At 44.1% G+C, this 69,369-nt stretch overlaps 31 non-coding genes and 2 pseudogenes across 31 annotated transcripts; all 33 read right to left on the bottom strand.

The window, feature by feature from the left end:
• Nucleotides 1-24,139: 24,139 nt before the first annotated feature.
• Nucleotides 24,140-24,205, bottom strand: LOC116906404 (annotated as a pseudogene).
• A 376-nt stretch (nt 24,206-24,581) lies between these two features.
• LOC116906398 lies at nt 24,582-24,644 on the bottom strand (annotated as a pseudogene).
• Nucleotides 24,645-28,903: 4,259 nt separating this feature from the next.
• LOC116906371 lies at nt 28,904-28,978 on the bottom strand. The gene has a single exon (XR_004388640.1). It is a non-coding gene; the product is annotated as a small nucleolar RNA SNORD113/SNORD114 family (small nucleolar RNA).
• Nucleotides 28,979-29,769: 791 nt separating this feature from the next.
• On the bottom strand, nt 29,770-29,844 carry LOC116906389. The gene has a single exon (XR_004388659.1). It is a non-coding gene; the product is annotated as a small nucleolar RNA SNORD113/SNORD114 family (small nucleolar RNA).
• Nucleotides 29,845-30,479: 635 nt separating this feature from the next.
• On the bottom strand, nt 30,480-30,554 carry LOC116906362. Its single transcript, XR_004388633.1, has one exon. It is a non-coding gene; the product is annotated as a small nucleolar RNA SNORD113/SNORD114 family (small nucleolar RNA).
• A 790-nt stretch (nt 30,555-31,344) lies between these two features.
• On the bottom strand, nt 31,345-31,419 carry LOC116906381. The gene has a single exon (XR_004388651.1). It is a non-coding gene; the product is annotated as a small nucleolar RNA SNORD113/SNORD114 family (small nucleolar RNA).
• Nucleotides 31,420-32,041: 622 nt separating this feature from the next.
• On the bottom strand, nt 32,042-32,115 carry LOC116906395. The gene has a single exon (XR_004388663.1). It is a non-coding gene; the product is annotated as a small nucleolar RNA SNORD113/SNORD114 family (small nucleolar RNA).
• A 792-nt stretch (nt 32,116-32,907) lies between these two features.
• Nucleotides 32,908-32,982, bottom strand: LOC116906378. Its single transcript, XR_004388648.1, has one exon. It is a non-coding gene; the product is annotated as a small nucleolar RNA SNORD113/SNORD114 family (small nucleolar RNA).
• Nucleotides 32,983-33,617: 635 nt separating this feature from the next.
• On the bottom strand, nt 33,618-33,692 carry LOC116906361. The gene has a single exon (XR_004388632.1). It is a non-coding gene; the product is annotated as a small nucleolar RNA SNORD113/SNORD114 family (small nucleolar RNA).
• Nucleotides 33,693-34,481: 789 nt separating this feature from the next.
• Nucleotides 34,482-34,556, bottom strand: LOC116906370. Its single transcript, XR_004388639.1, has one exon. It is a non-coding gene; the product is annotated as a small nucleolar RNA SNORD113/SNORD114 family (small nucleolar RNA).
• A 633-nt stretch (nt 34,557-35,189) lies between these two features.
• On the bottom strand, nt 35,190-35,264 carry LOC116906380. The gene has a single exon (XR_004388650.1). It is a non-coding gene; the product is annotated as a small nucleolar RNA SNORD113/SNORD114 family (small nucleolar RNA).
• Nucleotides 35,265-36,054: 790 nt separating this feature from the next.
• LOC116906369 lies at nt 36,055-36,129 on the bottom strand. The gene has a single exon (XR_004388638.1). It is a non-coding gene; the product is annotated as a small nucleolar RNA SNORD113/SNORD114 family (small nucleolar RNA).
• Nucleotides 36,130-36,763: 634 nt separating this feature from the next.
• LOC116906360 lies at nt 36,764-36,838 on the bottom strand. Its single transcript, XR_004388631.1, has one exon. It is a non-coding gene; the product is annotated as a small nucleolar RNA SNORD113/SNORD114 family (small nucleolar RNA).
• A 788-nt stretch (nt 36,839-37,626) lies between these two features.
• Nucleotides 37,627-37,701, bottom strand: LOC116906368. Its single transcript, XR_004388637.1, has one exon. It is a non-coding gene; the product is annotated as a small nucleolar RNA SNORD113/SNORD114 family (small nucleolar RNA).
• A 634-nt stretch (nt 37,702-38,335) lies between these two features.
• Nucleotides 38,336-38,410, bottom strand: LOC116906383. The gene has a single exon (XR_004388653.1). It is a non-coding gene; the product is annotated as a small nucleolar RNA SNORD113/SNORD114 family (small nucleolar RNA).
• A 791-nt stretch (nt 38,411-39,201) lies between these two features.
• On the bottom strand, nt 39,202-39,276 carry LOC116906372. The gene has a single exon (XR_004388641.1). It is a non-coding gene; the product is annotated as a small nucleolar RNA SNORD113/SNORD114 family (small nucleolar RNA).
• Nucleotides 39,277-39,910: 634 nt separating this feature from the next.
• LOC116906359 lies at nt 39,911-39,985 on the bottom strand. The gene has a single exon (XR_004388630.1). It is a non-coding gene; the product is annotated as a small nucleolar RNA SNORD113/SNORD114 family (small nucleolar RNA).
• A 791-nt stretch (nt 39,986-40,776) lies between these two features.
• LOC116906377 lies at nt 40,777-40,851 on the bottom strand. The gene has a single exon (XR_004388646.1). It is a non-coding gene; the product is annotated as a small nucleolar RNA SNORD113/SNORD114 family (small nucleolar RNA).
• A 621-nt stretch (nt 40,852-41,472) lies between these two features.
• Nucleotides 41,473-41,546, bottom strand: LOC116906387. The gene has a single exon (XR_004388657.1). It is a non-coding gene; the product is annotated as a small nucleolar RNA SNORD113/SNORD114 family (small nucleolar RNA).
• A 793-nt stretch (nt 41,547-42,339) lies between these two features.
• LOC116906376 lies at nt 42,340-42,414 on the bottom strand. Its single transcript, XR_004388645.1, has one exon. It is a non-coding gene; the product is annotated as a small nucleolar RNA SNORD113/SNORD114 family (small nucleolar RNA).
• Nucleotides 42,415-43,049: 635 nt separating this feature from the next.
• LOC116906385 lies at nt 43,050-43,124 on the bottom strand. The gene has a single exon (XR_004388655.1). It is a non-coding gene; the product is annotated as a small nucleolar RNA SNORD113/SNORD114 family (small nucleolar RNA).
• A 791-nt stretch (nt 43,125-43,915) lies between these two features.
• Nucleotides 43,916-43,990, bottom strand: LOC116906367. Its single transcript, XR_004388636.1, has one exon. It is a non-coding gene; the product is annotated as a small nucleolar RNA SNORD113/SNORD114 family (small nucleolar RNA).
• A 635-nt stretch (nt 43,991-44,625) lies between these two features.
• LOC116906397 lies at nt 44,626-44,699 on the bottom strand. The gene has a single exon (XR_004388665.1). It is a non-coding gene; the product is annotated as a small nucleolar RNA SNORD113/SNORD114 family (small nucleolar RNA).
• Nucleotides 44,700-45,490: 791 nt separating this feature from the next.
• On the bottom strand, nt 45,491-45,565 carry LOC116906366. The gene has a single exon (XR_004388635.1). It is a non-coding gene; the product is annotated as a small nucleolar RNA SNORD113/SNORD114 family (small nucleolar RNA).
• Nucleotides 45,566-46,200: 635 nt separating this feature from the next.
• Nucleotides 46,201-46,274, bottom strand: LOC116906403. The gene has a single exon (XR_004388669.1). It is a non-coding gene; the product is annotated as a small nucleolar RNA SNORD113/SNORD114 family (small nucleolar RNA).
• Nucleotides 46,275-47,757: 1,483 nt separating this feature from the next.
• On the bottom strand, nt 47,758-47,831 carry LOC116906402. The gene has a single exon (XR_004388668.1). It is a non-coding gene; the product is annotated as a small nucleolar RNA SNORD113/SNORD114 family (small nucleolar RNA).
• A 789-nt stretch (nt 47,832-48,620) lies between these two features.
• On the bottom strand, nt 48,621-48,695 carry LOC116906388. The gene has a single exon (XR_004388658.1). It is a non-coding gene; the product is annotated as a small nucleolar RNA SNORD113/SNORD114 family (small nucleolar RNA).
• A 634-nt stretch (nt 48,696-49,329) lies between these two features.
• Nucleotides 49,330-49,404, bottom strand: LOC116906358. Its single transcript, XR_004388629.1, has one exon. It is a non-coding gene; the product is annotated as a small nucleolar RNA SNORD113/SNORD114 family (small nucleolar RNA).
• Nucleotides 49,405-50,194: 790 nt separating this feature from the next.
• Nucleotides 50,195-50,269, bottom strand: LOC116906374. The gene has a single exon (XR_004388643.1). It is a non-coding gene; the product is annotated as a small nucleolar RNA SNORD113/SNORD114 family (small nucleolar RNA).
• A 621-nt stretch (nt 50,270-50,890) lies between these two features.
• LOC116906386 lies at nt 50,891-50,964 on the bottom strand. The gene has a single exon (XR_004388656.1). It is a non-coding gene; the product is annotated as a small nucleolar RNA SNORD113/SNORD114 family (small nucleolar RNA).
• A 791-nt stretch (nt 50,965-51,755) lies between these two features.
• On the bottom strand, nt 51,756-51,830 carry LOC116906365. Its single transcript, XR_004388634.1, has one exon. It is a non-coding gene; the product is annotated as a small nucleolar RNA SNORD113/SNORD114 family (small nucleolar RNA).
• Nucleotides 51,831-52,469: 639 nt separating this feature from the next.
• Nucleotides 52,470-52,544, bottom strand: LOC116906379. The gene has a single exon (XR_004388649.1). It is a non-coding gene; the product is annotated as a small nucleolar RNA SNORD113/SNORD114 family (small nucleolar RNA).
• Nucleotides 52,545-53,296: 752 nt separating this feature from the next.
• LOC116906375 lies at nt 53,297-53,371 on the bottom strand. The gene has a single exon (XR_004388644.1). It is a non-coding gene; the product is annotated as a small nucleolar RNA SNORD113/SNORD114 family (small nucleolar RNA).
• Between the last annotated feature and the right edge of the window lie 15,998 nt (nt 53,372-69,369).

Here is a 69,369-nt window from a genome sequence, read left to right as displayed (position 1 = left end):
CAAACGATGCTGTAGGCGTTACTACTCCACAAATGCTGCTTACGTGCCCACTGTGTGCTGAAGGAAAGGGCATTCAGGTACAAGGAGGCTTAAGGGCATGCACGGCAGGGGGCTGATGTGGAGGAGTGGTGCAAAATTAGGAAAGCCAAATGACTTATACGCAATAAAAACCAAAGATGACCTGGCTAGTTAAAGCAGGCCAAGCAAATGTATCAGGGCACTTGAAACCCTGTACCAGCTCCTTGTGAGACCCAATCATAGCCATAGGAAAAGAATGCCACCAGAAAAAGACGACAGCACATCTGTTCCAATCAAAGGCAGTTCCAGCCTTCTAAGACACTGCGAACTTTTATTTTTTAAGTATTATTTGGGTCAACTATCTCCCTAAACATAAAACCACTATTTCATCCCCGCTTGGTACTGTCACCAAAATCTCCACTGAGGCTGGACTTGAACTTGAGAGGAGGTGGACATTAGCACAAAATGACAGCTTTGTCAGGCAAAGGAAGCATTTCCTCAATGCTCAGAACAGGGTAGATGCTAACAGGTAGGTCTCCCTTGAGGGAGAATGAGCTCCAGGAAGCCTCCAGAGCTGGCTGGCTGGCTCGGAGATGTCCCACAGACATCTCATGCATTTCACATGGAAAACCATGTCTTCCGGTCCTAGGACTGAAATTCCCAAAAGTCCCTCAGAGGGCTCACTGGGGGCCCAGAAGATGGTGGTCTTGCTGTAGGTCAGACAGAAATCGGCCATAGCCACTGAAATTACACGGAGCGGTGTGAGGATGAACCGATTCTCTTCCTCGATGTTGGTAACACCTCCGGGGTGCCCTCCGAGGATGGATTGGATACTGAGAGTTAGTGGACCATGTTACATAGGTCAGAAACATAACGCCTACGTTCCATAGTCTACCACCTCTGCAGGAACCATGGAACGGTGTTGACCCCTAGAGACCTGGGCCTTGTCCCTGAAGCTGGCGTCACTTCCAGAAAGCTTTTCTGAGGCCTGATTTGGCAGTAGGAAGCAGATGTGGTGGACAACACACCCTCCTTGAATGGTCGCACGGTGCTGAAAGAGAGGTGGTACCTCCCTCCTGAGGTAGTGCAGCATCAGGTGAAGGACACGCCAACTTGGAATGGTGAACCACTGTGCTGACTACATTCTGCCCTTTATGATCTTAGCCTCTGGTCTAACTGAAGGCCAGTGGTCAGCTTGTCTGACCAAAGGAGACACCATGACAGCACAGATCACCTGGTGAAAGGCCTCTAGTGGGTACCCGCCAGGCCCCACCACACTGGGGTCATTCTTGCCATGTACTGCCCATGAAGGCACAAACTCAAGGCTCAGAGGACAAGTACTTCCCCAGTTCACAGTAAGAACCCTCCCCTCTGATGGTACCCTTGTCTATACAACATCCCCATAATGGGTATAAAACCATGAGACTTAAAAGTCTCCAGGGAAGGCCAAGGGAGGTTCCTGGGCTTGCCTGATGAAGCATATGAGCATCTATCAAGATTTTGGAGGCCAGGGTCTACTGGGCCACGTCCCTGAATGCTTATTCTGATGTTTTTAGAATGGTGCTCAGGGCTCCAGTTTATTTTGTGTTCCCAAATGGGTGAGACAATTCTCTCCCCCACATGGTGCTTTGCTCAGTCCATACCTCCACACTTCCCAGAGAAGCATGGCTTATATCACTCTCAAGTCCAACAACTGGCTGCTTCTTCCAGAGCTCTCTGCATTATCCCATCAAGTGACTGCCTAGCCCGTCCCAGCTCGCCTTACTCCCATACGCCTATGCCTCTTCTCTAATCCGAGGACTTCCCATAGCTTCTGTCTTGACCATAAAACATTTACAGGGCACGCAGTCAGAGCAACGAGTCACCATGCTATGCCTTCCAGGAGAAACCAACTTTAGCACAGCAAAACCCACATGAACATGAAATCTACAGAGCATGAGATTCAAGAGGCTGAAGAGGTCCAAAGGAACAAAGTGTGTTGCAATATCTGGGAAATTTCTCCCAAGGTTTGAGCAGAGGAGGAAGAATGAAAAAGGATTCAGAAGGTGAGGGCAGATGAGAGTAAGCAGTGGCCTGAAAGAGGAGAGGAGAGGAGAGGAGAGGAGAGGAGAGGAGAGGAGAGGAGCGGAGAGTCAGAGTCAGAGTCTGGGCAGAGCACGGGGATCGTGGAGCCCAGCATGACGTGGAGAACATTTCTGTGATGAGGATGAAGCAGTTGGAGCCTGAAGTCATCCTGGTGGAGCACAGGCCAAGCAAGGCTTTGTTACAATGGTGAAAGACCTTGGACTTCACTTTGAGACCAAAGGGAAGAGATTACCACTTGATAAAGGTCACAGTGAGTTGCATTTTCATAGCAAGCACAGGTGCAGAGAGCAAGAGCTCAAGAAGGAAAATTAAAACCCAGGTAGCAAAGAGGTCACAGAGATGAAGCAGAGAGGCCAGGCTTGAGATCCCATGAGGAAAAGCCAGAGAGAGCTTGGTGGTACCCCAATGTAGGTATGGGATGGCAGGCAGTAATTAAGTGTTCAAGGAAACACACACACACACACACACACACACACACACACGGTGGGGGGAGGGAGGGGAGGGACGGAGGGAGGGAGAGGGAAGGGGAGAGGGAAAGGGAGATGTTTGGCATAGGGCTGGTGGAGGGTCATCATGTTGAGGAGGACACTTGGTAGCCGGCAGAGTCAGGTTGAGATTGACTTCACAGTGAGTGGAGACTGAAGCACAGGTGAGCATTCAGAAAAGAGTTACAGGGCTGCTCCCATGCAGAGGGGTCGATTTAATGGGAATGGTGGCAGGGAGCCAAATGCGTAAGTTCTGCAGAGCTGCCAAGAGGGAAGTGTGCTAGAACAGGTTGTCGAAATATCTCAGTGTGAAGGCACTCACTAGAACACTGTAAGACGTGAAGGGTGGTTGACTCCAGAATAGAGAAGTGGACGATCCTAGAAGAGATAGGGGGAGGGGTGCAAGCTCAGAGCCCCATGCCATTGGGTTGGGGGAAGGCACAAAGTACCACAAGGACCAAGGGAACAATGGGATGGGGGGCTGAGGTGGAAAGTCCCTGTTCAGAAAGCATTAGAGGACATGTCACTGGCGTCTCTTCCCCTTACTTTAGGGACTTCTCTAGGGACAGAAAGGACATCTATGGTCCTCAGATCTGCAACCCTATGCTAAGCACAGGGCACACATGTCACAGTGTGAGATAAAAGGAAGAGCCAACTCCAAATGATGAAGCCAGACTCTTCAGAGTGTCCTTGTCCTCCCAGACAGACTGCCATTTGCTTTCAGAGTACCTGGAGAGCTGAGCAAACTACCTTTCTGCTAACAGCCCTATACCCTGTGTCCAGCTTGGTCCTGAACATTTCCATCTAGTCTGCCTTGTCTCATCTCCCCAGCTCGGTCTCTCATTTGCTTCTCTACTTCTGGTCTCCTAGTGAGTCTTCTGTTCCCCCAGGTACTCCCCTCCCTTAAGAATCTACACTCACATATGGTCTCTGGCTTGTCAGATTCTCAGTCTCTTTGGATTTTCAACGAGCGAGCACACATGTCTAGCTTAAGCCAAATTGACTGGCTCAGTGCTCCTCTCTTTCGACATACAGTGCAGATGAGTGAGAAATGGGAGAGGTGGAGACATTCCCCATAGGACAAGAAGTCAGGAAGCTTGCAATGGCAGCACAGGGTCTAGGAACAGGAAGGAGGCCCAGCCCCTGCAATAGGGCCAAGTCTCAGAAGGCAGAGGGCCATTCACACCTCCCCAAAAGCAGATCACATGGGTGAAGAGAGGAAAGTAGAGAAGCAGGGAGAGACCCCATAGGAGCCTATCACTGAGAGATATGATGGCAGGGGGTGGCATTGGATTGCTATTCATTGCACACAGGGACTGGTCAGACTGACTACATGTTAAAACTAGGGACAAGTATGGTTTTGAAGGTAACTATAGGCCCACGTAGATGCTGGAAGTTGGCTGAGTGCTTTCCAAATCAGCAGAGCAAAAGAAAATAAAAATGTAGTTCTGGCGGTATAACAAAAGAGAGCAAAGAGAAAGCGGACAAAGAGAATGAAGCATTTTTTTTTTAAAGCTCAAACATGACAATCAAGGGAAAAAAAATGTAAATGGGTTAGACACCCTCAAAGAGAAAAGATTTTCAATTTGGGTCAGAAGCCTCAAATCCAAACTATACGTTGTCAATTTAAGACAGATTATAAATAAACTTTAAAAATTGCAAAGCCGAAAAGATGGCCCAGAAAAATAGGAAAGGCCTCAATTTTCCTGCATTCAGCTCTGAGGCAGCCCACACAGCATGCATCTCAAACACCAGGCAATTTAGACAGCAGTTGACAGCCAGAAGCTACTTTCTTCCAACGACGCGCTGGCTTGCCATACATAGCAATGGGTTCAATTCGTTTGTGCAGTTAATAAAATACTTAATCACAGAGGTTTTCCAGAAGGGTTGATGGATTGACTCCCATTACATGGAGAAGAGTCCCCAGCACCCAGCCCTCAGGGACATGCCCACCTCCAACCAAAACAGGGTAGATTTAACTCTGTCGCTTTTAGTTATTAGGCTGTTGGAGTAACATTTGGTTCAAATAAAGAGGCTAGCAGCTCTCATAAACTCTTAATCATATTTTGCTTTTTGTTTTAATAAGTGGGAACAGAAAGATAAAATGGCTGACAGCTGCTGAGAATACCAATCTTGTGATGTGTATGAAGTAGATGAGTATAAAAGTTACTAGGTGGATTCAAAGGCAGTCTTTGACTTTAATTTGGGACAGTCAACTGTATGTTTGAGGAGCAAAAGGAGGAAGCATTATGGGACACCAGAGAGTGTGTTTGTGGGTTTGGGGACAGGAAGTCACCAATTCAAATAACATGTAGTCTTCATTTGATGCTTCCAGAAGAAGCAATTATAGAAAAAAGGTCACCTGACATGGCAATAAAACAGCCAAGCAAAATGTGCTCCTGCAATACCATGTCAGGTCAGGACATGGTAAGGAGAACACCTGTTAAAGACGGAGGGGCAATCCGTGAGGGGAACACAGCATTTGTGAACATCACGCAAGGAAACATAGGACATCAAAACACGGAGAACAAAATAATAGAAACATAGTGTTCATAGCTTCTCATTTCTACAAAAACATCAAATAGGCAAGAACAAGAACAAGAACAAAAAGACCAAATGGTAAACAGATCCCGCATCTAAAGTCAACATCATATTTAACAGAAACTGAGAAACAGAGATTGCTCATTTCAACAGCACTGGGTTTTCCCCATGCAAGTTCTACACCATATAGAAGAAAAATATTGCAAACTCCTAGGATAAGATTAAAACTCTGGTTATTTATAAACTTCAAACATATTCTACGAACATCCAAAAGGAACAAATGAAAACTAATAAGATTCGATTTCTTTACATCAAAACTCGTGCCCTATAAAGAAATAGACATCTCCCTTTAACGGCCCGTGAAACATTTACAAAACTGATTATATTATACTTTAGAAAGGCATCAACGAATTTCCCCCAAGAATAGAATTTGTGTGCACATTCTCTAGCCACAGTAAAATATAATCCTGTTTGAACAGAGGGCATCGAGGACACATGCAACCCAAATAAAGCAGAAGTTAGATTGAAAGTGAGCGCTAATTTTCACATTTCATTGAGATAACCATCTAAGAACAACAACGATGACAACAACAACAGTAGAAATCATAATTACAGATGCTCAAAATCGCCGAGAAAACTACATATCGAATCATAGAATGCAAAGTCAGAGTTGCAGTAAGAGGCGAATTCACACCATGACATATTTCAATCATCAAAGAAGAACGACAATTGGCGATACATAGACAGACTGGGCACACGTGAGGGAGGCAGAAGGAAGGAGCCGTAAGGATAAAGGCAGGTAACAGTGAACGTGCGCACACAAAACGTTGAGTTAAGAAATAATTCTAAGAACAGAGTTTTCGAAGGGGGAAAAAAAAGCACAGACTTTTCTTTAGATCATGTATTAAAGAGATAAAGTATGCATATATAAAATGAAGAGAAGATGTAGTCACAGAAACATAAAACTTCATTACAAAGTAACATTAAGTGTAAGTCTATACCAATAGCATTTTAAATCTCAAACTGTGTTATCGCCAAGGATTAGTTATACCAAAAGGGAAATATTGGGAGGTTACTGTGTTGGACACAGGATGATATACTTTATCTCTTTATCTTCCCAGTGGCCCTTCATAGGTTCTCATTTTAACCATTCGGCAAATGAGGAAACTAAGCATAGAAAAGAGACAGTATTTGCAAGAGTCCCATGAGAAAGGATTTAAGCTCAATATATCTAAAGATTTAACTACTGCGATATATTAGAAAAAGAGGCAGGACTTTCAAAGATACAGAAAATTAAAAGATTCCAGTAAATACAAAAGACATAGAAGCATTGTGAAAGATTTTCCAGGAGGTAAATGTTAGCAAATTCAAGTTTTCATGGGACTTTCCATTCAAATTCTATATATATATATATATATATATATATATATATATATATATATATATATGTATATATGGTACAGAATACAGAAAAAGATGAAGTGACACCTAATTCATTTTACAAAGCCAACATAACGTTGACACTGAAAGCTGACAACAAACACATTTGAAAAGTCCTGAGTTAAACACTTAGAAAGCAAGTCTTATTAAAAGGACCACAACATGCTACAATCAAATAGAATTTGACCCCAAACCACTTCAAAGTTATGAAACAGTATTAGCATTCATTGTACTGACAGAGAGAAACAACACAGACATCTCTCGGACATCAAAAAAAGCATTTCACAAAATTCAAAATCCATTCCTGAGTCATACCTAGTAGAAGTCCTACAATCTTATTAAAAAATAAAGTCTAGTCAGAAAAATAATTTATAGTTGCACCCGACAGTGAGACAGAAGGCACTGTTACTAACAGTGTTTTAGAATTTGTAGCCAATACAATAAGTTAAGAAAAAGCAATCAGCAAGACAACATGAAAGAGATAAAAGTTAGAGATACGAGTGACTATATGTAGAGATTCTAAATTATTCAATGAAAAGCTTGAAGCACAAATTCAACGAGACAGATTGACACTAGAAATATATAAAAGCTCCCCACACACCACTGACATGGAGTTCAAAAATATGAAAAACGGTGGGGGCCAGATTCACAACAGAGGTAACACTTGATTCTTGGGAATAATCTTAGTGACAAATTGAATATGCCAAATCTGACAATTTATATTCGAATTTACAGCTTCAAAATAGCATGTAAGAAGATTAAGTTTTGTTGCTGGTCTTGATTATTTGGTTGGGTCTTTTTTTTTCTTTTTTTTTTTTTTTTTGAGACAGTGTTTCCCTATGTAGCCTGTCTGGCCTTGAGCTCATAATCCTTCTGCCTCAGCTTCCCAAATGCTGGGATTACATGTGTACACCACCATGCCTGGCTTTGACTGACCACTTTATAAACGTCCACAGAAAATCTAAAGTGTTTGAAAATTCACAGTGTCACTAAAATCCACCTGAAAGAACAAGCAGAGCAGACAGAAAGGAAAAAATATTAAAGGAAAAAAAATAAAGGAAGGCTATTATCACTGAACAATGATTCAACGTAACATGGTGCATGAAAACAAAGTACACCTGGTCTAAAAATCAAGACAACAGGACAGAGGAAAGTCAATACAGGAATCAAAACAGTAGAGGTCTATGTGGGGGGCTGGAGATATGACTCAGGACTTAGAGCACTAGCTGGTCTTGTAGAAGATCTAGGTTTGGTTACCACATGGTGGTTCACAGGTACCTCTAACTCTAGTTTCAGGGGGGCCCATACCTTCCTCAGTCAACATCAGCATTGAACATGCATACTACACAGACCCAAGCAGCCAAAACACTCACACATGTTTTAAAAAAATGATATGCAATGTAATAAAGGTAGAAATTAGATAGTTTATAATGAATTAATGGGTTAAATATCGCAATATGAGATATAAAATTATAGAAGTCTAGAAAAAATAACTATGTGAGCTTTTTGGGTGGGAGACACATTTTTATCCAAACATAAATGCAAATCATGAAACTATAAGAAAAACGTGAATGATATATTTCTGTAACCTAATAATATTTCATTTTAAGTGTTATCTTAATATTTACGTGTGTGTGTGTGTGTGTGTGTGTGTGTAGGTATGAGGGGGGAAGAGGTGTTTGGGTGCACACATGTGCACACACACATGCATGCATGAAGATACAATGAAAGCCATTAAAGACCAACATATCTCTTGTAGCCTGAGATAAAAGTGGTTGTAAGCCACCCAACATGGGTGCTGGGAACCAAACCCTGGTCCAAGCTCTTCACTGTTAATCCATTTCCCTGGCACCATAATTTTTGAATAAAAGCCTCCATAAAAAAAATTAAATGTAAAGTATAAAAAGAGAAAGGAAGGAAGGAAGGAAGGGACGGAGGGAGAGAATACTGTGAGTATAGGACCAAAAACTAAGAAAATTGGAGGAAGACTTAGCAACACTATATAATCAGTCAAAGTGATCTCTATACAACTGAGATGCTGAGTGAGAAATTAGCTTAAAGAGTAGAAAGAGAAAGTTTTGGATCAAAAGAAAGAAAACGGATGAGCATATACCCAAATCAGCATAGAAGCAATGAAATTCTCATACAATGAGAAAAAAACAGGAAAATCCTACACATTCCCACAAGACTGAAGGACAAGGCTTATGGCTTTTCACAGTAGGCCTGGAAGCTAGAAGACAAGGCATGTATGTATCCCTGATGTTATTGGTAGGGTATTGTTCACCTTCATCTCTCTCTAATTTTCTTACCCTGAGAGTTTCTAACTTGTTTTCTTTGCCATCTTTCTTTCTTTTTTTTTTTTTAAATTTTCAAGTCCATCTATCTTTAAAAATCTGAGGGAAAAACTGTAACTCAGAATTTTATACCTAGCTGATTTATCAATGTCAGTGTGGACATTTTCCTATACAATTGTGAAAGGTCCCCCAAATTTTACTTTCTATCAATGTTTTTCTTCAAATTTTAACAATAGGAAATCTCCAACCCCAGTGAATATCATAGCATCTATAAGAATAATCAACCCATGGGGGGAGGGAGACCAAAGGAACCTATCCTCAGGAAGAGATGGGACGGTCAGGATGGCAGCAGCCTAACCATGAGTTAGTCCATGAGAAGATTAGAAGCTGGCTCCAGAAGGATATTTCTTAAATACCTCATGTCTTTTTATATATGGAAAGGCTGTGAGTTAACCTGAGCTACATAAAACAAAACAAAACTGAACACACACACACACACACACACACTCTAGAAGAAAAAAATACTAGGGAGAAGATAAATATTCAGGTCCATGTTGTTATTCTTTGTAAGAATGCTCATATTCAGTGAGGGGTGTAACCTCTTAGGTATTGATCAAGCCAGCATTTCAAAATAATCTATTGGGAAGATAATATAGGGGTGTGTGTGCGGGGTGAAGACAGGGGCATATGTAAAAGAGAGCTAAATGCTTGTCTTCAACAATAGAGCAATCAAAATGATGCCTAAGCTTAAAAAAAAAAATCACACACACACAAAGAAAGAAAATCTAGGAGCAGAAAAACAAGAATGTTACTTAGCGTTAGGATCTAAATGTCAAGAGAAACAGTTAAGGCAGTTACAGGTAACGCATAATATTCGGGTGGAGCTGGGAGGGTGGGAGGGCTGATGCTTCCCTGACAATCTTGTAGAAGGATCTGGCTCTTAAAATGATGTGTATGTATGAGTTTGACAAAAAAGAAAAAAAAAACAACAAAAACTAAAGGAATAATGAAAAGTGCAAGGAGCGTGAGCTGGCAATTGAGATACCAACACCCCACAAAGGGGTGGGAAGTGTTCTGTGCCACCTCGGTAAAAGCAGTGGGGATGGAAATGGTGAAATGTCATGTTTTGACAAATTGGCAAAGGTTAAAAACTCTGATAATTCCCAGAGCAGCAGGCACTTTCTCAAACTGATTCTGCAAATGTAATAGGCGCAAAGTTTGCAGAGGGTAATTTGGCCTCGTGCTCGTGGCTCCTGACAGAGCCACTCGCTGTGAAAAGAACAGCAAGACACTAGACCAAACTGCAGAGGGGAGCATGCAGAGAAGGCCCCTAAAAACAATGCCACCCAGCTTTCACACCTGCCTGCAGATGGACTGCAGAGGCCAATTGTTAATTATAGACACTGGCTAGACTCTTTTGTGACCATTAGAAAAAAACAACAATGATTAATTACTGAATGGCAAGGGCCAGAGTTTAGGATACACAGGCAGATGAGAAAAAAAATAGCAATGATAAGTTCAGTTAAACACACGTGCACACACACACACGCACACACACAAGTGTACACACAAGTACACTTTATAGGAATAAACCAGAAACCAAACATGACTAGCCAAACATCGGCAGTGGCCATCTTTGAGTGGTGTGACTATAAAAATTCAGCCCACCCCCCCAATACCTCCCCTGCTTTCCCGTTGAACAGTAACTTTTTCTACCAATGAGAAAGCATATATATATGTCACAGGACATATATGACCTTTGAGCTTGGTATCTTTTGGAGGACAGCCCCACTTGGCTCTTGCTTTTGTGTTTCCCCATGGCCATCTCTAGTCCGGAAAAATACAACAGGCTATCTAGCGACTCCCAATTCTCCTGCCTCAGTCTCTCAAGAGATGGAGATCACAGGTGCATACCATGACACCTGGCTTGTTTGCATCATTTTTTAATTTTTTTTTTTTTTTTTACAAATACCACAGAAGTAGGGGTCAGAGGTTAGCCAAAGCCGCAACTCAGGCAGCCAGGAAGGATCCTGGATATCGTCATCGATCAGAGATATGGAAATGGGAGACTTGTCTGGCAATTCCTGCCTTCCACTCATAGAAGCCACTGCCAGAAGTAGCTAATGCTACTCTCCATAAGCCAGTGTACCTGGCCTCCCTGCAGGCTGCACAGACACTCCAGCTCATCTTTCAGTGCTTACAATCTAAGCATCCACCCGACTATGTCTCTGGTCTTGCCCCAGACACACAGCATAGAGAGCAACTGAAAAAAAAAAAAAAGCGGAACTTACCCAGTAAGACTGGCACTGTACCACGGCCATTTTTCTTCATTGGAAGCTGGATCAGGTTACCAAGTCTCTAAAGGTTCTGTGTTCAAGGGACCTTCCAAGATAAAGTGGGCAAGTCACGAAACAAAACCCAGCAGCGCACGTTCCCAAACCTGTCTATGCAGTAGAACCCTGTATATTCTGAAAGAAGGGACGTTAAGAATGGGGAGCTGGGTCAGGCCCTATCCTCCAGCTGGTCCATAGCAGTGTAAAAGATGGCCCCAAGGCTAACTCAGGAAGAGGTGACAGGAGCACCAAGTGGGAATGCCGAGCCTTCCTGCACCAAGAGATCAGAGCACAACCTCGTACCTACCTGCACACAGCCTAGTTCTCAAGAAGAGAATGAAAGGAGGAAGAGCCCCAAGAGAGGCCAGAGGCCCTGCACTGAAGAGGCGTCTAAGCCAGGGTTCCAGGTGGGCCTGGAAGGTTGGGAGGGAAGACAGTATGCACCTGAGAGGAGGCCAGAAGAAGCAAATCTCGACTCCCTCTAACACTAAAATGACGGAGAACTCCTGTCACCATGGTGACCCTTTCACATATGGGAAAACTGTAGGGCAGGCCAGGCAGTTGCAAGCTTCAGATCATGTCTCAGATGGAGGGAAGAAAGAAATGGCTTCCCTTTATTAAGGTCAAAGAACACTCTGGAGACAGGTGGAGGAGGGAGCTGGGCCAGAGAGGTCAGGCTGTTTCCCTCCATCTGGAGGTAGAGACTTCTTATATGAGCACACACAGGTGGGCCTTGAAGGCTCAGATGACATGGAAAAGCACCCCATCTGTCTGGGAAAATGGGGAGCTTGTGTCTACATCCAGCAGTCTCCCAGACAGAGCGTGTCCATGCAGCATGGGGCAGGCTCACCTCAGCACCGTACACACCAGAGACTTGCAGAACAACAAAACGAAACCAATTTGTATCTCAGAGATACATTCTAGGGCTTCTCCAAGGATACACAGGGTACCTCTCTGGGTGAGGGAAGAAAACACCACACCAGATCATACCCACCCACGGAAGAGTGGGGCCTTGGGGGCACAGTTCACACTGGTCTCACCCTACACCCCACCTGGCCAGAACTCCATACCCATACATGCCCAAGCACTGCTCAGTGATTTTAGGACTGGCTAGGGGAGGACTGAGGCTTTTGCCAAAATCTTGAAAACAGAACTAAGGGAGGGGACTAGACTCTTTCCAGTACCATCAGAAAAGCAAGAGTAAACCTCAAGGTCGGCCTTGGGAGTGGTCTAAGGGCTTGGTGACAGGAGGACTCGCATCCAACCTTGCTCCTTATCTTCTTTAGAAAGGGGTCACAGCACATGCACTCTCCCAACTTCCAAGTCAAACTAAGCTCTGCCCTGTGACCATGGGGTTTCAAATTTTGAAAGAGACCTTTTGCAAAATAATTGGTTCCAAGCCCAAGTCTAATTGCCCACATCCTGTCCAAACTTCACGGGGAAAGAGATTTATTTAAGTAGGGAATAAAACCTACGCCAGGCAATTTCAAGGACTAGGGTTACACATCTCGTAAAGAGGCACAGGCAAAAACAGGGTAGAGCTGGAAGAGGAGGGTGGGTAGGCCCCAGCTGTGAGCGGGGGCCATCTCTGCTTGGGGGATTCAGTACCTGAGCCAGACACATACTCTGAACTTCAGATGGACTTCAGATGGACATACAACTGTGTGTGTTGGCCCTTAGTCACCTGTATCTTTCCCTAGCAATTTCCACATCCAGATTTTGTACAAATTCTGTGCTGGGCAGCAAAGGCCAGGGGCCATCAAGTCCAAGCATCTCATTCATGGATGTCAGGGGCTGCTTAGAGGGAAGTAGGCCATGTATAACCAAAGTGGAATGTCTGAATGTGAGTCAAATCCACGGCTAATTAAAAGCCAGAACATGGGTGATGCATCTCAGGACAAGAGGAGGGAACAGTCTTGCTGCTAGTGAGAGCGGCCATGTTAGTGATGGTGGTGATGTCGATGTTGTTATTTGTTGGTGGTAACTGTGTTTTGCTGTTGTTAGTGGTGATGTTGTTGGTGATGGTCTTGGTTATGGGAGCTGTGATGATCATGGTGGTTGTATGGATGGTATCTCTGTTATTGGTGTTGATAATGGTGGTCACAGTGGTAGGGGTGGCTGTATTAATGACTGTAGTGACAGTGCTACTGAGGGTGACGGCCTTGGTGGTAGAGGTGATGGCCATGAAGGTCGTAGTGGTGTGGTGATGGTCGTTCTCTTGGAGGTTGATCTTGGTAGTGATTATGGTGTAGGTGATGATGGTGGTGGTGGTGGTGATGGTAGAGGAGTAATGCCAAGAGAAACTATGGCTTCTTTGATGTTGTTGAGTGCTATAAGATTGGATGCTCTGCTTAGCAAAAAATTCTGGGCAACGAGGGGGAAGTTAACTCTCATCTCCTCTATGTATGTATCATACTTAAAGCAAAGCCTTAGAGTCAAGCCGGCAGTTCTCACTGCTTACCAAGCACACGGTTGCACTCACAAACACAGTCTGAGTTCTTTTCCTAAAGGTCTAGAGCATGCCCAGATGGCAAACAACAAAATGACAGAAATCAAAACTTGAGAGTCAGGAAGGGAGAAATTACCTGAGTTGGTGTGAAGAGGGTTGACGGTGGGAACTGAGACGAATCCTCACGGCTGAACGGCGTCCTACGTGATCACTCAGTCCGAAGGGAAGGTGCAGAATGGGCAATGAGGGCTAGAGTCCATGGCCAGGGACCACCAAGGAAAGGAAGGAAGAACAGCCAGTGTTAGGCATATGGTGCTGCTATATATTTACTCTACATGAAGAGAAAGGGGGAAGCAAGGGAAAAGGGAAGAAGGAAGGAGAGAGAGGGGAGAAAAGGAAAGAACCATGGATGGTGGGTCTTAGGCGAATACCCCCTATAGATAAAGTGTTGACAACGGACTTTTTAAACTGTCTGTTGTCTGATAGGAGGGCATGTTGTGCTTTTGTTGACAGGCTTGCCTCATATGCTATCCCTCTTAGAACTTGGTTTGCCTCTCCAGTCTTCTAGGTATTACCACAGTTTCAATAAGGCAAAACTGAAATGATCCAATAAATATAACTATGATGGGTGGAGAGGGGACAGAACAGTACTTTTTAATATTTTAAGGGTATTTCCTCTCCCAGGTGCCATACTACACACAGGAAAACCACGGCTATCTTCCAATGATCTCCTGTGGAATGCACAGATCCTTCTGGAAGGCAGCATTGTCCTGTCACTGAGGCATACCGTGGGCCGGTGCTTCTCATTCAACTCCAAGTCCCACGGTTAGAAGTGAGAGGGATTTGGTTTGCTTGGAAAGACAAGGCATGCGCCCACTCAGCAGAGGCATAAAAACAAGCCTTGGTTATTTCTGATCTCCCGTGTTGGCAGAGGCTAGGAGAGCTTTCGGGAAGATCCAGGGCTTCCATTTCACCATGCCAAGCCAGAGTTACCCAAGGATGGGCCAGTGTCCCAGGCAGTAAGAACTGCCAGTATCCTGTCTCATCTGGCACAGGAAGCCTGGCCCTGACAAGAATCTGGTCTTGCAGGGAGGATGTCACAAAGCATCTGACACCTAGCACACTCCTCCAAAGAGCGGCTACCAGGCCATACCGGTTCCACAAAAGCACATGTATTTTTAGTCATCTGCTCACTCATTCAGTAATAATTTACTGGGCGCCTACCAGGCTTAAGGCTGGGCAGGGGCTAAGGATAGAGAGAAGAATTTGACCCAGTTCCTGGCCCTCGAGGCTCTTTAGTTTAGTGCTGACATGTAAACAAACGCCCATGATAGGGAAAGTAGGGCGCTTTGGCTCAAGTATTTACAACTGGTGCGGAGCTGGGCGTGGCCACTCTCCTTGGAACAGAGGAGAAGCTGTGAGTTCATTCACTGCCTCACGCCCAGACAGCTGACTCATTCATGCATCAACTCATTCACTAGTTCAGCCACTCGTTCGACAGAGCACAACTTACTCTTTAATTGCATGCTTGCTGACAGATTTGCTCCCTAACCAATTCCTTTACTCATTAACTATGCTATGGTCATCCACCCGTCCATAGGCCTTTCATTCACTTATTCATTTAGCATTCTGTTCAGTTACACGTTTAGTATGCAGTTGTAATAGTGATTTTTTTCCTTTCACTGATTCATTCCATCACACATCCTTGAGGCCATTCACTCACTCACTCACTCACTCACTCACTCACTCACTCACTCACTCACTCACTCACTCACTCATTCATTTGGACCAACAGTGTCTCCTTTCACTAATGGACCCAGACACTGACTCACTACTTCCTTTATTCCTTCTTTAGAAATGAAGATCTACTTATTCGACCATTCAAAAACACATTAGGGAATTCAGACTGACTGAGTACACATTCACTCTCCTAGGCTGACCCACTGGTACGCTTGTCTTCCATCCATCTATCCATCCATCCATCCATCCATCCATCCATCCATCCACCCACTCACTCACTCACTCACTCACTCACTCACTCACTCACTCACTCACTCACAGGCTTTTCTTTCCTTGCTCCCTTCTGCCATGCTGGCCTGCTTATGCACACATCCCCTCACAGACTCGCCATGGACTCATTTGCTTTGTAACTTAGTCATTAGTGTTTTATTATCCTCGGTTGGCACAGACCTCCATGTTTTCATGACTTCATACCTTTTTCTGTCCCCCCTCAAGGGATCTTTACTTCAGGCATTATTCCGTTCATTCCTTCTTTTGGTCATCGTTCATTCCCTGACTCACTCAAACATCGCATGTGCTTCTGGCAGTGAGCTGAAGTTGTGAAAGACCTCACAGCATCGTAATGACCCTCCTCATAAAGCATCCCAAACTTAAAAGTGAGCAGAGAATGCCAACTCCTTCTTTCTAGGCCACACATGCACTTGTCCTGTTACAGTGTTTGTAAATTGGGATTATCTAATCCCAGAGTTTCGGGGTCGGGCTCCTCTATGAACTCAGTATTTGACACAAGGTCTGACGAGGATGAAAAGCAACAGCTAGTGGCAGTTTTACCATTCTCAGAGACTAAGCGCCAGGAAATAATACTCGGGGAGTATTTGAGCCTACTAATCAACCTGCAAACAAGAATTTGTGCTGGAGATAGACAGCGATAGGTCACGTAAGTGCCACGAGAGACTAGAAATGCACCTTATTAGCTCATACAAAGTGGCCTTGTGCCCCATGTTCCATAAAAACAAAGACAGGAGGGACTAAGTTCCCTCTGTAGCCATCAGTGACTAAGAACCGTAATCATACTACTTTCCACAAAACATGTAAATTATCGACCCACACCTGGTCTGTCTCAAATTTACTTTTTAAAAGATTGGTTTACTAAATAATGATGATAACTATGGTTTCAGGAACTCATCAAAGTACAAAATAAATGAAAAAGAATGAGTATTGAAGGTGGTTTTGGGGAGGGTTCTTTATACACAAATGCAACCAATTAAATCTTTTTGGGTAAATGGGTTTAAGAGAAAAAAAAAAACAAACAGTCGATCATAAATCTTAATTTTCATGGCCAGTGTTCTCAATGGGGATAATCTCCATCACTTAACATTTCTGGGCACGGATTTTTTTTCCTGATTAATTTAGTCACTCATTTTCAAAAATTAAATCAACAGAAAAGATTCTGCAGCCAAACACAACAGGGGGAGTTGGTTTTCTCCATTTTGCTGGAGACTGCATTAGTGGAGCACATTACATGACCCCATTAAAACCAACCTTCCTTTTCATGACAATTCCAGGATGGGTGCTGTGTGGACCCTTTCTTCTATGTCCCTTTCTTATCAAGAACATAGTTTTTGCCTCACTTAGAGTGTGTCTGGGATCTCAGTTTCAGAATGTAGTGCAAACCCATTGTGTGTAGGCCTCATGTATGCAGACTGACGGACTTTGGCTTCCCTGGACCCCCTGAGCACTAGGATATGTGTAGTTGTCTTTGACTATATGACACATAATGTCAATTTTAAATAGACAGTGATCACTGTAACAAAAACAACAGGCAGGAAACACGGTCTCTTACTTACTGAGATCTCTACTGCCAGGGCCATACAGTCAGTGTTGCGACCTTCATCTTGAAGTAGCGATGATGAGAGGAGCAGGTGTGCATCCACTCTACTGAGTACAAAGTAATATCGAGAAAAAGGAGTCAGCCTCAGCGCCCATTTACAAGCTGAGCTCATTCGTTTAATTAACCCTCATCTGTTTGCTTAACTTTTTTCCATAATGAATTAAATATTAAGGAATCCTTAGCATTTCTACCCAAATGGACCAAGACATTTCAGAACTGAATTAATAATTCTTGCCTTAAAATTGGTCCACATACTGGGCTCATTTTTCTTCCTTATGCATATATTTATTGACTGAGACATTTATTCAGTCTCTGAGCAAAATCAACGTCTATGAACTCCACGGGTAGGTTTTTCAACTTTCCCGAAGTTATTGTCACCACGGATGCTCACTGAATCTTTCATGCGACGGACCTCAGCTATTTAAAGTGATCATGGATTCCCCCTCAGATGCATTCAACTCACATTATCAGCCCATACGCATGTTAGTCCATGCCTTCACCGTGAACAAGCACGCTGTAAGACCGCATGGCCACAAGCCTAATTCCCTAAGCAACAACCACCATCTGTCACAGGTGTTCAATTCAATTTTTGAAAATTAAGGAAAGAGCTGTTTTGTTCTTATACTTCATTCATACTAAATTGAATTAACTTGGGTTCAGAGAAGATTAGCATCATCACAGACCGTAGGGTGTGCTGATACCCAGTTATCCTCTGTGCTGACCCAATAGAAACCATGTAACAAAAGGGCACACACTGGGAACTTTATGCTTACCTTCCATGATATTGTCTCTCTCCAGAGGGCAGAGGCCTTCATGATTAGTTCTGATCAACTGTGGTACAGCTTCCTGCAGAACAGAAAGAGGACATTTTCATACAGTAATGCCTAAGTGCAGGGATGGATTGATGTAAATACAGCACACATATATGGAAATAAAAACATTTAAAGACATATTAAGTTCCCAGGAAATTAAAATAGAATTTTAAACCAAAAGAGGAAAAAAATGGATAAACTGTTAACTTATTTAAAGAAATACTATTATGTCCCCATGGGTTTTTTTTCTTCATTATTTATTTTTATCCTTGTTCATTTACTCTTTACGATGATAAACTCACTATTTTTACACATGTAAGACACTGGCAAAGATAACACAGCCACGGGCACATTGCTCACTGCCAAGGTGACAGAGACTCTGTAACGCTGCGATGGTGTCTAGTGAGCACTTAGTGATCCTTCATGGTAATGATGGGCTATTTGCCATATGATAAAATGAGTTCTGAACTCACAAAGAGCCCGGAGTAATGCTCTCCTCTAGCCATCGGTAGCTATGGACCCCTGGAAACAGAACAAAGCCTGATAGTCCACTAATCATCCCTTCCACACGCTGTCAGTGTTCATCCAGTGAAACATGAGCTAGGAGTTAGAGTGTGGCTTCCTCTGTCATACTTATCTCTCGTGGACTCATTTCTAATAAACCCAAAACCAGGGAGCCATGCACAGCTCTCAAGACCTTTCTCCATATTTTCTCCCCCGAGAGAGCACGAGATTCCTCTTGTGTCGGAAGTGCATGAGCCAGTCATCCTTTGTAGTCTACAACTCCTACACTGCCAGCACCACCCTCACGAGCTCAGGCTGCGCCTTGCTCTTCACTCACGTCTTTGTTTTTTATTGACCACGTGGCTGTTGTTCATCTACTATAAACAATCACATAAGAATCACAAAAACTTATGATCCTTGGATGACACTAACACCCTTCTGCATAACTCCTATTATAACAATAGCTCTACTCTGGTTTAACCTCAGTGCTGTATACAGACACAGATCGAGGTAACAATGGCTTATATTAAGCCCATTTTTACAGTAGGTCAAAGTGTCTTCTCAATGATTCTAAGTCACACTTTAAAAATCGATTTCTGTGAATGGCTTAAAAAAAAAAAAAAAACAACAACTCCAAAGATGTGAAAGTTAGGAAAAGAAAGAAAAAAATTCAAGTGTGTTGAGTGTACAAAAATATTTTAAAAGTAAATAATTACATAAAAAAAACAATACCAAGACCACAATCTTAACTGACAGAGCTCTCCACACTCAGGATACTGAGATCCACCCACAGGTCTGACCAAAGAAAAATGGGTCAGCACCACTCTGTGAAGGAGATCATTACCAAGAGTCGGACCTCATTTGCATTGGTCTCTGCATCGGATCTTTCATTAGTCGGTCATTTAGGCAATTTGTGATGGCTTTTATTTGATTCTCTTGTTTAAACAAACAGTATCAGTGGTGGCACAAATACAGACTCTGTCATTGGTCTTCCATCGCATGCATAGCACTGATTTTATTGTCTAGAAATGTTATTCTTGGGGTTGGGGATTTGGCTCAGTGGTAGAGCGCTTGCCTAGCAAGCGCAAGGCCCTGGGTTCGATCCCCAGCTCCGAAAAAAAAAAAAAAAGAATAGGAAATGTTATTCTTATAGTTGAATAAGGTTAATTTCTATCCATTAGTAACTATATAATTGGTTACTGGCTCTTTCCTTGAACTGCTTGTAGTGTTAGCTTCAAAATGCATTTTAACAAAAGCAAAAATGAAACCCACTCTCCCTGGTGCCTATCTACAATATGACTCGAGAGGTGGTGATGGCGCACTTCATCTGTGGAGGATCTAAGCTCCAGATGTATACAAATTCGTTGCTCAGATGACACAAGAGAGTCTTGATGAACCTAGGATGAACACTGGTTTCTTTTCATTACTACCCCATTTAGTTATTAACTCATTAGTTCACCATTGACAACTTTTAAGTCATACGGATCACAGAAACCTAAGAGCTTCGGGTCTGTCATTGGATAACTACCTTTGCTAGAATCAGTTGTAGACTTATTCTCACTATCACAGAGCTCATCTTTCCACATATGTGCCTGCGTGTTTTTCCTGTCCATCACACATTAGAAACTGGTCTGCACATGGTCTGCTGCCATTAAATAATGACATAGAATAATATCACAACATTGATAGCATATTTGAAAACAGCTTTAAAAATTATACAAACAAAGACGAGCATGTTGTGTAATACGTACCATGGCCTCCAGGTGTGGATAAGGAATTCTCCTTCCATTAGTCTACTCTTAAGAGGCAAAGAACAGAATCCATGACAAGAAGATGCTAGTTTTCTTCGTCATTGACTACTCCATTCACCTTTCATTAACAATCATTAATTGAGAGAGTACTTAGAAAAAAATGAAAAATTTTGAACTCCCTCTTAGCACAAGAGTAGAAAAGTTCAATATTTTGCATAGTTGCCATCACCCTAGTCGAACAATACCAGCAATACTCATTTAAATATCTACCGATGGTATTTTTGCTTTGTCATATATTTTAATTTTGACATCGCCAAATTTATGTTTTTAGTTTGTTTACTATTTCTTACAATGGTTTAATTATAAAAGAGTAGTAAAGTGCATAAAAACAAACTCTAAAACGTAATGTCAAGAGGATCATATGAAACAAAGAATGCGCTGCTCATCCTTGGGGTTGAACATGAGGATTCCACATATGGATTCATTCATGATGCCCACATCAGAGTCATCATTGATCAAAGTCTAGTCTTTATTTCTTCATTCATCTGTCTGTTGAGTAAGCTATCATCTCCCTTCCAATGTCAGCTCCATGACTTGCATAAGGTGAAGTGCCCCTCTACTCCTAATTTGCATACAGAGCTACTACAGCATTGGTTAATCTATTAATCAATTATCTTCCACTTTTTATGTTTGCCTTATTAGTAGAGCATTTTGAATCAGCTCCTTACAAGCCACTGGCAAAATGCTGGCCACTTGTTAGGGGTATTATATACTTTGTAATAGTACAGTGATTATCGTAAGCAAACCACTTAAACCAAACTAAGAATGTTGGCTTCATAAGAACAGCAATGCCAACCAACCAGAGCTTCCAGGGACTAAACCACTACTGAAAGACTATACATGGACTGACCCAGGGCTCCAACTGCATAGGTAGCAGAGAAAGGCCTTGTTGGGGCACCAGTGGAAGGGGAAGCCCTTGGGTCTGCCAAGGTTGGACCTCCAGTGCAAGGGAATTTGGCGGGGCAGTAAAGGGGATGGATGGGGGAATACCCGTATGGGAGAGGAGGAGGGAATGGGGGCTTATGGACAGGAAACCAGGAAAGGGAATAGCATTTGAAATGTAAGTAAAGAAATATAGCTAATAAAAAAATAAAAAAAATAAAGAAGCAGGGTAAGGGGGGATGGGACAGGGAAGTTTCAGAGGGGAAACAAGGAAAGGGGATAACATTTGATATGTAAATAAATAAAATATCCAATTTAAAAAAAAAAGAATGCTGGTTTCAACTCACATTCAACACGAACTTCTTGGTAAAGTGCAGAGCCCTTGATGATGGCAGACTCGTTCCTTCACTCGGAGACAAATATGACACAGAGTGTGAGGCAAGTATGATATTCTCACTATTCATTCTAGCTTTGTAACTTTTTGACTTAGAAAATCACTAATTTGAGTCTTTTATAAGAAGATAAATAATTTCAAACTAGCTACTGTAACAATTGGAATACTCCCTTAATATTGTCTATACATCATTAACCACAGAGGTAAGAGGAGTCACTTTCTCTTTAGATTTTTACATTCACTGTATATTCATAATTCTCTTACCACCTCATATGTTTTTATGAATGGACAATGCCTAACTATAGTCATTGTTTTTATTTATATGTTTATTTATTCCCACATTGACCAATCATGAAAATGTATAAACACAAAACCCCAAAAGAACTATATTGTTCTTTTTGTACTACATTTCTGGTAACTAGCTATGCAATCATTTCAAACACTGACAGGGGGCTATGCAACCTTTGTGATGATCATCAGAGTATGTAAGTATGTTCATTGTACATACTCATACTCTACGAGCAGTAGTCATTGGTTCAAGGTTGACCACCTATTTCACTGATTTATACCTTGCCTATTCAGAGATAGAAAAAGGTGTAAAGTCCTATGATTTATGAAATGCCAAGAACACACTTGATATTCCTAATTTATATTGAGAGCATTCTTTTACTGAGAGTAATTGATTCAGGTTTTCATAACTGTATAATCAATAAAAGACTTAATATGCATCCATGATCAATCAACGAGATACAGTTGGTTGCCACTAACTATGTACTTTTAAATGATGTATTAAATACTGTTTGTTTGTTTCAACTTTTGTTTTTCGAGACAGGGTGTCTCTGTGTAGCTCTGTCTGTCCTAGAATTTGTTTTGGAGCTCAGACTGGCCTTGAACTTAGAGATCTGCCTCTAGAGGCCTCTACCTATAACAGGCTGGTACTAAAGGCAGGCACTAATATACCTTTCTGCAAAAGGTACTGAGTATTCTTAAGTAAATCATTCAATACCAAAATTTGAATCTTTTTTTTTAACTTCAGCAAAACAATTCAGATTCAGAATCAGTGCAGCAGAAAGAGGCCACAATCATGCAGGATGCTCCCATCACACAGTGTGTCCATTCTAGGGACTACTGAACAGAGAAGATAACAAAATCAAGGCTCTCCCTGTAATGGCTTACACTTCGCACCTACCACTGGCCACTAGGCCAGCTAATTTTTGGAGTATATTTAATGTTCTGATTGCTTAAAGAGATGGAATTTTCAAACATCCTCAGAATGAAGACATTGTAATTTACATTATAAATGTCATCATTGGCAAAAAAAAACAAAACCCCCTTTTTAAGGTGGCACAGTATTCTGTGCACACTAATCTATTTCTTGGCTCTCTTCATATTTTGGAGAATTGGATAATGCTTTACCCATTTCCTCTCCACTTATTTGTAAGACTGATTGCTACATTCTTGTATTGATACAATTATGAAAATGGAATGGAATTTATAAGAACGCTGGAAAATGAACCTATTATATGGTCCTGTAGTCTTTCTACAAGAACACTTGAAATGAAAAGAATGGATTATATTCCTTCTTCAGTAGTTCTCAAAGTTCCAGACATGTAGTCAGCCATGTGACTCATGTTTCACAGTGATCATTTTCAATCATGGCTGTTTCTTTCTTTTTCCAATCACTCCTCTTCTATTGTCTGATAATTAGTTCAATAATCAGCTAATAATAATTTGAGCACCTATTATTCCAACAATTCTATAAAACCTCACTCCCAATCTCTGGGGAATTGTTCTGATCTTAATTAATCATCCTCAGAGTTTCATAAATAATTTGACAACTTCCGTTCGTGTTTGTGGCTCTCACTGGTATGGAGCACCCATTCTTAATGCCATGTTGTATTTCGCAGTCACACATTTAGTTCCACTAAGCAAACCGCCAAACCTGAAAAAATAGTTCAAGCCATTACTCACAGTGGTCTGCCCAGCAGCTTCCACGATGTCAGCAGAGCTCCTAGCCATGGAGGGCATTGAGTCAGTGAGGAGCTAAGGAACGCAAAGCACAAATGATAAAGGCAAAATTTACACATTGATATTGACCTCTGATCACAATCTTCACTTACGCTGCCCTAGGTAATCCTTTGTGCACAGAGAGTATCTATTTAATTAGCTCTTAAATAAATATGGCGAGCTTAGCAATGATTCAGACATTCAAATAACTATGCTTTAGGTTGTAACTTTCACCGTTGGCTGAAAAGCGGATATGCATAATCCTATTTGACCTAAAAAGTATTTCTTGTTCATCATGTATTTTTATAATTGGACCATACCTAATCTTATTTATCCTTATTTGTAGATTGATTGATTCTTGCATCATCCAACTTTAAGAAGAGCAGGAAATGCATATTTATGAATGAGAACCAGAGTCACTTTTCCTTCTATTGTGGACACCTGGACTTTATGGTGGACCTCAGAGACTTAGTCACTATTTGTAGCTCAAATGTGCCACGAGTGGCCATCATCAATCCAAGACTAGTCCTATTTGTCTCCACTAATTCCTATATCATGTCCATGAATGAGAGTCATTCTATAAAAACCTACTTTAAACACATATGCATAAAATTTATACTAACTCCATATATGTAATCTGTTACCCTTGACCTAGTGTGAATATGTTCCACCCCTTAGTAACAAAGGGACTAACCTTCTACAAACCATCAAAACTATGAGAAGAAGTTTGGGCAGATCGCACATCATCACAAGCAACTGATGGGGTGGAAGCCATTGAAGATGAATAGATTTCTTGGGAAAGTCCATTCTAAGGAACACAGAGCAAAACAGAGGACAAAACAATGACACCATTGCTACCAATCTTCATGTAGCCACTTATCTTCTCTATTGAATCTTGGTTTTCAGACTCATAGTCATCATGGATGATTCAAATGCCACCGTTTGTCATCATCAACCAAGATTAGCTCTCTGTTTCCTTATTTTTACTTTCCCTATTAATTTCTTAGTTATAAACCCTATGATTAGTAACTCCTACTGACAAAAAACTGAATCTGAGTCTAGTAATTCGTTATCTGTAAATGGGATTTCTATAATATGTCCATCATATAACAATTCACTCTAGTTAACATAGTTGAATTACACATGGACAATGTCATGTAGTCCCCCTATCTATCACTGGTATTCAAATGGTCAACTCTACCTACACTATACACTGTTTAACTACTATATTAAAACACTCAAACCAAGACAAGGAGAATCCTGCAACTCACACTCGCCTTGTTAGCCTCCTCAACAGGGTGCAAATGGAGCTCTTGACCCTTGGAAGATCTTCTAATCACACGGTCCATCTTGAGTACAGAAAAGAGAGAAGAGAAGAGGGAGGGAGGGAAGGGGAGGGAGGAGGAGAGGAGAGAAGAGGATAATGAAATAGTTACAGAGAAGGCAGCAAAGGACAGAGCACTGGAACTCATATTTGTCTCAGGCTCTATCTACACAGATGGATAAACATGTCAGTACGCGAGAGCACCAGCTCTGAGGAAAGTGTACTTAAAAAAACATTTCTTGCTTTCTCTTTGATGATTATCTGTCATCTGAATCATTCATGCAAGCCACCATAATTTAAAAATATTTATACTATTGTCTTCTAAAATGAGTATCTTTAAACTTCCAGCAAAGCAAGAAAATAGCATCTGGTATTGACATTAGTTTCTCTATACACAAAAGGGCTTGGATGCCACTTGCTCCTCTTTGGATTGCATATTCTCAGCTACTAAGGGGAGTGTGTTTGTTTGTTTGTTTTGCCTTGATACTCGTGTTCATAAGTGAATGGAATTTCAATCGTTTATCTTCATGATTTTCTATATGTGTTCACTATTCAAGAAATTAAGAGCAGATCTGCTACAGGATGGACCCAGGGACGGGCACACGTAGACCATCCTGGATTCATATCCTTGCATTCACCATCAGCCCACTCTGGCTCTACACACTTTTATGTTGGGTCTTGATTGAATCATTAATTCACAAATAAAAATGGAAAGAATATTTCTTCCCCCAAGCACTGACACAGACTGAAAGCCACTCCTCTCTACTGAACCACTTTACCTCCTTCAGTGAGGAGTCCATGTTTATCAAACATGGTCAACTCAATGTCCTATTTCACATTAAGTTTGTAGGTGTCACTGGTTATATTTCCACTGATATACTGTAATTAAAACTTATTTTCATCGAATATATTCATTTGTGTTTATAAGCATGAATGCCAAGGGCATGTGCATGGAGGAAAGGGTATAATGTCTAGGAATCAGTTCTCTCTTTCTACCTCACCAGCTCTGTATTAGATACTTTTCAATAATGAAGTAACCAACTTTCAACAGACCACATAAAAAAGCAGGGATAGTAACTAGTACTCACACTGCCCCAAGCTCAATGCAGAGATGCAAACGTTCCACTGGTGACCATGAAGAATGCAGAAATTGCCCCTGGTGCACACATTCTGAGGAGTACAGACCAGAACACAAAGGAAAGGAAATATGTCATTCTCCTTCAAGGACCTTTGCTTCTCTGTCTATTGGATTGGACTTCTGTGCTTCAGGCAATTATTCGTCATCTTTCTCACACCTTGGTAACTATCATCACTGGTCCAGATATGACTTGACCGTTCCTCATTCCCATAGATACCGTTTACTGCCTAAGCCAATAATTCACTAGGAAAACTCGTGATATACAAATATTCAACAGGAGCAAAGCTCTCTGATATATTCAGATTGGTGCTCACAACGATATGTAAACACATATACAAGCCCATCTTCACCCCTGACAAGGTCAGGGTGGGCTTAGAAGATTCTACTTCATGCTATATAAAAATACAATGATGCTAACCAAAATATGGGCAAAATGTATGGCTTTTACCAATGCTTACCTTGATGCGGTCATTAAACACAGGGAATTCTGAAACCAGCTCCAGACCCTGTGTGGCGAGCAACAGACAAAACACAAACAAGAAGTTGAAAAATGACTTTTAAAAGCAGATAAAAGAGCAACGGTTTTCAATTTTGACTTACAGAGTGATATATCTAATTCTTCACTAAATAATGAGGAATTCTTTACTATCCAGAACATAAACATCAGCTATAAGATGTAATGTTTGCATTATCATTAGTAAAAGAAGAAATGGTAAGGAAATGTTCCATATGGATCTGACTCAGGACAGGGTGGTAAGAACTCACGTCACCATATTTTCCTTACCCCTTTCCCCAGGGGCGGAAGCGCTGACTCATATGAAGTTGCTACTTTACTGATTGATGAGCACTAACTATTTGCAGAATGTGTGCTGTGAAAGAATCATGAATGACACATGGCCCTGAATACATGTTGCACTTTCTCAACGTTATCATGGACAGTCTAAGTCGGGTACGGGAACATTTGAGTGTGGCTTAACATTTAGAAGAACTTAGTGGTTATTAATACAAAATATGATATGCATAGGTAGTGATATGCTAAACATGATTATTATCATAAATAACATAAATTTACCGGGAAAAAAAACTAACCTAAAATGGAAATGATACATTTAATATGAAATAGAAAAAAAAATGAAAAACTACGTGAAAGCATTTGGTTTTCCATTCTGAAGTTAAAACTAATGCTATATTATTAATCTTACACAAGCCACATATGAAGAACTCTGCCATATTACCACGTGGTTTTACCATGCTCTGCACAAAATGACACTAAAGTGAATACTAGTTGTACTGGTGTTGAAGGGACATCAGAGGAGGTATCTATAACATAAAATGTCTGCAAACATAAACCAATCAGCTTTATGGGAAAACGAGAAGCACAAAAAAAAGGAAAGACATGATGAGAAGTCCTATTATCAGACCAAAAATTCCGTCGACTCACAAGACTCACAAGCAGACTTTCATGCCATGGAACTGGGTGTACTGAGCCTTTAGAATGAACTTAGTGTAAATGTTACATTGAATCTGATCAGTGGCAATCCATGTACCGAATTGCACTTCACTGATTTGGTTTCACAATTGATGAATATGTGAATTTTACAACAAATATGTAAATTTTACAACAAACATGTAAATTCTTACAACGACTGACAATTAAAAGTTAAGACCTTGAACCAGGCTCCACACAAGACAGAGATGCAAATTTGGGACAGGCAGGGAGGACATGGTGGTTCTGCATCAACCAGGTCAGCCTTTCTGAGGAATACAGGGCAATGAAGAGAGAGAAACTGCTGAGACTGTGGGTCACCACTCCATGCTCTCCACAGTTAGAGAACTTAGCCTCACAGACTTCGCCTAGGCTGCACCTGTACCTTTTCTTCCCAGAAAAGAATAATTTCTTGTTATTTGAAGGGAAAAAGAGGTGGGCCCAGTCTATGCCACAGCATCATGCATGGGGTCAAATGTCAGCACAACCATCTCTCAATATGTTCCTTGCAATTTCCAAGCTGTGAGTCAGTCCCCCATGCAAGTTCGCGGTTCTACCTACTTTAACCCAACTTCGTCTGTCTGCCAGCCGTGTTTCCTTGTTAAGGAAAACTGATCAGTTTCAGGAGTGTAGAGAGCAAGAGGGATCCTGCTTTGCCTATTCATACTATAGAGGCTAGGATGGGAAGGCTGGGTTCCTCTCTCCCAGGATTGGCTTATTACTTGGCAAGTGTGGCATCGCACTGCTTGGTCCTCAAAGTAGCAGTAATTTAACTCTTACTATCTATACTCTGCTGAACCCCCATGTTGTGATTAGACCCTCCATACCTATCAGCAGGTGTCCACAGGAGGATGAGAGCTGGAGCTGTCAAGTCACCATGGGCTCGGAACTGTTGCAATGGCATCCCAGGATCTGTCCATCACTGCAATCTTGGCCATCACAGTGTTATCTACTTGGAGGGGAGAAGGCAGAAAAAGGAAAAGGATTATTGAGTCCTGCTCCCTAAGATAGCCCAGAATTCTTCCGTTTCAAGAGTGCTGTCTCCCTGACTTTCTCTCTAAGGGAATGGGTGTGGCCTTCCCTCACATTCAGGAAGATCATCAAGCCCAGTCTGACCCAGCTCTAGGGTAGACCTCAAGTTTCGCCATCCTTGATGCTGAGTAACATGATCAAAGAGCACCCAAGCCCTCATCGCACCACAGGTCCTCAAGGGACAGGCATCAGTCTATGGGCCTCCATCCACAGATTAGCTCTTAGAAAGTCATCGGGATTTACCTCAGATGTCTGGTTACTTGGCGTTCATGGAACATCACTCAAACGCCACCAGATCTCATCATTGGTACTGGATGGGACCCATGCTCTCCCTAGCCTACTGTATGGCTTCACTTCTTAGTGGGTGCTGACGGCAGAGCTCTCACCATGGGGCACCAGAATACTCTGGGTGATGCTCCCCAAAGTGCAGCCATTAAAAGAAGCCAGAAATCACTGCTACCTATTGCGCTAATGCTCTAACATTCCCATGCTACTGCACTAAGGCAGAAACACTCTCCCGCCAGTACACGTACTTATAAACTCGGGACCGAGGAAGATTATGATGTCCTCTCTGTCAGCAGAGCTCGGGGTTGTCACAACAAGGAAGCAAGGTTGATTCCAGATCTCAGCATGCTGGTACCATCTGTTGGGTCAGCTTTTCTAAAGGGTACAGGGCAGAGAAGGGACAGACACGGTTGAGCCTCTGTGGGTACTACTCCATGACCTCTCCAGTTAGAAAACACAGGCTTTGTCTAGGCTGCACCTATATTTCTGTTAGCAGGAGAAACCAATTTATTGCCATTGGCCAAGAAAAATGGCTGGGCTCAATCTACATTGTGGCATCCTGCATGGGGCCAGCACCTCATTGCCCCATCAATCAATGCACCCACAGGAGTCTCCAAGCTGTGCAGTTGCCCAACAAGGCACAGGTTATGGTCACACTTGTCTCGCCCTGACTTTACCTATTGGCCCACCATGTATTCATGGCTCATGGCAATTAGTTGGCCTCTGAAGACAAGGTGACAAGAGAGCTGGATCCTGCTCTCGTGACTCAAAGTAAAGAAGCTAGTTCTCAAGGAAGGACCAAGTCATGTTGCTCTGTGTCTGACCTCAGATATCTGTTCACAAGGCTGTCATCGAGAAACACTCAGACGCCACCAGATCTCATCATTGTTCCTCAGTTGGGCTCCTTCCTCTTGAGCCTTCGGGAATGGCTCACCCCTGGGCTACCGTGGCATACTCGGGAGATCAAACTGTAGCAGACTTCCCTGTGCAGGGCTCTGGCATCACACTGCCTCAAGCTAGTACTAAGTTAACTCTTGCTTTACATAGTTTGCTTAACCACCCATGTTAGGATGACATTCTCCATACCTATCAGCAAGTGCCCACAGGAGGGTGAGAGCTGAAGCTGTCCAGTCCCCATGGGCTCTGGACGGTTGCCATGGCATCCCAGGATCTGTCCATCACTGCAACCTTGGCCATCACAGTGTCTTCTTCTTGGAGGGGAGAAGGCAGAAAAAGGAAAAGGATTGTTGAGTCCTACTCCCTAAGACAGCCCAGAATTCCTCCATGTCAAGGGTGTTGTCTCCCTGACTTTCTCTCTAAGGGAGTGGGTGTGGCCTTCTCTCACGTTTAGGGAGATCATCAAGCCCAGTCTGACCCAGCTCCAGGGCAGACCTCAGACTGCCCCATCCTTGATGCTGAGTAACATGAACAAAGAGCACCCAAGCCCTCATCGCACCACAGGTCCTCAAGGGACAGGCATCTGACTATGGGCCTCCATCCACAGATTAGCTCTTAGCAAGGCATCGGGATTGACCTCAGATGTCTGGCTACTTGGCGGTCATCGAATATCACTCAAACGCCACCAGATCTCATCATTGGTCCTGGATGGAGCCCCTGCTCTCCCTAGCCTACTGTGTGGCTTCACTTCTTAGTGGGTGCTGAGGGCAGAGCTCTGATATCAGGGTCCACAATATTCTGGGTGCTGGTGCCTAAAAGGCATCCATTAAAAGAACCCAGAAATCACTACTAACTATTGTGCTAATGCTCTAGCACTCTCATGCTACCACAGGAATTCAGGAACATTTTCCTGCCACTACACATACCTAAAAGCTGGTGGCTAAGGAAGATGGCCTTGATGTCGCCTCTATGTCAGCAAGACTCAGGGCTGTCATAGTCACGATTTAGGTGGGTTCTGGATTTGAGCACACTTGTACCACGCGTCCAGTCCATTTTTCTGAAGAATAAAGGGCAGAAAAGAAGAGATACCTTTGATGTTCTGTGGGTACCATTCTGTGCCCTCCATTGTTATGGAGCCCAGGCTCTTAAAGTTTGCCTAAGCAATAATTGTGTTTTCTCTTCCCAGGGGACACTAATTTATTTCTATTTCCCAGGAAAAAGAACAGGCTGGCCTCAGTATACTATGCCATACCTCATGGGCCCTGCACTTCATTGCTAGCATCACTCAACACACCCCATGGAGTATGAATGATGTGCTGCTCTGTCAGTAAGCACTGGCCATGGTACCAAGCCCTCTACCCCAACATTGCGTATCTGCCAGCCATGTTTCCTTGTCTAATGGAAACAGGTTAAAATCAGGGCAAAGTGCCAAAGTGTGTTACTTTTCTTAGGCCATAAGCTAGCCTAAAGGGCAGCCCAGCTGAAGTTGCTTTGTGCCTGACCTCAGATATCTGTTCACAAGTCTGTCATCGAGAAACACTCAGACGCCACCAGATCTCATCATTGGTCCTGGGTTGGGCTCCTTCCTCTTGAGCCTTCGGGAATGGCTCACTCCTGGGCTACTGTGGCACACTCGGGAGACCACACTGTAGCAGACTTCCCTGTGCAGGGCTCTGGCATCACACTGCCTCAAACTAGTACTAAGTTAACTCTTGCTTTACATAGTTAGCTTAACCACCCATGTTAGGATGACATTCTCCATACCTATCAGCAGGTGCCCAGTGGAGGATGAGAGCTGGAGCTGTCAAGTCCCCATGGGCTCTGGACAGTTGCCGTGGTATTCCAGGATCTGTACATCACTGCAACCTTGGCCATCACAGTGTCTTCTTCTTGGAGGGGAGAAGGCAGAAAAAGGAAAAGGATTATTGAGTCCTACTCCCTGAGATAGCTCAGAATTCCTCCATTTCAAGGGTGCTGTCTCCCTGACTTTCTCTCTAAGGCAGTGGGTATGGCTTCCCTCACATTCAGGTAGATCATCAAGCCAATGTCTGATCCAGCTCTAGGGCAGACCATCCTTGATGCTGACACATGATCAAAGGGCATCCAAGCACTCCCTCAAACCACAGGTCCTCAAGGGACAGGCATCTGCCTATGGGCCTCCATCCACAGATTAGCTCTTAGGAAGTCATTGGGAATGACCTCAGATGTCTGGATACTTGGCGTCATGGAATAACACTCAAATGCCACCAGATCTCATCATCGGTCCTGGATGGGACCCATGCTCTCCCTAGCCTACTGTGTGGCTTCACTTCTTAGTGGGTGCTGAGGGCAGAGCTCAGACCACAGGGTACCAGAATACTCTGGGTGATGCTCCCCAATGAGCAGCCATTAAAAGAAGCCAGAAATCACTGCTACCTATTGCGCTAATGCTCTAACATTCCCATGCTACTGCACTAAGGCAGAAACACTCTCCCGCCAGTACACGTACTTATAAACTCGGGACCGAGGAAGATTATGATGTCCTCTCTGTCAGCAGAGCTCGGGGTTGTCACAGCAAGGAAGCAAGGTTGATTCCAGGTGTCAGCATGCTGGTACCATCTGTTGGGTCAGCTTTCCTAAAGGGTACAGGGCAGAGAAGGGACAGACACGGTTGAGCCTCTGTGGGTACTACTCCATGATCTCTCTAATTAGACAACACAGGCTTTGTCTAGGCTGCAGCTATTTTTTCTGTTAGCAGGAGAAACCAATTTATTGCCATTGGCCAAGAAAAATGGCTGGCCTCAGTGCACATTGTGGCATCCTGCATGGGGCCAGCACCTCGTTGCCCCATCAATTAATGCACCCACAGGAATCTCCAAGCTGTGCAGTTGCCCAACAAGGCACGGGTTATGGTCACACTTGGTTTGCCCTGACGTTACCTATTGGCCCACCGTGTATTCATGGCTCATGGCAATTAGTTGGCCTCTGAAGCCAAGGTGACAAGAGAGCTGGATCCTGCTCTCCTGACTCAAAGTAATGAAGCTGGTTCTCAAGGAAGGACCAAGTCATGGTGCTCTGTGCCTGACCTCAGATATCTGTTCACAAGGCTGTCATCGAGAAACACTCAGACGCCACCAGATCTCATCATTGGTCCTGGGTTGGGCTCCTTCCTCTTGAGCCTTCGGGAATGGCTCATTCCTTCGCTACTGCGGCATACTCGGGAGACCACACTGTAGCAGACTTCCCTGTGCAGGGCTCTGGCAACAATCTGCCTCAAGCTAGTACTAAGTTAACTCTTCCTTTAGATAGTTAGCTTAACCACCCATGTTATGATGACATTCTCCATACCTATCAGCAGGTGCCCACAGGAGGATGAGAGCTGGAGCTGTCAAGTCCCCATGGGCTCGGGACAGTTGCCATGGCATCCCAGGATCTGTCCATCACTGCAACCTTGGCCATCACAGTGTCTTCTTCTTGGAGGGGAGAAGGCAGAAAAAGGAAAAGGATTATTGAGTCCTACTCCCTAAGAGAGCCCAGAATTCCTCCATTTCAAGGGTGCTGTCTCCCTGACTTTCTCTCTAAGGGAGTGGGTGTGCCCTTCCCTCACATTCAGGGAGATCATTAAGCCCAGTGTGACCCACCTACAGGGCAGACCTGAAGCTGCCCCATCCTTGATGCTGAGTAACATGATCAAAGAGCACCCAAGCCCTCATCGCACCACAGGTCCTCAAGGGACAGGCACCTGCCTATGGGCCTCCATCCAGAGGTTAGCTCATAGCAAGGCATCGGGATTGACCTCAGATGTCTGGCTACTTGGCGGTCATCGAATATCACTCAAACGCCACCAGATCTCATCATTGGTCCTGGATGGGGCCCCTGCTCTCCCTAGCCTACTGTGTGGCTTCACTTCTTAGTGGGTGCTGAGGGCAGAGCTCTGATATCAGGGTCCACAATATTCTGCGTGCTGGTGCCTAAAAAGCATCCATTAAAAGAACCCAGAAATCACTACTAAGTATTGTGCTAATGCTCTAGCACTCTCATGCTACCACAGGAATTCAGGAACATTTTCCTGCCACTACACATACCTATAAGCTGGTGGCTAAGGAAGATGGCCTTGATGTCGCCTCTATGTCAGCAAGACTCAGGGCTGTCATAGTCACGATTTAGGTGGGTTCTGGATTTGAGCACACTTGTACCACGCGTCCAGTCCATTTTTCTGAAGAATAAAGGGCAGAAAAGAAGAGATACCTTTGATGTTCTGTGGGTACCATTCTGTGCCCTCCATTTTTATGGAGCCCAGGCTCTTAAAGTTTGCCTAGGCAATAATTGTGTTTTCTCTCCCCAGGGGACACTAATGTATTTCTATTTCCCAGAAAAAGAACAGGCTGGCCTCAGTCTACTATGCCATACCTCATGGTGCCTGCACTTCATTGTCAGCATCACTCAACACACCCCCTGGAGTTTGAATAATGTGCTGCTCTGTCAGTAAGCACTGGCCATGGTACCAAGCCGTCTACCCCAACATTGCCTATCTGCCAGCCATGTTTCCTTGTCTAATGGAAACAGGTTAAAGTCAGGGCAAAGTGCTAAAGTGTGTTACTTTTCTTAGGCCATAAGCTAGCCTAAAAGGCAGCCCAGCTGCAGTTGCTTTATGTCTGACCTCAGATATCTGTTCACAAGGCTGTCATCGAGAAACACTCAGACGCCACCAGATCTCATCATTGGTCCTGGGTTGGGCTCCTTCCTCTTGAGCCTTCGGGAATGGCTCACTCCCAGGCTACTGTGGCATACTCGGGAGACCACACTGTAGCAGACTTCCCTGTGCTGGGCTCTGGCATCACACTGCCTCAAGCTAGTACTAAGTTAACTCTTGCTTTACATAGTTACCTTAACCACCCATGTTAGGATGACATTCTCCATACCTATCAGCAGGTGCCCACAGGAGGATGAGAGCTGGAGCTGTCAAGTCCCCATGGGCTCAGGACGGTTGCCATGGCATCCCAGGATCTGTCCATCACTGCAACCTTGGCCATCACAGTGTCTTCTTCTTGGAGGGGAGAAGGCAGAAAAACGAAAAGGATTATTGAGTCCTGCTACTAAGAGAGCCCAGAATTCCTCCATTTCAAGGGTGCTGTCTCCCTGACTTTTGCTCTAAGGGAGTGGGTATGGCTTCCCTCACATTCAGGCACATCATCAAGCCAAGTGTGATACAGCTCCAGGGCAGACCTCAAGCTGCCCCATCCTTGATGCTGAGTAACATGATCAAAGAGCACCCAAGCCCTCATCGCACCACAGGTCCTCAAGGGACAGGCATCTGCCTATGGGCCTCCATCCACAGATTAGCTCTTAGCAAGGCATCGAGATTGACCTCAGATGTCTGGTTACTTGGCGTTCATGGAACATCACTCAAACGCCACCAGATCTCATCATTGGTACTGGATGGAGCCCCTGCTCTCCCTAGCCTACTGTATGTCTTCTCTTCTTAGTGGGTGCTGAGGGCAGAGCTCAGACCACAGGGCCCCAGAATACTCTGGGTGATGCTCCCCAACGAGCAGCCATTAAATGAAGCCAGAAATCACTGCCACCTATTGCGCTAATGCTCTAACATTCCCATGCTACTCCACTAAGGCAGAAACACTCTCCCGCCAGTACACGTACTTATAGACTGGGGACCGAGGAAGATTAAGATGTCCTCTCTGTCAGCAGAGCTCGGGGTTGTCACAGCAAGGAAGCAAGGTTGATTCCAGATCTCAGCATGCTGGTACCATCTGTTGGGTCAGCTTTTCTAAAGGGTACAGGGCAGAGAAGGGACAGACACGGTTGAGCCTCTGTGGGTACTACTCCATGACCTCTCCAGTTAGACAACACAGGCTTTGTCTAGGCTACACCTATATTTCTGTTAGCAGGAGAAACCAATTTATTGTCATTGGCCAAGTAAATGGCTGGGCTCAATCTACCTTGTGGCATCCTGCATGGGGCCAGCACCTCATTGCCCCATCAATCAATGCACCCACAGGAGTCTCCAAGCTGTGCAGTTGCCCAACAAGGCACAGGTTGTGGTCACACATCGCTCGCCCTGACTTTACCTTTTGGCCCACCATGTATTCATGGCGCATGGCAATTAGTTGGCCTCTGAAGCCAAGGTGACAAGAGAGCTTGATCCTGCTCTCGTGAGTCAAAGTAAAGAAGCTGGTTCTCAAGGAAGGACCAAGTCATGGTGCTCTGTGTCTGACCTCAGATATCTGTTCACAAGGCTGTCATCGAGAAACACTCAGACGCCACCAGATCTCATCATTGGTCCTGGGTTGGGCTCCTTCCTCTTGAGCCTTCGGGAATGGCTCACCCCTGGGCTACTGCGGCATACTCGGGAGACCACACTGTAGCAGACTTCCCTGTGCTGGGCTCTGGCATCACACTGCCTCAAGCTAGTACTAAGTTAACTCTTGCTTTACATAGTTTGCTTAACCACCCATGTTAGGATGACATTCTCCATACCTTCCAGCAGGTGCCCACAGGAGGATGAAAGCTGGAGCTGTCAAGTCCCCATGGGCTCAGGACGGTTGCCATGGCATCACAGGAACTGTCTATCACTGCAACCTTGGCCATCACAGTGTCTTCTTCTTGGAGGGGAGAAGGCAGAAAAAGGAAAAGGATTATTGAGTCCTGCTCCCTAAGAGAGCCCAGAATTCCTCCATTTCAAGGGTGCTGTCTCCCGACTTTCTCTCTAAGGGAGTGGGGGTGGCCTTCCCTCACATTCAGGGAGATCATCAAGCCCAGTCTGACCCACCTACAGGGCAGACCTCAAGCTGCCCCATCCTTGATGCTGAGTAACATGATCAAAGAGCACCCAAGCCCTCATCGCACCACAGGTCCTCAAGGGACAGGCATCTGCCTATGGGCCTCCATCCAGAGGTTAGCTCATAGCAAGGCATCGGGATTGACCTCAGATGTCTGGCTACTTGGCGGTCATCGAATATCACTCAAACGCCACCAGATCTCATCATTGGTCCTGGATGGGGCCCCTGCTCTCCCTAGCCTACTGTGTGGCTTCACTTCTTAGTGGGTGCTGAGGGCAGAGCTCTGATATCAGGGTCCACAATATTCTGCGTGCTGGTGCCTAAAAAGCATCCATTAAAAGAACCCAGAAATCACTACTAAGTTTTGTGCTAATGCTCTAGCACTCTCATGCTACCACAGGAATTCAGGAACATTTTCCTGCCACTACACATACCTATAAGCTGGTGGCTAAGGAAGATGGCCTTGATGTCGCCTCTATGTCAGCAAGACTCAGGGCTGTCATAGTCACGATTTAGGTGGGTTCTGGATTTGAGCACATTTGTACCACGCGTCCAGTCCATTTTTCTGAAGAATAAAGGGCAGAAAAGAAGAGATACCTTTGATGATCTGTGGGTACCATTCTGTGCCCTCCATTTTTATGGAGCCCAGGCTCTTAAAGTTTGCCTAGGCAATAATTGTGTTTTCTCTTCCCAGGGGACACTAATGTATTTCTCTTTCCAGAAAAAGAACAGGCTGGCCTCAGTTTACTCTGCCATACCTCATGGGGCCTGCACTTCATTGCCAGCATCACTCAACACACCCCCTGGAGTTTGAATGATGTGCTGCTCTGTCAGTAAGCACTGGCCATGGTACCAAGCCGTCTACCCCAACATTGCCTATCTGCCAGCCATGTTTCCTTGTCTAATGGAAACACGTTAAAGTCAGGGCAAAGTGCTAAAGTGTGTTACTTTTCTTAGGCCATAAGCTAGGCTAAAAGGCAGCCCAGCTGTAGTTGCTTTGTGTCTGACCTCAGATATCTGTTCACAAGGCTGTCATCGAGAAACACTCAGACGCCACCAGATCTCATCATTGGTCCTGGGTTGGGCTCCTTCCTCTTGAGGCTTCGGGAATGGCTCACTCCTAGGCTACTGTGGCATACTCAGGAGACCACATTGTAGCAGACTTCCCTGTGCAGGGCTCTGGCATCACACTGCCTCAAGCTAGTACTAAGTTAACTCTTGCTTTACATCGTTAGCTTAACCACCCATGTTAGGATGACATTCTCCATACCTATCAGCAGGTGCCCACAGGAGGATGAGAGCTGGAGCTGTTTAGTCCCCACGGGCTCAGGACGGTTGCCATGGCATCCCAGGATCTGTCCATCACTGCAACCTTGGCCATCACAGTGTCTTCTTCTTGGAGGGGAGAAGGCAGAAAAAGGAAAAGGATTATTGAGTCCTGCTACCTAAGAGAGCCCAGAATTCCTCCATTTCAAGGGTGCTGTCTCCCTGACTTTCTCTCTAAGGGAGTGGGTATGGCTTCCCTCACATTCAGGTACATCATCAAGCCAAGTATGATCCAGCTCCAGGGCAGACCTCAAGCTGCCCCATCCTTGATGCTGAGTAACATGATCAAAGAGCACCCAAGCCCTCATCGCACCACAGGTCCTCAAGGGACAGGCATCTGCCTATGGGCCTCCATCCACAGATTAGCTCTTAGCAAGTCATTGAGATTGACCTCAGATGTCTGGCTACTTGGCGGTCATCGAATATCACTCAAACGCCACCAGATCTCATCATCGGTACTGGATGGAGCCCCTGCTCTCCCTAGCCACCTGTATGTCTTCTCTTCTTAGTGGGTGCTGAGGGCAGAGCTCAGACCACAGGGCCCCAGAATACTCTGGGTGATGCTCCCCAACGAGCAGCCATTAAAAGAAGCCAGAAATCACTGCTACCTATTGCGCTAATGCTCTAACATTCCCATGCTACTGCACTAAGGCAGAAGCACTCTCCCGCCAGTACACGTACTTATAGACTGGGGACCGAGGAAGATTAAGATGTCCTCTCTGTCAGCAGAGCTCGGGGTTGTCACAGCAAGGAAGCAAGGTTGATTCCAGGTGTCAGCATGGTGGTACCATCTGTTGGGTCAGCTTTTCTAAAGGGTACAGGGCAGAGAAGGGACAGACACGGTTGAGCCTCTGTGGGTACTACTCCATGACCTCTCCAGTTAGACAACACAGGCTTTGTCTAGGCTGCACCTATATTTCTGTTAGCAGGAGAAACCAATTTCTTGCCATTGGCCAAGAAAAATGGCTGGGCTCAATCTACATTGTGGCATCCTGCATGGGGCCAGCACCTCATTGCCCCATCAATCAATGCACCCACAGGAGTCTCCAAGCTGTGCAGTTGCCCAACAAGGCACAGGTTATGGTCACACTTGGCTCGCCCTGACTTTACCTATTGGCCCACCATGTATTCATGGCTCATGGCAATTAGTTGGCCTCTGAAGACAAGGTGACAAGAGAGCTGGATCCTGCTCTCGTGACTCAAAGTAAGGAAGCTAGTTCTCAAGGAAGGACCAAGTCATGTTGCTCTGTGTCTGACCTCAGATATCTGTTCACAAGGCTGTCATCGAGAAACACTCAGATGCCACCAGATCTCATCATTGGTCCTGGGTTGGGCTCCTTCCTCTTGAGCCTTCGGGAATGGCTCACTCCTGGGCTACTGCGGCATACTCGGGAGATCACACTGTAGCAGATTCCCTGTGCAGGGCTCTGGCATCACACTGCCTCAAGCTAGTACTAAGTTAATTCTTCCTTTACATAGTTAGCTTAACCAACCATGTTATGATGACATTCTCCATACCTTTCAGCAGGTGCCCACAGGAGGATGAGAGCTGGAGCTGTCCAGTCCCCAAGGGCTCTGGACGGTTGCCATGGCATCCCAGGATCTGTCCATCATTGCAACCTTGGCCATCACAGTGTCATCTTCTTGGAGGGGAGAAGGCAGAAAAAGGAAAAGGATTGTTGAGGCCTACTCCCTAAGACAGCCCAGAATTCCTCCATGTCAAGGGTGCTGTCTCCCTGACTTTCTCTCTAAGGGAGTGGGTGTGGCCTTCCCTAACATTCAGGTAGATCATCAAGCCCAGACTCATCCAGGTCTAGGGCAGACCTCAAGCTGCCCCGTCCTTGATTCTGAGTAACATGATCAAAGAGCACCCAAGCCCTCATCGCACCACAGGTCCTCAAGGGACAGGCATCTGCCTATGGGCCTCCATCTACAGATTAGCTCTTAGCAAGGCATCGGGATTGACCTCAGATGTCTGGCTACTTGGCGGTCATCGAATATCACTCAAACGCCACCAGATCTCATCATTGGTCCTGGATGGGGCCCCTGCTCTCCCTAGCCTACTGTGTGGCTTCACTTCTTAGTGGGTGCTGAGGGCAGAGCTCTGATATCAGGGTCCACAATATTCTGCGTGCTGGTGCCTAAAAAGCATCCATTAAAAGAACCCAGAAATCACTACTAAGTATTGTGCTAATGCTCTAGCACTCTCATGCTACCACAGGAATTCAGGAACATTTTCTGCCACTACACATACCTATAAGCTGGTGGCTAAGGAAGATGGCCTTGATGTCGCCTCTATGTCAGCAAGTCTCAGGGCTGTCATAGCGACGATTTAGTTGGGTTCTGGATTTGAGCACACTTGTACCACGCGTCGAGTCCATTTTTCTGAAGAATAAAGGGCAGAGAAGAAGAGATACTTTTGATGTTCTGTGGGTACCATTCTGTGCCCTCCATTGTTATGGAGCCCAGGCTCTTAAAGTTTGCCTAGGCAATAATTGTGTTTTCTCTTCCCAGGGGACACTAATTTATTCCTATTTCCCAGGAAAAAGAACAGGCTGGCCTCGGTCTCTACTATGCCATACCTCATGGGGCCTGCACTTCATTGCCAGCATCACTCAACACACCCCCTGGAGTTTGAAAGATGTGCTGCTCTGTCAGTAAGCACTGGCCATGGTACCACGCCCTCTACCCCAACATTGCCTATCAGCCAGCCATGTTTCCTTGTCTAATGGAAACAGGTTAAAGTCAGGGCAAAGTGCTAAAGTGTGTTACTTTTCTTAGGCCATAAGCTAGCCTAAAGGGCAGCCCAGCTGAAGTTGCTTTGTGCCTGACCTCAGATATCTGTTCACAAGGCTGTCATCGAGAAACACTCAGACGCCACCAGATCTCATCATTGGTCCTGGGTTGGGCTCCTTCCTCTTGAGCCTTCGGGAATGGCTCACTCCTGGGCTACTGTGGCATACTCGGGAGACCACACTGTAGCAGACTTCCCTGTGCAGGGCTCTGGCATCACACTGCCTCAAACTAGTACTAAGTTAACTCTTGCTTTACATAGTTAGCTTAACCACCCATGTTAGGATGACATTCTCCATACCTATCAGCAGGTGCCCACAGGAGGATGAGAGCTGGAGCTGTTTAGTCCCCATGGGCTCAGGACGGTTGCCATGGCATCCCAGGATCTGTCCATCACTGCAACCTTGGCCATCACAGTGTATTCTTCTTGGAGGGGAGAAGTCAGAAAAAGGAAAAGGATTATTGAGTCCTGGTCCCTAAGACAGCCCAGAATTCCTCCATTTCAAGGGTGCTGTCTCCCTGACTTTCTCTCTAAGGGAGTGGGTAGGGCTTCCCTCACATTCAGGTAGATCATCAAGCCAAGTGTGATTCAGCTCTAGGGCATACCATCCTTGATGCTGACACATGATCAAAGGGCACCCAAGCACTCCCTCCCACCACAGGTCCTCAAGGGACAGGCATCTGCCTATGGGCCTCCATCCACAGATTAGCTCTTAGGAAGTCATCGGGATTGACCTCAGATGTCTGGATACTTGGCGTCATGGAATAACACTCAAATGCCACCAGATCTCATCATCGGTCCTGGATGGGACCCATGCTCTCCCTAGCCTACTGTGTGGCTTCACTTCTTAGTGGGTGCTGAGGGCAGAGCTCAGACCACAGGGTACCAGAATACTCTGGGTGATGCTCCCCAATGAGCAGCCATTAAAAGAAGCCAGAAATCACTGCTACCTATTGCGCTAATGCTCTAACATTCCCATGCTACTGCACTAAGGCAGAAACACTCTCCCGCCAGTACACGTACTTATAAACTCGGGACAGAGGAAGATTATGATGTCCTCTCTGTCAGCAGAGCTCGGGGTTGTCACAGCAAGGAAGCAAGGTTGATTCCAGATCTCAGCATGCTGGTACCATCTGTTGGGTCAGCTTTTCTAAAGGGTACAGGGCAGAGGAGGGACAGACACGGTTGAGCGTCTGTGGGTACTATTCCATGATCTCTACAATTAGACAACACAGGCTTTGTCTAGGCTGAACCTATTTTTTCTGTTAGCAGGAGAAACCAATTTCTTTCCATTGGCCAAGAAAAATGGCTGGCCGCAGTGCAAGTTGTGGCATCCTGCATGGGGCCAGCACCTCATTGCCCCATCAATCAATGCACCCACAGGAATCTCCAAGCTGTGCAGTTGCCCAACAAGGTATGGTTTATGGTCACACTTGGTTCGCCCTGAGGTTACCTATTGGCCCACCGTGTACTCATGGCACATGGCAATTGGTTGGCTTCTGAAGCCAAAGTTGACAAGAGAGCTCGATCCTACTCTGCTGACTCAAAGTAAAGAAGCTGGTTCGCAAGGAAGGACCAAGTCATGTTGCTCTGTGCCTGACCTCAGATATCTGTTCACAAGGCTGTCATCGAGAAACACTCAGACGCCACCAGATCTCATCATTGGTCCTGGGTTGGGCTCCTTCCTCTTGAGCCTTCGGGAATGGCTCACTCCTGGGCTATCGTGGCATACTCGGGAGACCACACTGTAGCAGACTTCCCTGTGCAGGGCTCTGGCATCACACTGCCTCAAGCTAGTACTAAGTTAACTCTTCCTTTACATAGTTTGCTTAACCACCCATGTTAGGATGACATTCTCCATACCTATCAGCAGGTGCCCACAGGAGGCTGAGAGCTGGAGTTGTCAAGTCCCCATGGGCTCGGAACGGTTGCCATGGCATCCTAGGATCTGTCTATCACTGCATCGTCAGCAATCACAGTGTCTTCTTCTTGGAGGGGAGAAGGCAGAGCAAGGAAAAAGATTATTGAGTCCTGTTCCCTAAGATAGCCCAGAATTCTTCCATTTCAAGGGTGCTGTCTCCCTGACTTTCTCTCTAAGGGAGTGGGTGTGGCCTTCTCTCACATTCAGGGAGATCATCAAACCCAGTCTGACCCAGCTGTAGGGCAGACCTCAAGCTGCCCCATCCTTGATGCTGAGTAACATGATCAAAGAGCACCCAAGCCCTCATCGCACCACAGGTCCTCTAGGGACAGGCATCTGCCTATGGGCCTCCATCCACAGATTAGCTCTTAGCAAGGCATCGAGATTGACCTCAGATGTCTGGTTACTTGGCGTTCATGGAACATCACTCAAACGCCACCAGATCTCATCATCGGTACTGGATGGGACCCTGCTCTCCCTAGCCTACTGTATGTCTTCTCTTCTTAGAGGGTGCTGAGGACAGAGCTCTCACCACAGGGTACCAGAATACTGTGGGTGATGCTCCCCAAAGAGCAGCCATTAAAAGAAGCCAGAAATCACTGCTACCTATTGCACTAATGCTCTAACATTCCCATGCTACTTCACTAAGGCAGAAACACTCTCCCGCCAGTACACGTACTTATAGACTCGGGACCGAAGAAGAATAAGATGTCCTTTCTATCAGCAGAGCTTGGGGTTGTCACAGCAAGGAAGCAAGGTCGATTCCAGATCTCAGCATGCTGGTACCATCTGTTGGGTCAGCTTTTCTAAAGGGTACAGGGCAGAGAAGGGACAGACACGGTTGAGCCTCTGTGGGTACTACTCCATGACCTCTCCAGTTAGACAACACAGGCTTTGTCTAGGCTGCACCTATTTTTTCTGTTAGCAGGAGAAACCAATTTCTTGCCATTGGCCAAGAAAAATGGCTGGCCTCAGTGCACGTTGTGGCACCCTACACGTGGTCAGCACTTCGTTGCGCCATCAATCAATGCACCCATCGGAGTCCCCAAGATGTGCAGTTGCCCAACAAGGCACAGGTTATGGTCACACATGTTTCACCCTGCGTTACCTATTGGCCCACCATGTATTCATGGCACATGGCAATTGGTTGGATTCTGAAGACAAGTTGACAAGAGGCTCGATCCTGCTCTAAGTGACTCAAAGTAAAAAAAGCTGGTTCTCAAGGAAGGACCAAGTCATGTTGCTCTGTGTCTGACCTCAGATATCTGTTCACAAGGCTGTCATCGAGAAACACTCAGACGCCACCAGATCTCATCATTGGTCCTCAGTTGGGCTCCTTCCTCTTGAGCCTTCGGGAATGGCTCACTCCTTCGCTACTGCGGCATACTCGGGAGACCACACTGTAGCAGACTTCCCTGTGCTGGGCTCTGGCATCACACTGCCTCAAGCTAGTACTAAGTTAACTCTTGCTTTACATAGTTAACTTTAACCACCCATGTTAAGATGACATTCTCCATACCTATCAGCAGGTATCCACAGGAGGACGAGAGCTGGAGCTGTCAAGTCACCATGGCTCGGGACAGATGCCATGGCATCTTAGTATCTGTCCATCACTGCAGCCTTGGCCATCACAGGGTCTTCTTCTTAGACGGGAGAAGGCAGAAAAAGGAAAAGGATTATTGAGTCCTGCTACCTAAGACAGCCCAGAATTCCTCCATTTCAAGGGTGCTGTTTCCCTGACTTTCTCTCTAAGGGAGTGGGTGTGGCCTTCTCTGACATTCAGGTACATCATCAAGCCCAGTCTGACCCAGCTCCAGGGCAGAACTCAAACTGCCCCATCCTTGATGCTGAGTAACATGATCAAAGAGCACCCAAGCCCTCATCGCACCACAGGTCCTCAAGGGACAGGCATCTGCCTATGGGCCTCCATCCACAGATTAGCTCTTAGAACGTCATCAGGATTTACCTCAGATGTCTGGATACTTGGCGTCATGGAATAACACTCAAATGCCACCAGATCTCATCATCGGTACTGGATAGGACCCCTGCTCTCCCTAGCCTACCGTGTGGCTTCATTTCTTAGTGGGTGCTGAGGGCAGAGCTCAGACCACAGGGCACCAGAATACTCTGGGTGATGCTCCCCAAAGAGCTGCCATTAAAAGAAGCCAGAAATCACTGCTACCTATTGCGCTAATGCTCTAACATTCCCATGCTACTGCACTAAGGCAGAAACACTCTCCCGCCAGTACACGTACTTATAAACTCGGGACAGAGGAAGATTATGATGTCCTCTCTGTCAGCAGAGCTCGGGGTTGTCACAGCAAGGAAGCAAGGTTGATTCCAGATCTCAGCATGCTGGTACCATCTGTTGGGTCAGCTTTTCTAAAGGGTACAGGGCAGAGAAGGGACAGACACGGTTGAGCCTCTGTGGGTACTACTCCATGACCTCTCCAGTTAGACAACACAGGCTTTGTCTAGGCTGCACCTATTTTTTCTGTTAGCAGGAGAAACCAATTTCTTGCCATTGGCCAAGAAAAATGGCTGGCCTCAGTGCACGTTGTGGCACCCTACACGTGGTCAGCACTTCGTTGCGCCATCAATCAATGCACCCATCGGAGTCCCCAAGATGTGCAGTTGCCCAACAAGGCACAGGTTATGGTCACACATGTTTCACCCTGCGTTACCTATTGGCCCACCATGTATTCATGGCACATGGCAATTGGTTGGATTCTGAAGACAAGTTGACAAGAGAGCTCGATCCTGCTCTCGTGACTCAAAGTAAAGAAGCTGGTTCTCAAGGAAGGACCAAGTCATGTTGCTCTGTGTCTGACCTCAGATATCTGTTCACAAGGCTGTCATCGAGAAACACTCAGACGCCACCAGATCTCATCATTGGTCCTCAGTTGGGCTCCTTCCTCTTGAGCCTTCGGGAATGGCTCACTCCTTCGCTACTGCGGCATACTCGGGAGACCACACTGTAGCAGACTTCCCTGTGCTGGGCTCTGGCATCACACTGCCTCAAGCTAGTACTAAGTTAACTCTTGCTTTACATAGTTAACTTAACCACCCATGTTAAGATGACATTCTCCATACCTATCAGCAGGTATCCACAGGAGGACGAGAGCTGGAGCTGTCAAGTCACCATGGCTCGGGACAGATGCCATGGCATCTTAGTATCTGTCCATCACTGCAGCCTTGGCCATCACAGGGTCTTCTTCTTAGACGGGAGAAGGCAGAAAAAGGAAAAGGATTATTGAGTCCTGCTACCTAAGACAGCCCAGAATTCCTCCATTTCAAGGGTGCTGTTTCCCTGACTTTCTCTCTAAGGGAGTGGGTGTGGCCTTCTCTGACATTCAGGTACATCATCAAGCCCAGTCTGACCCAGCTCCAGGGCAGAACTCAAACTGCCCCATCCTTGATGCTGAGTAACATGATCAAAGAGCACCCAAGCCCTCATCGCTTCCCACAGGTCCTCAAGGACAGGCATCTGCCTATGGGCCTCCATCCACAGATTAGCTCTTAGAACGTCATCAGGATTTACCTCAGATGTCTGGATACTTGGCGTCGTGGAATAACACTCAAATGCCACCAGATCTCATCATCGGTACTGGATGGACCCTGCTCTCCCTAGCCTACCGTGTGGCTTCATTTCTTAGTAGGTGCTGAGGCAGAGCTCAGACCACAGGGCACCAGAATACTCTGGGTGATGCTCCCCAAGAGCTGCCATTAAAAAAGCCAAAATCACTGCTACCTGTTAAATGCTCTAACATTCCCATGCTACTGCACTAAGGCAGAAACACTCTCCGCCAGTACGTGCTTATAAACTCAGGACAGAGGAAGATTATGATGTCCTCTCTGTCAGCAGAGCTCAGGGGTTGTCACAGCAAGGAAGCAAGGTTGATTCAGATCTCAACATGCTGGTACCATCTGTTGGGTCAGCTTTTCTAAAGGGTACAGGGCAGAGAAGGGACAGAACACGGTTGAGCCTCTGTGGGTACTACTCCATGACCTCTCCAGTTAGACAACACAGGCTTTGTCTAGGCTGCACCTATTTTTTCTGTTAGCAGGAGAAACCAATTTCTTGCCATTGGCCAAGAAAAATGGCTGGCCTCAGTGCACGTTGTGGCACCCTACACGTGGTCAGCACTTCGTTGCGCCATCAATCAATGCACCCATCGGAGTCCCCAAGATGTGCAGTTGCCCAACAAGGCACAGGTTATGGTCACACATGTTTCACCCTGCGTTACCTATTGGCCCACCATGTATTCATGGCACATAGCAGTGGTTGGATTCTGAAGACAAGTTGACAAGAGCTCGATCCTGCTCTAAGTGACTCAAAATAAAAAGCTGGTTCTCAAGGAAGGACCAAGTCATGTTGCTCTGTGTCTGACCTCAGATATCTGTTCCACAAGGCTGTCATCGAGAAACACTCAGGCATACCAGATCTCATCATTGGTCCTCAGTTGGGCTCCTTCCTCTTGAGCCTTGGGAATGGCTCACTCCTTGCTACTAAGGCATACTCGGGAGACCACACTGTAGCAGACTTCCCTGTGCTGGGCTCTGGCATCACACTGCCTCAAGCTAGTACTAAGTTAACTCTTGCTTTACATAGTTAACTTAACCACCCATGTTAAGATGACATTCTCCATACCTATCAGCAGGTATCCACAGGAGGACGAGAGCTGGAGCTGTCAAGTCACCATGGCTCGGGACAGATGCCATGGCATCTTAGTATCTGTCCATCACTGCAGCCTTGGCCATCACAGGGTCTTCTTCTTAGACGGGAGAAGGCAGAAAAAGGAAAAGGATTATTGAGTCCTGCTACCTAAGACAGCCCAGAATTCCTCCATTTCAAGGGTGCTGTTTCCCTGACTTTCTCTCTAAGGGAGTGGGTGTGGCCTTCTCTGACATTCAGGTACATCATCAAGCCCAGTCTGACCCAGCTCCAGGGCAGAACTCAAACTGCCCCATCCTTGATGCTGAGTAACATGATCAAAAAGCACCCAAGCCCTCATCGCACCACAGGTCCTCAAGGGACAGGCATCTGCCTATGGGCCTCCATCCACAGATTAGCTCTTAGAACGTCATCAGGATTTACCTCAGATGTCTGGATACTTGGCGTCATGGAATAACACTCAAATGCCACCAGATCTCATAATCGGTACTGGATAGGACCCCTGCTCTCCCTAGCCTACCGTGTGGCTTCATTTCTTAGTGGGTGCTGAGGGCAGAGCTCAGACCACAGGGCACCAGAATACTCTGGGTGATGCTCCCCAAAGAGCTGCCATTAAAAGAAGCCAGAAATCACTGCTACCTATTGCGCTAATGCTCTAACATTCCCATGCTACTGCACTAAGGCAGAAACACTCTCCCGCCAGTACACGTACTTATAAACTCGGGACAGAGGAAGATTATGATGTCCTCTCTGTCAGCAGAGCTCGGGGTTGTCACAGCAAGGAAGCAAGGTTGATTCCAGGTCTCAGCATGCTGGTACCATCTGTTTGGGTCAGCTTTTCTAAAGGGGTACAGGGCAGAGAAGGGACAGACACGGTTGAGCCTCTGTGGGTACTACTCCATGACCTCTCCAGTTAGACAACACAGGCTTTGTCTAGGCTGCACCTATATTTCTGTTAGCAGGAGAAACCAATTTCTTGCCATTGGCCAAGAAAAATGGCTGGGCTCAATCTACATTGTGGCATCCTGCATGGGGCCCCTCATTGCCCCATCAATCAAATGCACCCACAGGAGTCTCAAGCTGTGCAGTTGCCCAACAAGGCACAGGTTATGGTCACACTTGGCTCGCCCTGACTTTACCTATTGGCCCACCATGTATTCATGGCTCATGGCAATTAGTTGGCCTCTGAAGCCAAGGTGACAAGAGAGCTGGATCCTGCTCTCGTGACTCAAAGTAAAGAAGCTAGTTCGCAAGGAAGGACCAAGTCATGTTGCTCTGTGTCTGACCTCAGATATCTGTTCACAAGGCTGTCATCGAGAAACACTCAGACGCCACCAGATCTCATCATTGTTCCTCAGTTGGGCTCCTTCCTCTTGAGCTTTCGGGAATGGCTCACCCCTGGGCTACCGTGGCACACTCGGGAGACCACGCTGTAGCAGACTTCCCTGTGCAGGGCTCTGGCATCACACTGCCTCAGGCTAGTACTAAGTTAACTCTTGCTTTACATAGTTAGCTTAACCACCCATGTTATGATGACATTCTCCATACCTATCAGGAGGTGCCCACAGGAGGGTGAGAGCTGGAGCTGTCCAGTCCCCATGGGCTCTGGACGGTTGCCATGGCATCACAGGATCTGTCCATCACTGTAACCTTGGCCATCACAGTGTCTTCTTCTTGGAGGGGAGAAGGCAGAAAAAGGAAAAGGATTATTGAGTCCTACTCCCTAAGAGAGCCCAGAATTCCTCCATTTCAAGGGTGCTGTCTCCCGACTTTCTCTCTAAGGGAGTAGGTGTGGCCTTCTCTCACATTCAGGGAGATCATCAAGCCCAGTCTGACCCAGCTGTAGGGCAGACCTGAAGCTGCCCTATCCTTGATGCTGAGTAACATGATCAAAGAGCACCCAAGCCCTCATCGCACCACAGGTCCTCAAGGGACAGGCACCTGCCTATGGGCCTCCATCCAGAGGTTAGCTCTTAGCAAGGCATCGGGATTGACCTCAGATGTCTGGCTACTTGGCGGTCATCGAATATCACTCAAACGCCACCAGATCTCATCATTGGTCCTGGATGGGGCCCCTGCTCTCCCTAGCCTACTGTGTGGCTTCACTTCTTAGTGGGTGCTGAGGGCAGAGCTCTGATATCAGGGTCCACAATATTCTGCGTGCTGGTGCCTAAAAAGCATCCATTAAAAGAACCCAGAAATCACTACTAAGTATTGTGCTAATGCTCTAGCACTCTCATGCTACCACAGGAATTCAGGAACATTTTCCTGCCACTACACATACCTATAAGCTGGTGGCTAAGGAAGATGGCCTTGATGTCGCCTCTATGTCAGCAAGACTCAGGGCTGTCATAGTCACGATTTAGGTGGGTTCTGGATTTGAGCACACTTGTACCACGCGTCCAGTCCATTTTTCTGAAGAATAAAGGGCAGAGAAGAAGAGATACTTTTGATGTTCTGTGGGTACCATTCTGTGCCCTTCATTGTTATGGAGCCCAGGCTCTTAAAGTTTGCCTAGGCAATAATTGTGTTTTCTCTTCCCAGGGGACACTAATTTATTTCTATTTCCCAGGAAAAAGAACAGGCTGGCCTCAGTCTACTATGCCATACCTCATGGTGCCTGCACTTCATTGCCAGCATCACTCAACACACCCCCTGGAGTTTGAAAGATGTGCTGCTCTGTCAGTAACCACTGGCCATGGTACCAAGCCGTCTACCCCAACATTGCCTATCTGCCAGCCATGTTTCCTTGTCTAATGGAAACACGTTAAAATCAGGGCAAAGTGCCAAAGTGTATTACTTTTCTTAGGCCATAAGCTAGCCTAAAAGGCAGCCCAGCTGCAGTTGCTTTGGGCCTGACCTCAGATATCTGTTCACAAGGCTGTCATCGAGAAACACTCAGACGCCACCAGATCTCATCATTGGTCCTGGGTTGGGCTCCTTCCTCTTGAGCCTTCGGGAATGGCTCACTCCTGGGCTACTGTGGCACACTCGGGAGACCACACTGTAGCAGACTTCCCTGTGCTGGGCTCTGGCATCACACTGCCTCAAGCTAGTACTAAGTTAACTCTTGCTTTACATAGTTAGCTTAACCACCCATGTTATGATGACATTCTCCATACCTATCAGCAGGTGCCCACAGGAGGATGAGAGCTGGAGCTGTCAAGTCCCCATGGGCTCAGGATGGTTGCCATGGCATTCTAGCATATGTCCATCACTGCAACCTTGGCCATCACAGTGTCTTCTTCTTAGAGGGGAGAAGTCAGAAAAAGGAAAAGGATTATTGAGTCCTACTCCCTGAGATAGCTCAGAATTCCTCCATTTCAAGGGTGCTGTTTCCCTGACTTTCTCTCTAAGGCAGTGGGTATGGCTTCCCTCACATTCAGGTAGATCATCAAGCCAAGTGTGATTCAGCTCTAGGGCATACCATCCTTGATGCTGACACATGATCAAAGGGCACCCAAGCACTCCCTCCCACCACAGGTCCTCAAGGGACAGGCATCTGCCTATGGGCCTCCATCCACAGATTAGCTCTTAGGAAGTCATCGGGATTGACCTCAGATGTCTGGATACTTGGCGTCATGGAATAACACTCAAATGCCACCAGATCTCATCATCGGTCCTGGATGGGACCCATGCTCTCCCTAGCCTACTGTGTGGCTTCATTTCTTAGTGGGTGCTGAGGGCAGAGCTCAGACCACAGGGTACCAGAATACTCTGGGTGATGCTCCCCAAAGTGCAGCCATTAAAACAAGCCAGAAATCACTGCTACCTATTGTGCTAATCCTCTAACATTCCCATGCTACTCCACTAAGGCAGAAACACTCTCCCGCCAGTACACGTACTTATAAACTCGGGACCGAGGAAGATTATGATGTCCTCTCTGTCAGCAGAGCTCGGGGTTGTCACAGCAAGGAAGCAAGGTTGATTCCAGATCTCAGCATGGTGGTACCATCTGTTGGGTCAGCTTTTCTAAAGGGTACTGGGCAGAGGAGGGACAGACACGGTTGAGCCTCTGGGGTACTACTCCATGACCTCTCCAGTTAGACAACACAGGCTTTGTCTAGGCTCCACCTATTTTTTCTAGTAGCAGGAGAAACCAATTTCTTGCCATTGGCCAAGAAAAATGGCTGGCCTCAGTCCACATTGTGGCATCCAACATGGGGCCAGCACCTCGTTGCCCCATCAATTAATGCACCCACAGGAATCTCCAAGCTGTGCAGTTGCCCAAGAAGGCACAGGTTATGGTCACACTTGGCTCGCCCTGACTTTACCTATTGGCCCACCATGTATTCATGGCTCATGGCAATTGGTTGGTCTCTGAAGCCAAGTTGACAAGAGAGCTCCCTCCTGCTCTCGTGACTCAAAGTAAGGAAGCTAGTTCTCAAGGAAGGACCAAGTCATGTTGCTCTGTGTCTGACCTCAGATATCTGTTCACAAGGCTGTCATCGAGAAACACTCAGACGCCACCAGATCTCATCATTGGTCCTCAGTTGGGCTCCTTCCTCTTGAGCCTTCGGGAATGGCTCACTCCTTGGCTACTGCGGCATACTCGGGAGACCACACTGTAGCAGACTTCCCTGTGCAGGGCTCTGGCATCACACTGCCTCAAGCTAGTACTAAGTTAACTCTTGCTTTACATAGTTAGCTTAACCACCCATGTTAGGATGACATTCTCCATACCTTTCAGCAGGTGCCCACAGGAGGATGAGAGCTGGAGCTGTCAAGTCCCCATGGGCTCAGGACGGTTGCCATGGCATCCCAGGATCTGTCTGTCCATCACTGCAACCTTGGCCATGACAGTGTCTTCTTCTTGGAGGGGAGAAGGCAGAAAAAGGAAAAGGATTATTGAGTCCTGCTCCCTAAGACAGCCCAGAATTCCTCCATGTCAAGGGTGCTGTCTCCCTGACTTTCTCTCTAAGGGAGTGGGTGTGCCCTTCCCTCACATTTTGGTAGATCATCAAGCCCAGCCCGATCCAGCTCCAGGGCGGACCTCAAGCTGCCCCATCCTTGATGCTGAGTAACATGATCATAGAGCACCCAAGCCCTCATCGCACCACAGGTCCTCAAGGGACAGGCATCTGCCTATGGGCCTCCATCCACAGATCAGCTCTTAGCAAGGCATCGGGATTGACCTCAGATATCTGGAATCTTGGCGTTCATGGAACAGCACTCAAACGCCACCAGATCTCATCATCGGTCCTGGATGGGGCCCCTGCTCTCCCTAGCCTACTGTATGGCTTCATTTCTTAGTGGGTGCTGAGGGCAGAGCTCTGATATCAGGGTCCACAATATTCTGGGTGCTGGTGCCTAAAAAGCATCCATTAAAAGAACCCAGATATCACTACTACCTATTGCGCTAATGCTCTAGCACTCTCATGCTACCACAGGAATTCAGGAACATTTTCCTGCCACTACACATACCTATAAGCTGGTGGCCATGGAAGACCGTGATGTCGCCTCTACGTCAGCAAGTCTCAGGGCTGTCATAGTGAAGGTTTCGGTCCAGTCCATTTTTCTGAAGAATAAAGGGCAGAAAAGAAGAGATACCTTTGATGATCTGTGGGTACCATTCTGTGCCCTCCATTTTTATGGAGCCCAGGCTCTTAAAGTTTGCCTAGGCAATAATTGTGTTTTCTCTTCCCAGGGGACACTAATGTATTTCTCTTTCCAGAAAAAGAACAGGCTGGCCTCAGTCTACTATGGCATACCTCATGGGGCCTGCACTTCATTGCCAGCATCACTCAACACACCCCCTGGAGTTTGAATAATGTGCTGCTCTGTCAGTAAGCACTGGCCATGGTACCAAGCCCTCTACCCCAACATTGCCTATCTGCCAGCCATGTTTCCTTGTCTAATGGAAACAGGTTAAATTCAGGGCAATGTCCCAAAGTGTATTACTTTTCTTAGGCCATAGGCTAGCCTAAAAATATAGCCCAGCTGCAGTTGCTTTGTGCCTGACCTCAGATATCTGTTCACAAGGCTGTCATCGAGAAACACTCAGACGCCACCAGATCTCATCATTGGTCCTCAGTTGGGCTCCTCTCTCTTTAGCCTTTGGAAATGGCTCACGCCTGGGCTAGTGTGGTATGCTCGGGAGACCACACTGTAGAAGACTTCCCTGTGTTGTGGTATCTCATTGCCTAGTCCTGGAGCTAACACTAGATTAATTGGTTTTCACCACACTCTGCTTAACTTCCCATGTTGATTAGACCTTCCATACCTATCAGCAAGTGTGCACTGAAGGATCAAAGCTGCAGTTGTCATGTCACGATGCTCTGTACTGTTACCACGGCATCCCAGGATCTATCCGTCACTGCAACCCTTTGAGATCACTGGGAAATCTCTCTGGATGGTAGAAGGCAGAGAAGGAAATAGAAATATCGACACTTGGTCTCAAGGATGGCCTACAATTCTTACATTTGAAGGGCATTTGCTTGCAGGTTTTCTCACTAAGGGAATGGGGTGACCTTCCCTCCTAGTCAAGTAGAGTATTAAGTAGTCCAGGATGACCCCATTCTAATCCAGATTGTCTGCATTAGCCTTTCTTACGAGTAATATTATTACCAAATGTCTCCTCTAGCATTTGCTACCATTCCCTTTTTGCTTTTGGAACCTTGCTTTAGCTACCAAACTTCAATTCAGCCAACTCACATCTCTCAATCTTCCTTGATAACTTTATGTAGTCCACGAACCAAAGATTCACAAGGTTTAGGCTGTATGCGTCGTGCTTATCTCTAATTTGGCAGTAAAGTCTTCAGTGTCCTTGACCTCCAACTTCTGTTCACTCATAGTCACCAATCAGCACTGAAATGATATTGTATAATTGTACCATCTCCTTCTTTTTGGCACTTCTCTCAGTCATCTACATCCAATCTTTAATTATTCATGTGGTGAACTCATAGATCAGCAATATATTAAAATGTATGTTAATTACCCTCCAAACTCCATGTATAGTTAATGAATCATAGATTCTATCTTCAATTTTGAAAGCATTTGCTTTTAACAATCATGTTTTACAACATGAACTAATTCACCCTAACCAAGAATATAGACATTATCTATAATTCACACTCTCCCAAGTTCACACAAAATTAAAAGATTTGCATTTGATTATTTCCCTGGGAGGACGCTTCCATCTTTTATATATTTATTTACTCTTTGATTGATATTCAAGGAATTAGAAGATGAGAGAGGTGACAATGGGGTGCAGTCCTGCTGCTGGATGAGCAGGGGCACGTGTCCTCTTTGACTTACAGCCACTGTGTTCCCAATCCAGTGGGTGTATCTCTACTCTCCTGCCCTCACTTTTCATCTTACTGGCTGTTCAGACTCACGTGTTCACTGATAACAGTGGAAATCCCTACTGTGTTTCTCAAACACTGAAACAAGCCGGGAGCTCCCCTCAGACAGAGAAAAAAGCTCATGCAAATTCTCCTTCAGTGATGAATCATGGTTTTACGGGCATGGCCAATTCAATCGTCTAGTTTGTGATAATTTAATTTGTTTCATTGGTCACATTTGGCCTAATGCAATCATATTTCACATTCATTTTTATGATGCTTATTTCTCTGAGTTGAGGGAAAGAGCAGTGGAAAAAATAGGAGAACTTTAGGGGACCCTATTCTTCCTTCCAATCTATGGTTCTAAGTCTCCAACTAGGGTAATTAGGCTTTCTCTGCTTAGCCATCTCTCTGCCCCTTACTTCTCTCTGCTAAATAATGCAAACCATCTATACCACATCAGCGCTATCAGCTTTCAGACACCAGCTCCTGTCATCTGACATGCACATGTAGACAGCTGTCATCAACCATTCCAGGGAGAGTCCACATTACTTATTTCTACTGATTTGATTGTTTTATACTAGAGCAACATAAGATTTCCGAGTCTTGCCTTAATTAATATTTAACTGGGAATGCAAGTTCAACACAGGCATATGAGGTATAGTAATAATACCGGTGTAGGTAACCTGTTTGTTTTAGCCAAAGCTTTTCTTGACATTTGTGACCACCATTAAAGAAGCACCCGTATTACCATGGAGTAGTCTATTTGCAGAATACATCTAATCAAATAAGGATCATTGACTTATGTGTGTGCTTATCACTGCTCTAAATAAGATATCACGAGTCCATGTCAACTACAGTCATCATTAACATCGTAGATCCCTAACATGTTTTCTAAAGAGCCTCTACTCAAAGAATGCCATCATGTGTATAGCTGTGACATACACCTACAAGGACCACTAATGCACATCTCTGTTTTTTTTCCTGCTAGAACTGAATTATTCAATGACTTTCCTCAATGCCATATACTATCATACAATTGCTCTAGTGCTTCCAACAACAAATTGACATTAAAGTTGGCAAGGTCACACACGTGACTTTATATGCTACGTCATATGAACTGTAAATATACCACATGGTTAGGTTTTACACTATTCGCTAATGCAAAGGATAATCTTCAGTGCCATCAGAACCGTAAAAAAATTAATTACTATTTATATTTGTCCCAAGATCAAGAGATATATGAATGAATGGGTAACTGTGAAATACGCAGAAACCCTACTACCTAGGAGTAGCAATTCTGGGAAGTAGAGAACAAAGCAGAGAATAAGAAATGAGCCCCGTTCCAGAGGTTCATGCTTACACATTTATCTTTTATGTTGAGCCTCAGGGTTTGAGATACATCTCATACACTGACAGTTATGATCACTTATCCTGGGACAGCACAATATCTCTTCACTCTTATTTACATTAACCTACTAGTAATGCTGTGGAAGGCAATGATTCTATCTATCTATCTATCTATCTATCTATCTATCTATCTATCTATCTATCTATCATCTAGCTAGCTAAATTACTTGTCTTATATAGTGTATCTATCTATAATTATAGTATTGTTATACCTATCTATGTAGATAGATAGATAGATAGATAGATAGATAGATAGATAGATAGATAGATAGATAGATAGATATACAGAAAACAAGAATATAGTATTTGGGGATAGAACCCCCACTGCCTTTAATTGACTGAGCTTGGCTTTTCAATATACCAATGACTCAGTTAAAATATTCATCATAGTCCCAAGATGAGTGTACTAGAACTTCTACCTCTGCCTATGTCTAAAACAGAAAGGAAATTGTCTAAGGAAACCAAAACAAGATCTGTGCCTATTACTTACCCTGATTTACAGGTTCCAGTGAGAGACACACCATTGAGCCCCGATCACTGAGCCCCAACCACAGAGAATTCCAGCCCGGGCTCCGGTGGGAGAGCATTGGGAAGAGCACAGAAGAGAGCAGATGAACATAAAGAAGATGAAAAGCAGGGAGAGCCTTCCCACAGACCTTTGGTTTTTAGCTTTGCTTTCTCAGCTGACTTATTTACTCATTCATTTAACAGTGCAAGCTCTTACTGTAACAAAAGATATGGGAACAATTTAAATTAGAAACCAATTTAACATAGCCCCACACCCAGCTGCTGAGAAAGGCTCCAGCACCTGCTGTCTATACTAGCTGAGGATGAAAGTGTGGGAGTTATGACCGTTGCCCATTGTGCCTCACGGTTTGCATATCAAAGTGCCCCCAACACACAGCATATGTTTGAATTTGATTAATACATCAGTTGCTGTTTGAATTATAGTTCCACTGCTTAATTCTAATGACAAAATTAACATATATCAACACAGGTACCAAGCTCAAAGTCCTTAGGGATTCCTAAATATGTCTAGCACAGCGGCTCTCAGCTTTCCCAATGCTGTGACACTTTACAGCTCATTATGTTGTGGTGACCCTCAACCATAAATTATTTTGTCACAACTTCATCACTATAATTTTGCTACTATTATGAATCATAGTGTAAATATCTGATATGTGACCCCTATGTAAGGGTCAAAGGTCTGTGACCCACATGTTGAGAACTGTGGGTCTCGGGGATGTCTTCCTCCAAGAAAATGAACTATCATGAATTTCTTGGGCTATTAGAGTTCAGATATGTTTCAAGCAGTGAATCAGACTCACTCTCAATTGCCATCACCACCAGCCCATGTTTTAGCCTCTTGTTTTCAAACTCGAATTTACTTTAATCTATGTTACTAATGAAAGTTAATCAATAAAATAGTTCAGTTTACAAAACTCTAAGAACGTGATGCTTGACAGGTTAACATGTCCGTAGAATCTTATTTTCTTGAGACTTTATCATTCGTTAATTGGCCTCAGTGTGGCAGTGATCAATCAGGAAACACAACAGCTGAGTTCACTCTCTCATGAGGCTACAGTTAACTTCTTTTTGGATGAGTAGCAGTGTCCCAAGCATGTATCTACCACATACTCTCATCCACACATCAACTAGAGGCTACTCAGTCTGTCCCAACTTAGCCCTTTTAGATAGCACTGCAGAGAACATGGAAGGGTATAAGGGTGTGTGTGTGTGTGTGTGTGTGTGTGTGTGTGTGTGTGTGTGTGTGTGTGTATGTATGTATATATATATATATATATATATATATGACAAAGGCACCACAATTTTCTTTACATACAGACATATTAGAGGGTTGGTTGGGTTATTAGACAACTCTGTTTGTTGAGGGCTTTTGTTTGAGAACCCTCAATGCTATTTCTATAACATTCAATTAATGTATATTCCCATCAACAACGTTCAAAGGAAACCTGATTTCTCCACCATTGCCAGTCATTGCTACCAACAGTCTTTCTTGATAGCAGTCTTTCTTACTGGAGTAAGGGGTTATCTTGCTTTTATTGGGTTTTCGCTTTTCTGGTGATTGATCACACAGTTCATTCTTTCATAGACTACTTGGCTATCTGTATTTTTTTTTGAGGCGTGCATACTTATGTCTAATGAACATGATTTACTGCTTTGGGTGTTGGGTATTGAGTCTTGGGCTCCTTATTTAGTCGAGATCAGTTCAGTGGCTCTCACTCAGTATGCTGTGACCCCTTTGGGAGTCAAATAACTCGCTCACGGGGGCCATCTAACACTATCAGAAAATGGAAATATTTACATTATGATTGATCACCGTAGCAAAATTACAGTTGTGGAGTAGCAATGAAAATAATTTTATGGGAGGGAGTTCACCACAACACAAGAAACTGCATAAAAGAACTGCAGCATCAGGAAGGTTAAGAACAACTGCTTTAGGTATAAGAAACATGTTAGGTTCTTTCAGCCGTAAAGGAGAATGGCATTCTATAATTTTTAGTGATTGGATGGCACTGGAGATGATCATATCGAAGGAAATAGGCCAAGCACAAAAAGACAAACACAATATGGTCTCACTCATGTGGGACACGAAAGAGTTCATCTGCAGAGAGTTGACAGTGGAGTGATAGTTACCAGATGGTAAAGTGCGAAGAGAGAAATGAAGAAAAGTCGCTAAGTTACAGTTCGATGGCCTTATGCGATGTGGAGCAACTCTAGGTGACAGTTGCTTAATATCTTGAAGGGCTTGGGAAAAGGACAGTGGGTTTGCAGGATAATGAGGAAATTATGATGAGGGAACGGATATGCTTAACCTAACTGGAAACTCACACAAAGTAAGCATGTAACGAGACACCCGCAGGCACCACTTGGTTCAAAATCATTTCCGTTTGTGCTCAGGCAGAGTGAGGGGAAGAAAAGATAGTACTTTCTAGTTGCTTCACGTTTCTTCTGCTCCCCACCCCCACTCCACGGTTAAAGCCATCAGTTTATGATTTTAAAAACATAATCAACACTATGGGCACCTTTAATCAATTAAACAAGGAAAATAAGATTGTTGGCTGTTACTCACAGTGCACACACAGCATGGCAGGGAGTATCTATGAAGGGAGCTTCCTGCTCAGTCCAGGGCCACTGTCTGAGGAGTACAAAGCAGAAGTTGGACATTGTCTCTCTATTAACTCATATTACTATGACACTTTACCATCCCCTTCTACAGATTCACTGCAAAGCTATCTATTCCTTTTCTTCTTAACGAGCTTCAAATTTATAATTGATATAGTTTAATGATTGAGAAGGACTTGCCTACATCATCCTTAGTCCAGAATAATTTCTGATGTAACAGGCTTGGTGACTGATGAACACAATTCCAGCACTTGACTGTCTTACACAATAGGTTTGAGAATTTGAAACCAGCCTGGACCAAATAGGGAGACCTCATTAGATAAAAACAACCCCGGCTGGAGAGAGGGCTCAGCAGTTAAGAGCATTAACTGCTCTTCCAGAGGTCCTGAGTTCAATTCCCAGCAACCACATGGTGGCTCACAACATTTGTAATGGGATCTGATGCACTCCTCTGGTGTGTGTCTGAAGACAGCTACAGTGTACTCATATAAATAAAAATAAATAAATAATATTTAAAAGGTCCTAATACTTATATCCTAGCTATCTATTTTAATAATGAGCAATTTTTTTACCTTTGTCATCTCTACACATACATTTGTTTCTTCAAACTGCCTTGAATCTTTTATAATAATATTTTAAACTAATGAATCCAAAGATATTAAATGAAACCCTTGTAATGGATACACAGGGCCCACATTTAAATAAGGCCCTGTCCATTTGTGTGAGACCTCAGAGTTCTAGACATATGATGTTCAAATGTGTACCTCGCATGCCACAGCCATCAGGAGGCATCAGATGCTGGATGGATCTCCATTCACTAATACATTTTACCCTTGTGGATCGTTTCATCAACATGGAAAATATATAAGCCACAAAATGGAAGAATGCTATGTAGGAAAGTCCCTAACATTTGTCTACAGATAAAACCTGTCAACCACCACATCTTTTGGTTACAGTCCACATTTCTTCATGAATGGAAAAATCAGTAAGTGTTTCAATCATCCTGTGTAGAACAGAGCAAACAAACCTAACTCTCGCTCACAATGAAGAGAAGGGATGTGAGCACCAAGGAGAGGACCAGAGAAGAACCCACCCTCTCTAGATCATCCATTCTGAAGAGTACAGATCAGAGCAGGGGATGAAAAATACACTCACCTCCTCCAATCCTTGCTTCTTAACATATCCATCCCTTTAGATCTCAGAGTTATAAACACATGACATTCAGTCAGAATTCATCCCCTGACACCCCTTCACTTATTTCTATACTGTGTGTTAACCAATCTATTGAGTAACTAATAATGTTTCTAAAAGCCTATGATTGGAAAAGCCCAATAAGAACATGGCTGGTTGTAATCCAGAATGATGTCTGGGTCAATAGATGTCTTCAGTTAATTATCCTTAGCTCTTCATACACAGCAGTAATCAGTATACTTACTCATTTTCATCTAAAAATGTAAAGGTGGCTTCAGTTTGCCTCACGTGATTACACCATAAAAATTAAAAAATACAATGTATTCTCCCTAAATTAACCACCCAAACCAAAGTAGGAATTAGAAATATTACTTACATCATCCTCCAGGCTCCCAACAGAAACAGACCATAGAGAACTACCATGGAGAACTCCATCAGCATACACAGGACCATGGGGAACAGAAGGAAATAGAACACATGCTTTAAAATATGTTGCAGGAAAACATTGAGACACTCTACCCACTGGTCTTTAATTTTATCTTTAGCTTAGAACAGTGGTTCTCCACTTTTCTCATGTTCTCGTGATCCCCCACAACCATAAAATTATCTTGTTGCTATTTCATATCTTTTTTTTTCTTTTCTTTTTTTTCAGAGCTGGGGACCAAACCCATCTATTTCGTATCTTATATGAACTGTAATTTAAACATCTGATAAGCAACCCCTGTGAAAAGGTCATTTGATCCCTCCTCATGGGGGTTGCAATCCACAGAACCACTGACTGAAGAGATTCATCTCTACATTTATTAACTTAACAGGATAAGGGTTTGGTTTTTCAGTCTGCAGAAAAGAGAATTTGAAATTTTCCATATATTGAGAACACTGGCACCTTCCCACAGAAAGTCCATACCATCTTTAGCCACAAAACAGGCAGTGATGACGTCAGACAGGTGAACTTGGACCTCACTTCCTAACACATTATAATGTTCCTGTCTAAGTATTCTTGTCAATGGACAATATTTCATCAATTGAATGACTGGTATCCTTTTTCATCTAATTTTGACACTAAGGACAGGACCCAGATCCTAGGATATTGCCAAATTTTTCTGAAAGACACTGTCTCATGGGGCAATGAACTGTATTACTTTGGCATTCAACTCCAGAGTCCAGGCATATTTTATTCAAATTGACAGCAGCCAGCATCAATGGTTCATGTTTGCCTTTTTAATTACAGCATGTCTATTTTTATTCTAAGCTATTAATTAAAGCACATCAATAAACATGATTTATAAGCTCAGGATGATGCTTGACACATCTGACCTCACTGGCTTCCAAAGGGGCCCGAGTCCACTTTGCATTCTAAATCAAAGCATTGCTTCTCTTTCTGATACCTATTTTTCTTCAATCTTCTATAATTATGGCTTTTAAATATTTTATATATTCTAAAAGAATTTCGTACATGTATACAGTGTATTTTGTTCATAACTAATACTCTACTCATTCTGGGATGACCCTCGTGTCTCTCTCAAATTTATGGTTTCTGTTTGGTTAAAACAGTATTTGGAGTCTAAAATTAGTGCTACCCAAGTGTGTGTGAGCATGAATCTCATCACCAGTGCATGGTCAAGTAAATTACTAAGCACTTGTCAGATTCTATTTGGACATAAACTAGTGTTTTAAAAAAAATGGCACCATAGATGGGATGAATGGAATTAAGAGAAATAATTTAGGCACAGAAGGGGCAAGTGATCTATTCACATTGAAACTGATCTCGGGCAAGATGAGAGTTCAGTGGTGGCTTCCAGGCAAGCTGGGAGGGAGGGAGGCACAGATGGTCAAGGTGGATCCATGGATACTGCGTCAGAGCTAGGTGGATTCAGTGTGGTATACTAAGTAAGGTGACAACCAGAAAGGTCTTCTTTCTCTACTGCACATTAGTTTGTTGATTATTTCATAGATTAAAAAATATGTAAATGTAATAAAAAGTAGACTCTCGAACAGCCACTAGGATGTTCCTATGTAATTTCTTCCAGATGCATTGAATAAACCAAGCTCAGGGATTCATACAAAGGACTCAGTGCAATATATAATTCAAGTCTAATGTTTACCATAGGCACATTTCTGTTTCTTTAGCTAACTTTAATGCTGTTGGAAAGTCAAAACAGTCACAGTGGTTATTGTTCGGAAGCATTTCATATTTCTGACACACGCACGTAACCACGGAGCTGAAGGCCATGGAAAGATGCATCCCCTGGCTCAGAGTATCCAGGCCCAGGACGTCAAAACAAAGCAAGGCAGCTCATTAAAAGACAGGCTAATCTATTTTAGTTTTGCTTGTCATCCTTCCTTCGGTTGGCCATGTAAGAAGTCATTATTTCGAGGCCCTTTGTTGCTCTTTCCCTTGACCCAGACATTGACTATTATCTATTAATTATACTGTCTACCTCATCTCTAGCCAAAGAAGACATGAAAATACAAAAGATATTCCTACCCAGAGATCAATGCCTTCAAACTAACAGGACGGAAATAAATGAACATGCAAACTAAAAACAAATACATCCCATCTTACTGACAGAATTATTTCAATCATAGAAAACTGGGCACAAAGCTGGGCCCAGAGTGCACTGCCTGTCTCATATGGCAACACTGATCACCAATGGTCCAGGATTCAGTACTCCTTTCTATAACATTTCTACTTTTCATATTGATCAAGGAAGCATAATTATAAGCCTCATGATCCATACCCCTCTGAAAGGGGAGGGCTGTTATTATTATAGCTATCATTGTTAATTTGTTCATGGACTCTTTAACATTGACCTGTCATTGCATTAATTCATGATGGTTTCCATATTTTTATTAAGAATGAAAAGTTTCATGCAGTGCCTATTTGTCCCATAGGTATTCAATTGGCCATCATTAGATACTCTACAGACACTTGGTCAATGATACTTCAAGCCACCCAAGCCAAGACAAGAAGTCTTCAGTTCACATTGGAATCACTCTCCTTAGCATGGTGCAGAATTCTGACCATGGAGGATCCTTCACTCACACAGTATGGCTATTCTTGAGTATGGAGCCATACCATGTGGTCAAATGTACATTCCTTTGACTTCCTTTTGGACGAGGCCCATCTTCAGTATATATTAGTAAAATTTCCATGAACACTATGGACTTGATGTAACCTCACTGATTTTATTTAATTGATTTTTTCCCCATTCATCCTACGGTGAAATGAGAATAAAATAAAAATATGTAACCATAAAATAATCCATGTTACAAAATTCTGTCTATAGAAACACTTCAAAGTGGAAGAAATGGATTAAGTTTCTCCTTGTGACCTCAGTTTCAGATATACAGGCACCATAGGCTGCCATGGGTGAGCATGGATCCAGAGTTGGTGCAAAGTAGGAGATCTTCCTGTTTCCTCCATCCTTCATTTCACACATTGATCAACGTTTTATAACCCATATATTCTCTCTTAAGCAAAAGAACAATCTGAGATGTAATACCAAGTCATAACAAGAGAAAATGATTTGTAAACCCACAGTATTTCTCTTCTTGCAACAACAATGACCACCTGTACCTCCACAGTCCAAATCACTGATTCAGGAGAACAGTACTGGTTAGGATTTCCCCATCTGTGCAACCTTGGACAATGAGACAGCTCCCTAGAACCACTGACACAGGGACTTCAGTGTTTGCAAATTACAGTAATAATATTTCTTACCATCCCTCATGTTTTTAAAATTTGGACAAACTTCATAGGATTTCTTTACATAATTAGAGTGTAAAAGTGGCCATTGATTTCTTTTTGTAATAACAATCGAAATTCATGAAGCACAAAACTACAAAGAACATGACATTTGTGATAGCTGATGTTTCCACAGGATCAGTCCCAGCAAAGCTAATACAACCAGTCTCTGTCTCTGAACTAAACCAGAGTTTCTGTCATGAACTATTCATTAGTTATGGTATGGAAATTCAGTCATAGCCACTGTCCTGCGTCAGGATTTGAACCCTTCCCCTCCCCTGTCTACATTTATCTGTTACTTTTCTAACTAGTAAACAATAAACACCTGCCACTAAACACTGGAAAATATTGCCTTATTACTGATTTTCATCTCTCTCTTCCAAGCACTTGATTTCATGGCCTTGCTTCAGTTAGCTCGGTGTATTTATTCTGAAGCACATGTAAAATGATGCTAATAAAATATTGAGAGACCAAGTGTCCTGGCACTTAACCACAGAACCCAGGAGGCAGAGGTCCTCTAGAGTAGGGGGATCTCTATTAGGTCAAGAGCAGCTTTGTCTGCATACACAGTGAGTTCCAGGCTTACCAGAGCTATATAGTGAAACCCTCTCTGGAAGAAACAACACTTCAAACAAACAAACGAACAAACAAAGCCAACCCCCTATTGAGAGTCATTCCGTGGACACCTGCCTTTCAAATGCCATTTTCTTAGTCATTTTAGTATTTATTACTTTGAGATAATTTTTTTGGGGGGGTTGTTTTTTGTTTGTTTGTTAGGTTTTGGTTTGTTGTGTAGATTTTCTTAAGCATATGAACAGTTGAACTCTTCATGGACCGTAAGTAAGAACCCTGACTATCCCACATCATTTCTCAACCCACTTACCCATAGCCCAAAAGGCAGTGTAACCAACCCCACTGCATGCTTAGTGGGCATCCAGGGGCCTAGGACACATTAATACTAACTCTCACACCACCTTGGGCTGCCATTCCTGCCCATCGCTCATGCATTTCATTATATATACACTGTCTCATTTCTGTTGTCTTTCATTTGCTGATTTTTAATAACAAAATCAAATCTATGATGCAATTGAGACTGAGAAGATGAGCTGCAGATTTATCAAAATCTGTGTACTCATGACTACAGAGACAAATCTGCAAATCCCTGCTTGCAGGGAACTCAGAAGGTCATGGAAGCCTTGGCCATTAACACAGTTAGGTCTCTTGTCCTTCCCTGTGTCATCTGTGTCCTCTTCCCATCGACAGAAGAACTCAGCATTAGTGTCTCTGACACTGACCAGTATGTATATCTTTGTATTCTTCCTTCCCAAAGTATTTATCTTCTATAATGTATTCCATATTAAACACATTTATCTCTTACAAAATAGTTAGAGAGTGAGTCAACTTTTTACACACAATCACAAACACTCACGCACTCAAGACATGAAATAAAGTGAGTGGGAAAAGGCAGGCGTTGGTGGGATGAGAAATGCTAATGGGGCACAAATGCAATCTGCTGTTCAGACAGACTTGGTTTCTGGACATTGGCTCTATGTATAGCCAGCCGTACATTTTGAACACAGTGAATGTAAGTGAAAACTTGCACGGAGGAAGAGTGTTGGCTTTTCCCTGCCTCATCCAAGATGCATCCATTGTACACAATATTAAAAAAAAAAAGGAGCGCTAAGATATTATAAAATATATTCTATACAGTATATTGGCTTTCTTCCTATGAATAATTATTTAATGTCTTCTTTTTTGTAATAAAACCCACAGCCTGGAACCCACAACTGACCCAGGAGAAGCACATTAGCCATGACATATTCCTTATTACAACAGTGACTTTCACTAACAACTTAGTGGATATCTTAAGCAAACACCCCAAGTAAAGGCAGGGGCCCTGCAACTCCTTGCAGTGGTGTGTGTCACCCTTGGAACTTACTGGAACAAGTTCCATCACACTGCCTTCAGGAACTACTGACTAGATGGTAAAAAGCAGAACATAAACATCCCATTGACTATACACGGACACTATTTAATTTGCAGTAGACACTTGTCTCAATGTGCTTAGTATGTGCCTGTTATAAACTTTAAATACCTGGGCCACAGATCTGCTAATGCAGAAACGTGGAATCGATGGGGCAATTTAAAACCAAACAACGGACAGCTATGTAAATGAATAAGGAGCCTTGATTTCTTTTTAATTGGGACTCTGTTGTAGCATAATAATGAATTCATAATACATGGCATTCAATGTACTCACCCTTGGTACATAGCTAGGTCAGTTTCCTTTCTTTATCTTTTTTTTTTTTTTAAATTTGGATATTTGTGTAACTTTTTCTAGTTTGCTAAAGGTCAAAACCATATGAAGTCACAAGTACTTTGGACAAAGACACAGCGTGCTCGCAGATGCGTGTAAGCTGGCTGCTGACGTGGGAAACAGGCTTCTATTTTTATCCACAGACAGCAGTGGTAGAGATACAGAATAGCAAGCCGTGCTCTGGTAAACAAGCTCTTAACGAGGCTGCACTTTACTTGGCTCATCCGTCCTCATTCACAACACTTGTGTTTATTGATTTGCTTATGACAAATTAGCACTCAGCAACAAGCTACTGAGGCCCCAGACAAGTCTGCTGAGAACTTCTATTATCTGACAATAGGTTCATTTCCAGTGAAAGGTAATAGAAAAGGTTTATTTTGGGGATCCGTGGAGTTCTTTTCTTTGTACTGTGGTAAAAATCATTGTGGAAATATAATGATTTAATAGTCAAGATGAGATTTGATTACATTCATGACTTTGGGCCATTTATGTTTAGATGAATGTATCAATGAATCAGAAAACCAAACCATTCCACCCAAACTAAAAGAATTAGATTTTTGTACACTGGATCATTTGCAAATGATCCCAGGAAGTGGACCACACTTCCTGTTTCTGAAAACCCCACACTTCCAGACACACGTAGTCAGACATCCTGTGTGAACTCTGATATATCACTAATTGTAATCATTGGGCCAAGACATTGGGATGTCTTTTTTCATTAAATAAAAATTTACAGTTGCTTACTAATTGATTTTTCATTTCTTTACTAAAACTAACCTAAGAGTAATAGCCTGTGAACCATAAGTCTCAAGGGAGGGAAAGACCTATAATTATTCCTAAAATTCAGCTACATGTTTGCTTATGTCATTGACTGTATCTGTTACCAGGCACTTTAAGTATAAAACCTATTGATCAATCCAATCTATCCATCAATACAATGTATTATATCTATAATATCATTGACCACTGTTGGATTACAATTGGTACTTACCAGCCGTTGTTGGATTTCTTAAAAAGAAGCGCCCAGCATAGCATTGTCTCTGTTCCTCACCATGGCCCCACTTTTAAACACACAGGAGCTTGTAGCTTCTCACAGCAGTGTGTGGGTCATCCTGAGAGGTACAAAGCAGAGAGGCAAAGTCAACATTGAGATAACCTGTCCACCTGAAAGACAGACAATTGCCTAGATTCTCTTCTATATGGACATCATTGCTACAATTCAAGCCAAACCAACAGTTATTGTCAGTCCATGTTTAAGTTTCCCTCTCCCCATTTACTATTGCACTGTCAGTGAACAAATGATTTCTTCACTGATTTCACTGAAATAAACACATGATTCCCAAATCCCAAGGCCAAGACATGCAAAACCCTTGTATTCTATCCTTAGCTGATAAACCCCAGCTCTGTTCTTCACCAGGCATTGCAACACCTCAAATTCTATTGCTGTCTGGCAATAGGACTCTTCACATTTCATACAAATCAAAAGTACCAAGAAGGTGTAAGAACAACTGCCCCCGATCAAAGCAAGACCTTAGTTACTCACAGGAGTCTGACGTATGATCTCAGTGTCAACCTGGGGTTCAGCAGTGAAGAGGGCGGAGTATAGAAGAAAAAGAAAAGAACAGGTTTTCATTAATCTGTTGTTCAGTTGTTTGCTGACACAGTCCTGTAGGTATCCATTAATGTGCTATCTACTCAGTTTTCTACCAACACGCTACAGAAGCCTGCTCCTGACACAAATCATTAACTGGGGCTGGTAGCTCCTCATCTGAAGAGCAACAGAATAACTCCGATCAGCATTATTTTCCTTACTATGCGCTGAAACAACGCATAGTACCATACTTCTCATTTCTTGTTAATTCATGGGTTTATTTATTCAATAGCAGCTACATTAAAAGAAGTCTGGGGATGTATTTAAAGTCACAGGTAGGCTGTCCATGCCCCAGTGGATGTCCTCAGTCCCATGTGCCTACATGCAACATTAATCAGACTAAATGAGTTATACCTTTAAAAACAGAAACTTTTATAAAGAAAAGATATGAAGTTGGGCATAAGTTGTATTTAGGGGGCAGAGGGGAAACTAGAGGGAGGGAATTGGAGGTGGATATGACCTAGATGTACTATATACATGTACGATATTTTCAAGGGATACATTTTAAATATTATTGCTTTAAAAATTTTTTTTTATTCAAGAACACAAAAGTGAGAATAACGTCCTCGTGTGTTCCTGAAAGTTGTCTACATGATTGTGCCTTACAGTTCCACACATAAATTATTCATCTTTACTGACTTACATGTGACCAGTTTAAGAATGGTCCTGGGCCATACCTCCTCCTTCATGTGATTACTACACAATTTACTAATTCACTAATAACTAATTCACTAATAAAATCAATGCAGTGGTTAGAAACTTAGAGGCAAGACCCTGCTTATCATCTAGATCGGCAATCACTTGTTGTAACAGGTTCTTCTATGACTCATCATTATACTGCCTTATTAAACAATTAACACACTTAGGGAAGCCATCACTGGGTTATCAAGCTGCCCCTCACATCCCTGTCATGCTATTCCTTGGGAGGTATGGAAATACTTGCTAATCATCTCTAAGGAAAACCATCACAGCTGAATTGTTTTTTGTGTCTACCATCCTTAAAGAAAAAATACATTTGGACTGTGCATATTTTCTAGTACAATTCATGGTTTTATGTATATAAATGGACTTCAGCATGTCAGACACATAACACGCTTCATATATCATAAGCCCTGTGCCGCCCTCATTAGTCTAGACTAGAGCCTCTTCTGCTCACACTCATTGACATGTGTTTATTAAAGAAGTAATTAATTCAATGGTCCTAATTTTAAAAACAATGATTCATAAAACCTAAGAGTGATGAATATTCTTCATGCCTTTAGGATCATTTATGATACTCATA

Source organism: Rattus rattus, chromosome 7, assembly GCF_011064425.1.
Source record: "Rattus rattus isolate New Zealand chromosome 7, Rrattus_CSIRO_v1, whole genome shotgun sequence".
NCBI classification, from domain to species: domain Eukaryota; kingdom Metazoa; phylum Chordata; class Mammalia; order Rodentia; family Muridae; genus Rattus; species Rattus rattus.
Note: the sequence above shows the minus strand (reverse complement) of the source record. Positions and strands in the feature narration are given on the sequence as shown.